The 72,089-nt window shown below is 37.6% G+C and overlaps 2 long non-coding RNA genes across 6 annotated transcripts; one reads left to right on the top strand and one right to left on the bottom strand.

The window, feature by feature from the left end:
- Positions 1–36,663: 36,663 nt before the first annotated feature.
- Positions 36,664–40,058, top strand: LOC143207172 (uncharacterized). 5 transcript variants are annotated; one of them, XR_013008633.1, is made up of 7 exons: positions 36,937–36,954; positions 37,415–37,488; positions 37,795–37,911; positions 37,987–38,124; positions 38,199–38,596; positions 38,834–39,022; positions 39,093–40,058. It is a non-coding gene; the product is annotated as an uncharacterized LOC143207172 (long non-coding RNA). The 5 variants fall into 5 exon arrangements; XR_013008635.1 differs by lacking the exon at positions 37,415–37,488 and having other exon boundaries at positions 36,664–36,954; XR_013008637.1 differs by lacking the exon at positions 37,415–37,488 and having other exon boundaries at positions 36,922–36,945.
- A 259-nt stretch (positions 40,059–40,317) lies between these two features.
- LOC143207164 (uncharacterized) lies at positions 40,318–42,512 on the bottom strand. The gene is made up of 2 exons (XR_013008630.1): positions 42,282–42,512; positions 40,318–41,000 (listed from the first exon to the last, which is right to left on the bottom strand). It is a non-coding gene; the product is annotated as an uncharacterized LOC143207164 (long non-coding RNA).
- Positions 42,513–72,089: the final 29,577 nt, after the last annotated feature.

Below are 72,089 nucleotides of genomic sequence, written 5' to 3'. Positions count from 1 at the left end.
ATTTTCTTTTTCACCATTTCCTTTCTTCCATTTTCTCAGGGCTTTTCTCGCCTCCCTTTTCTTATTTGTACATTCCGCGTTCCACCATTTAAAGCTTCCTATTCTCCATTTCTTTATCTGGATTACTTTTCTCTGCACTGCTTTATTTATACTATCTGTTAATTCTTCGACCATGTCGTCAATGTGTGACTTGTTAAAGTTTCTTTTTTCTAGTTCCTTTTGGAACTCCCGTATGCTATCTTCTGTCCAGACACTCTTTATTCTATTGCTTTTTTCGCTTTGCTCTTTTTGTCTTTCCATTTTCTTGTACAGTTCTACTATAACGGGCATATGGTCTGACTCGATTCTTTCTTCTACTGTTAGTTTCTTGATATTTTCAGTCGTCTCTGCGTTCGCTATTACATAGTCTATCACCGTGCTTCCTCTTGGGCCGACATACGTGAATTCTCCTGCCTCATCTCCTTCCGTGTTACCATTTAGTATGTTCCACCCTCTCTCCTCCGTTAATTCCAATAATAGTTTGCCTTCCGAATTTATCTTTTTGTCTTTAGAATTCCTTGTCTTGTTTTTTTCTCCGAATTGGTAGATATTACCTTCCCGGCCTGTTCTCGCATTGAAATCCCCTCCCACTATCAATTTTCCTTCCTCTATTTCCCTTATCCCCCGTTGTATTTCTTCCTTTGTGCTTCCCATATCTTTGCTATATACTGTTATTATTCTCCATCTTTCGTCTTCTATCCTTATTCTTCTCTCTTCTCCAAAGTTTAATTCTTTTCCTGTTTCCTCTTCTTGTATGCTTTTCCTTAGGCCGGTAATAATTCCTCCGCTTGCTCTACCTTTCTTGTTTTCTCTGGTTGCATATTTACAATTCCAATTAAATTCGTGTGGTAAGATTCCTTTTATTTTTTCCCATTGTTTTTCTTCTATCCATATCTCTATTAGTCCAATAAAATCCCATTGCTTAACAAAATCCCAAAAATTCTTATCTTTATTTGTTGCAGAATCCTATTTTAACTGTACTATACTCGTATTTGGCTTTTGTTTTCTCCTTATTTACATCATTTGATCTGATTTCCTTAGCCACTTCACCTTGGTTGTAAATTGTCATGTGCATTCCGGGTGTGGACGTGTTCATGTTTGTCTGCCCTGGCTCGATGTTCTCCCGTTGTTTAGAGATTCCTCGTGTGCTGTCTGCTCCAGAATTTTTTTTCTTCGACTCCTGTTTCGTCTTCTTTCCAGTGAAAAAATTTTTCTCCGATTTGCAGTTTTTTGTAGCCTATTTTAACTTTCTCTCCTTTATTTTTTTCTGTTCTTGCTATTTCGTAGATTTCTCTCTGAATTTCTCTCTCCCTTTTAGTTAGATCGTTCTCTATATAGATTTTTTTACCTTTGAGTTTATTTTTCTTCAGCATTATCATCTTTTTCTGTTGCCAGTTCTTTGCTTTCGCTAACAGTATGTTTTCTCCTTGGTTCTTCTTTATCCAGAATGCATCTTCTATTTCTACCTCCTCTTGTAATTCGTCCTTTATTAACTTCTCCGCTGTTTGCTTTGGGGTTGCCTCTATTTTCAGGTCTTCCCCTTTAATTATTATGTTGTTTTTTCTCGCTCTTTTTTCTCTCTCCTCTTCACCTTTTTCTATTCTTTTTATTCTTTCCAGCAGATCTTGATGTTCTTTTTCCTTCGATTCCAAGCCTTTTATTCTTTCTTCTATTTCTCTTTTTTCTTTTTCCCATTCTGCTTGTCTACGGATCCAATCTTCTTTTAGGTTTTTCAATTCTTGTTTTATCTCACTGTTCTCTTGTTTTATTTCCATTGTGTCTTTCTTTATTGATTTTATTAATTCAGTTAATTCTTCCATATTTTTGTCTTTGTCTTCTGCCGCGGTACACGTATCTCTCTCTTCTTTGGTTCCTTCCCCCTCTTTTTCTTTCTTAGGTGGTGATCTTCCTATCTTTCTTTGTTTTTGGAAGTTTTCTAATATTTCCTTTTCTGCCTTTTCTCTCTCTCTATCCCCCTCTCTTTTTCTTTTGAAAGATTCCTCTATACTTCCCACGCTCCCAGCTCTTTGACGTCCTAGCTGTACCGCCAACGTTGGTCTTCCTTTCTTTCTTAGTTTATCGTTGTTGTTTTTATCTGTGGAGCTCATTAGCAGGTGCTATTTTTAGTTATCCTAAATCTTTTCCGGCTACCCACCTTATCGACCGATCGATGCCTTATCGGTCAATATTTCTACTCCTCTTGATCCTCTCACCTAGCTCCACCTATTATCTCGCTGCTTAATTGCTTGTCACACGTCACTATACCGACTGTTTCTTACTTACCACGTGTTATGGAGAGGTTTTTCCTCCTATTTCTGCCTAAACGTTGTTTCTCCTTACTTTCTCTTACATCTGGCTCCTTCCCTTGATGCTTCCGCCTCCTCTACCTTTGCTCTCTGATTTTTCTCCGTTAGTTTTCCCACTTAAAACTCCAAAAAATCGCTTAACACTCTGACACACGTCCTTACTCTCTCAGTGCCTCCTGGCGCCCCCCAAATTATGTATTACTAATTACCTATAATTAAATTAACAGCTAACAGTATATTATTCTAATGAGCCAATAAATTTGTTAAGAAATTTGTTACACGAACAAATGTAACGCGAGAACACGTATAACGTATTTAGTATTTATTTATGTATTTTAGTATATTTACTTTGTATTAGGCGACACAGAAGGAAATGATGAAATGAAGAAAAAAACGAAGTAATCACAAAAATATATGTTTTATTTTAAATTGTAATGCAGGAAACAAATTTCCTCGATATTTGTTGATAACAATCGGGTCCGATTTGGAATTACTATGTTCCCGGCTGACGAAAATAAGCGTTCGCTTGTACATTGCGTCGCGGGAATGGCCAGATAATTTCTTACTACATACTTCACTCAATAGTGGATATTGACTTTGGCATTTCCACCAATTTGCAATGTCTGTATCCTCGGAACAACTTCGGCACTTAAATACATGCGTATTTCTGTGTCTTTAATCGTGTCCTGCGTTCCTGGTCCTTTGCCTGCATTGCCAAGCTTTTATTCAAAATATAAAGACAGTTTCGACTGTGGTGTAGCTAAAAAATAATAACATCACATTTATGAGAATCGCTATGTAATTTTGTAAATTTCAATTTGTAGCCATAACGTTAGGGAATACTCAGGATATGCTGGACAAACAGATTTATTTTGGTTAGGAACATGGGTACAGGAAAACTCCGAACTTTGCAATTGATGGTATTTTGAAGCGGTAATGACGTATGGTAAGCCTCGTTGTAAACTTGGCTGAATTGATCTGCCAATAGTTGTGCTTTTGTGGAATTTGACTCGTCGTAATTCCCTGAGTGATCCACGAGGGGAGGGATGGAGATTGGCTTTTTCATGATTTTTCTGAAAACAGGCCAGAAGGTATGAGAATTTTTTGCTTTTATAATTTCGGATTGAATATGCTGACCTTTGAGGAATCTCACTCGTTTTTGAATACTTTTAGATAGTTGCTTGTTTGGTCATAAGTGATCATGTCAGCGGAGCGTTGCCAACGCTTTCTAGCAGTGTTTCGCAGGCGAATAAGGAATTTGAGTTTATCGTCAGGCAAAACATGTTTGCCAGGAGTATTGACGAACGACGTGGCCTTGTAAAAACAAGATTTCAGGAATTTCTGAAATTGGGAGACCTTGAGGTCTATGTCAACTGTTGTTTTTATGTTGGGTGAAATGCTAATTTTGTTAGCAAGGTCACGGTATGTGTCCCAGTCGGTAACTGGGGAAGAGGTTGCGAAGGAATGTTTGGAATCGGGTAGCAATAACACTGGACGGTGATCGGAGGATAGATCATCAGAGGTCACACATTGAAGATCGTTGAATGTGTTGGCTAAGAAGAAGTCGATTGTGGACGGACGGCAATTTGTTCGAAAATACGTGTGAGTAAGTGGAGAAATTAACGAGTAGTTATTGTTCAGCATGTGGTTTTCCAATAGTTTGCCATTATGGTTATTAACTTGATTGTTCCAGGATGTATGCTTAGAATTGAGATCAACCCCTGCCACGAATGGTATTTTGAAGTTGGTAATGGAATTAAGAGCAGCAACGTCAAGAATTCGTTTAGGACAATACGCCGAAATGATTATTAGTTTGAAGTTAATCAACTTAATGGCAACAGCTTCAAGATTGTTGAGAGTGGGAAGTTGAAGAGGGTGAAAGCGAAGATTTTTATGAACGAAGATAGCAACCCCTCCTCCAATTCTGTTAGCGGTTCTGTCGTTGCGAACAATGTTGTAGTTTGTGTTACGGATGACGAACAGGTGTTCAATATCATCTCTGGCAGAAACCGTCCTAGATAAACGAACAGAGCTACCCTAGATAAATCTACATAATTGTTTAGGTTAGTTTAGGGCCCAAACGTACGCACGACCAACTGGTCGTTGACAAAATACGAATGTTCACTTGAAGGGTACTGACAAGTACCACCCGTCATTGCAGGGCTATATAAGCCCTTACATTTCTACTCTCGTGGGCTAGTACTGTCGTAATCACGAATAGTATCGCGTCGTGCTACATCTCGGAAGTCAACTACCAGTGAGATCGGACGTTCGTTCCTTTTGAATCAAAGTTTAACCGTACAGATTCCGCGAGTTCGGTCTAAAATCTGTTAGGCAGTGACAAGGTTGCTCCGAGTCCCCCGCATTGCCAGTGCGTCAACACCGTGCGTCTTAACTTAGGTAATATCACCTTTCAATTTCTTTCCTATTCTAAATTCAGTTCATTCGCGACACAAATACATTTGTAGAACGAAATTCTATAGTAAGAATATATTTGTCTTCTTTGATAATTAACTCAAATTCATTAAACCCATAATTATCGTCCAATATCCTAACCAAGTAATTGAACGTCCCCACATGATACAATCTTACCGCTCGGATTGTATCAATTAAATTATACTAGTTACGAGGCTTACTAATTATCCTAGCAATTCCCTGATTAACCATCAGGTTCTTTCGCGACATTCCAACTGTCCGAACAGAGATTTATCCAACCTAGCGGCTCCCCAGTTTTGCATTGGGTTCGTCTACATCCTAACAGCTCCCTGATTTCGCATCAGGTTCGTCTGTGCTATTATACAACCTCCTAGCAGCTCCCCGGTTTTGCATCGGGTTCGTCTGCGCTTGACTCCATTCCTAGAGGCTCCCTGACTTCGCGTCAGGTTCGTCCTCGCTGTCAATAATCCTAGCGGCTCCCCAATTTCGCATTGGGTTCGTCCGCGTTCCTTAACTAACAAATTTATATCATATTCCTAGGGTAATAACCCTTCGCCGGCCACTCGTGCTGCTCGCGGCCCTGGCTCGTAACATTTGTAAGTGAAAAGTCCATAGCCGGAGACAGCCATGTTTCTTGGATCAGGGCGATCAAGACATTGTTAGTAACCATGAAGGATTCAAATTCAGTCAATTTGGGGAGAATGGAACCATCGTTCCATGACATGATTTTGCCAGGAAATTGGCGGCTATGGGCCATTATGAAAAAAGCAATTGAACAGCGTCAAAAATGACTTCAAGTTTGTCGAGCATTGTTGAACATGAGGAAAGTTTCGGTCGAATTGCTTTGACAACAGGAATGGCTCTTCTGAGAAATAGAATGGCTTCTTTTAGAAATTCCCCTGTTTCAGAGGAGTCAAGGGAAGCGAAGTTGACATTGGTGTTAACGGGAGGGGATAGGCCGCTTACAACCTCGCTAAAAGTTCTAGTTCCATTGCCGTTAGCCGATTTGATTTGATTTGGATGCTGTTTCGAATGCGACGGAACCAGTGATCTATGGTTAGGTGTGGCCCGGGAGGCACGAGTGGAAGTCCTTTTGTTAATATAAGAAATTAAACTGGGGCATTGTGAATAGTTGGCAGTATGATCACCTGCACAGTTAGCGCATTTAGTGGGAACGTCAACTGTTTTGACACAGTCTTTAGAGAGATGGTCGAGGCCACACTTAACGCATTTTGGCGTTTTGAAACAATTGGCACTGGCGTGTCCGAAGGTTTGGCATCGGTAGCATTGGGTAAAGTTTTTGGACTTGATAAATTTCTCCCAGTAAATTCTGCAGTGGTACAGGACACCGACAAACTTTACCTGGGATAGCTTTGTTTCCGGTGGAAAAGTGACTTTATAAAGCGGATTGCTTTGAGATGATCGGAAGGTGACAACGCTCAGCGGATTCAGATGAAGAGATGTGAGCTCAGACGCAATTGATTCTGGATCAATTTGAGGGAGGCCCCTCAGCACAGTGGTAAGAGGCTTCTCACAGGGAAGAGCAAACGTGAAAAATTTTAAGCCAGCTTTTTGGAAAGCCGATTTGGCTTCTGAGAAGAATTTAACGTCATTAAAATGCAATCTGACTTGGTTGCCAAGGAATTTAATAAAGAAGTTTTTGCCGATTTCAGATTCAAGTTTGTTACTGAATTTGATCACTTCGCTTTCAGCGATTTTGATGTAAATGGGGGGAGGGCGAGCAGAAGCAGTTGGCCCGTCAACATGACTTGATGGAATGCGATTTGAGTTAGATTTCGCACTTACTTGAGTACTGAGATTGCCGGAATTGCCGGCGAATTCCTTGAAGGCATCCGAGGAGAATACAGCGAAACGGTTGGACAACTGGATGTTACCGCCGAGTGAACCTGAGTTGTTGGAGTTGGTGCTCATCGTTTCGATGGTTTTGAGCCTTTTGGACCCAGAAGAATTTGAAAGATCACCCGTGGGACGGACTGGATTAGTGCCAGTCACGTCGAATGAGAATTTTTTCTTCAAACCGACCACATGGCCATCTTGGTCGCTGGTGACTGGAACGTGGCTCCCGTCTGGATCGTTCACTTTGTAAGAATTAAGTGAATGGACGTTGTTTCCTTTGTCTTGATAAAGGCAGTTTGGTCTGCCAAGGGCAGGGAGAGGAACACTAACACCGTTAGGAACCCGAATCGATTTCGAGGTGAAGATCGATAAATGAAATTAATTCGAATTTATATCGAAAGAAGAACGAGACGAAAAACACGAGAAGCTCAGCGGAGAGCGATGCTCTCGATGAGCACGCGACCGAAGCCGGATAGAATAGCACGGTACACGGCGGAACGCGATGGAACGTGACTATCGAAGTGAACTCGACCAGAGTCGGCGAACGAATGGGAGTGTTTTTTGAACAGAGAATGAACAGAGAATGAGAGTGTTTTTCGATCTGATGAAGTACTGAATGAGGCGGACTCCGTCCGCTCGGTTTTTTTTTTTTTAAACAGGGCAAGCCTGATTATTGAACATGAGAGTTTGGATATAAAAGGCGCCTGGAGCTATGTGCTCCCTATCCTTTCGTCTTGAGGCGTGGAGTTGTTTTAACTATGTGAAGGGTTTAAATTGTTTTGTTAACGTGAGTATTTTTGTATGAGAAAAGTTTCAAAAAACTTATAAGCATCACGTGCAGGGTACTACATCATCAACTTTTCGCGGCATACAATATTTGGGAATTCCATGAGTCGACAGCCAGCCACCAAGCCGGGCGGCTCCCAGGGAGAGGTGACATCCCTCCACGTTCGGTCTCTATAGGTTGTCAAGCTGGTCCAGCAATTGGAGAAAACCCCCGATCCTTGGCAAGTCCGTAGGCGCAGGTGCAGGCGCAGGCGTGGAGACGCCGGGAGCAGCAGCAGGGGGTGCCCCGGCGAGGGCAGCAGCGGCACAATCCAGAGATGAGATCACCGGTCCGTCCAGGGGCAGATCCAGCGGAAAGCGCACCTTTGGTGTATATGGCAGGAGTTCTCTTTTGAATAGCGTCAAGTCCTGGATTAGAGGGTTTGGATGACCATCCGATCTGAGGCGGACTCCGTCCGCTCGGTATTCCGGCGCGACTTATATAGTGCGCGGAAGCGCGGACCATGGAGAGTGCCGCTCTCGGTCGAGCGGCCGCGGCGCTCTCCAATTGGCGCGCGCTTGGTCACGGCGGTGATTGGTGGGCGCCCGTGTCGCGAAAGTTTATAAATACAGGTGGCGAGTGGTAGTCCCCATTCGCGCCTAACTCGTGGCGAGGTGAGGCCTCGTCGCACAACATTCAACCAGCCCTCACGAGATTAATTTTTCGTCGAGCGCAGCGGGGTTACGATTGAACCATTAATCGAGTCCAATCCCGTACAATGGGTGTATGGTATGAGGTGAGAATCGGATGTGATGATCGGAGCGAAGTATGACTACTTGTAACTAATGAATATTATTAATAATTACGGTTACAATCACGGTGCATTATACAGGTGTGCCGACTTCCCTCAAAAAACTGAGGCAGATGAGTCGTAATTCTCTGGCCGCCGCCAGACGGCGCATGGTCCCAGGTACTGTACATGTGCGAATATATTGTAATGTACAATCACACTCATTCGCACACGTACGGTACCTGGAACCATGCGCCGTCTGGCGGCGGCCAGAGAATTACGACTCATCTGCCTCCAAATTTCAGCATTACAGAGATGCTAAGTCGGCACACCTGTATAATGCACCGTGGTTACAATATCCTACTCTTATTAACTATGCTTATAACCTATGGCAACACGTCAGCAGACATGACAGCGGATCCAATATGGTGGCACAAAATTATTATTTGTTCTCAAAAATTGTTTATCGAGATTTTAGGGGAAGCTGATTACGAATGTGAACTTAATACATTAAAAAAACATGGGGGTCCGTTTAAGTTTTAATAGTGATTCACATGGCCACTATAAATCAAATTAATGAAATAAAAACATAACACTTTTTCAATACTAAGTATATACTATAATATAAATATAATGTAATATAAAAAATTACAATATAATATACTTAAATTTATATATAATATAATACAATGCTATAATATAATACAATATAAATTACAATACAATATAACATAGGATAACATTTTAGAAATCTACTCAGAATCGTCTCATCTCATGTTTCCTCTATCTCTTCTCTTGTCATATCTACTTCAGGTGACTGTAGCAAAGCAATTGCTTCTGGAAATAGGCTTTGCAATTTCTTTTTAGGCAATTTTCTGAAACTTGATATGAAAGGGTCGGAATTTAATAGGTGTCGATGCATTACATTCTCCATTGTTTTAAGACGAGACCATTTACGAGCTAAATTTTTGAGAAAAAGAAAAAAAACAAGAAAAGGAAGTTGAGTGGAGGAGGATTAGAACTCGAGCCCTCCGGAGCATCGAGCAGAACCTCTAACACCGTGACCATACAACATACTTGTGAGAAGCTTCTTCTTTCTGTTACTTGACAGCAACAAACTAGCTTTACACGTATTTTTCTTCTTCAATGTAAGCTATTTCCTAAAATATAATAAAAACCGTTCGTACCGTAATCTCCCTATTTTTCCCATATTCTGCAAAGCTTCAGCTTTAATTAAAAAAAAAATTCATTGCTCTACCTCATTTCTATCGGAAGTTCTTTGAGTTTGAATCGAGTTAGGTCAAAACCCACTGTGCGCCGTTACTGATCAAACCGAGCGTTCGCCGGCATACTTTACTTTTTTGACACTGTTCCACCAAACGGACACTTCTGAGATTTTTATACAAAGTAGGTTAGCATCATAGTAATATTTTAGAATTTTTTGGTAGGTGTCAGCCCAGGGGAAGATAGTTAAAAAAATTCCCAAAAAAATAATTAATTATTTTCAACTATAAATAATTAGCAAACATTCTGAAAAAAATCTGAAATATAGAGTGTATCTATATCTTTTGTTTGCCGTTTATCCCATGTCGATATCTTTTCTCGTTTTAGAGCAAATTGCATTTAGGTGCGGGGGAATTTACCTCAATATCACCCCTATCGGTGGGGGTAGACATTTGAAATTTTACACAATGTTTTTTTAGACATAAAACGATGTTTTAAGACAGGAATCTAAAACATAGAGGGATGTCCCACGCAGTACGAAAGTAATGAAGTCTGGGTGGCAATATTCCCAGAATTCTAGTCATCGTCCAGTATCCCTCACTTCTTCGCCTTCAGCTGTCAATTCCTCTGGGTATATTGCTGAATCGTGCGACAGTTTTCAACAGTCGATTTGGTCGTCTCATACTTGTAGCTGAAAAAACGTCTTTGTAGACCTTCAATTGTAAGATTAGACTTCTTTCCATAGATTATTTCCAGCTGGTCGAGCATTTGATGCGCGGTCTTACAGTTTGCTATCTTTCTGGCTATATTGCTACTCACGTTCAGACCTGTAAGTGTTTGTGCTTCAAGATCTTTCTTAATCCACGCTTTTACATTTGCATCGGTGACTGCCCCACCACCGGGTTTCACTTCTAACCCTGTTCCAACTGAAAATAGATCCTTGTACAGAGCCCTTTTTTGGAAAAAGTGTACAAAAAAAATTTCTTCTATAAAAACGTACACTTTTGTTGTTTATATAGTTCCAAGAGCCAAATTGCAAAAAAGGGCTTTGTACGGGACCCCGCAATAATGCAGAGAATAATTCAACACAAAGAGCATAAAAAAATATTGCTTCTTCGCTAAATGCAGCCCGCCCGCGTGATCGAAAAAATCAAGCTGTTTCATATTCTCTGTCAGTGTCTTTCCTGCGAGAAAGTTACTATTTCCGCTCCGGCTCACCCTTAACAGTCTTCAACACTCTATCCTATATTGGAGCCTCCTTTTAGAATGGTAACAGTCTTTAATCCTATGCCCCTTTCTTCCACACTGGTGACATTTTCCAGCGAATGCTGGCTTCTTAGTTTTAAATCCATTTCCTCTTCTGCTGTAACCTTTGCGGTTTCCTCTTCTAAATTGATTTTCAAAATTGCTTGGTCTATTCAAAAACATTTAAACAACATATTTTTACTGTGATTTACTGTGAACAAATATATTTAATTCAGTTGCCCCTTTCCGAGGGCTCCTTAGCACGAGCACCCCCACGAAATTAAAGGAATTGGTAAATGCCGCTAGTTCCACAGCTTCGGGCAAGGGTCTTATGTAGTGAAGGGCGCGATACCAGTTTTTCTCATGAGTTTTAAGCAATTTGATGCCCAAGTAATTGTTTGGAAGGTATGATACGTATCACAAGCTTAAGTGCTTGGTATTGACATTTGATAGGAGTATTACTAAAATGAACACTGGCTGGTATTGGTATCATAAGCATCGAAACAATAATAAATACATACTGTAGGTATCGAGAAGTATCGATTCCCAAATGATTCCTCCAAAAGTCTCGATGCTTTAAATATGACTGTGAGTCGGACTTGACACGGACATCGAGCTCCGAACGTCAAAGATCCAGCGACTGACAGACGGCATAAAATGTAAGTAGGTGGAGAATGAAGCATTATTGACACTTTACACTTTTATATTTTTAATACGGATATTATTTTTAATGCGAATCAGTTGTAGAGATTATCCCGATGAAAATGAGTCCAAACACGACATCATATTTGGACTATCTTCTTCAATAAGATTATAATTTTTATCATAACATTACGTATGAATAAAAATTGTTCGATTACACTCGAGTTTGGACTAATTTTCATCAGGAAAAGCACCTCAATTCACTCGTAATAATTTTATGAAGGTATATCGTAAAATCTAAAAGTTTAAACTTTCATTCATGCATGATTCCCGATCTGCTTGCATTGTATTGATTCTATGCCGTTTGTCAATCGCTGGGTCTTTGACGTTCGGAGCTCGACGCTCGGTAACGCGTTTATTCGAGTTGGAAAAAGTTATTCGAAGAATTATTCTAAGCCGTCGAATAAAAGATAAAGATAAAAAATGAAAAAATTATTTGAAGTTCGAATAAAAAAATTATCTTTATTCGTCGGGTAAATTCTCGTCGAATAAAATTATTTATTCGATACTTGTCGAATAAAGATAATTTTTTTATTCGAACCTTTGAATAACGATTACAAACTTATTGATCTTTTATTCGGTATCCGAATTTTTAGTTAGATAAACATTTTACCCAACTCTGACTGGAATATTTCGACAAGTGAAAAGAATGTATACATAGAACAAAAGTAAACAAAATAGACATAGTAAACAAATTATTTTTTATTGATCTATTAAATAGTATTTAAAATATTCACTACATTGTCTTTTAATCGATTTCTCTTTTTACTAATTATTTCGCCAGTTTTTGAGAATACTCTTTCGGAAGGAACAGATGTTGCCATTACACACAGATACTCCTTGGCAAGCTTTGATAGTATTGGATACTTCAATGCATTAACCTTCCAAAACGTCAATGGATTTTCATGTCTGGGGAAATATGGTTCTTTCGTGTAGTTCTCTAATTCTGCAGATACACCACTTTTACATGCGACTGTATTTTTTTGAAGTACTTGTACATCAAATATTGACCAAAATGAAGGGTCTTCTCCCGTTACTGTTTCTTGGAATTCTTCTCGATTTGCAGTTGATTCCGTAGTCGATGTTTCCAAGGGAGATGCTATATTAATTAATTTATTACATGTTTGTGTAATAAGTGCTTCATTTTGGAAAGATAATTCTCGAAATCGTGGATCCAGTAATGCTGGAATTGAGTATTTTTCATTCGTTTCATAATTATGAAGGTACTTATCTAATTGCAGTCTTAATTCCATACAAAGTCTTCCTGTAATACTCCCTTCGTTTTGTAAAGAATCGATGAAAATATATAATTGTTTTTTAATTAATATGAGTTTGGAAATACTAACATATTTTTCAGAACTCAGTTCTTTTGTTATAAAAAAGAATGGCTGCAATATCTTTACAATATTTGGCAAAGCGTCCCACTCTCTATCCGTTAACTTTTCAAAATTAATTTTTAATGATGACAGAGCTGTTACAATTGATGATTTTAATTTAATTAATCTGTCAAACATTGCATATGTTGCATTCCATCGTGTCGGTACTTCTGACTTTAATTTGTATTGAGGTAGACCTAACTTAATTTGTATTTCATTTAATTTATCTGTTGCTAGGCAACTTGACTTAAAAACCGAAACTAATCGACGACACTTTTCTCGTAGAACTTGAATTTCAATAATATTATTCAAACAATGTTTAATGATCAGGTTCAATGTGTGTGCAAAACAAAAAACGTAATCGCTAGGAACGCGCAGTTGTTTCATAGCAGCTCTCATATTTGCAGCATTATCGGTTACCACTGCAGTTACTTTCTTCTGTATATCCCACGTAATTAATATCTCATCTAAATGATTTGCAATTGTAGAGGCTGTATGACTTCCTGTAAATTTCTTTGTTTCTAAAACATATGTCTTCAATTCGAAATTATGGTTTATAAAATGACAGGTAACTGTGAGAAAACTCTCAGTATTGATACTGGTCAATATATCTGTCGTAAGGCAAACTTTATCAACATTTTGAAGTTCTTCTCGTACTCGCAATGTTTCTTTGACATATCTTTCATCCAGTAATGTCTTTAAGGTTTTTCTACTAGGTACTATATATTTACAATCGAGATGTTTTAATAAATTTTGAAATGCTGTATCTTCGACAATCGAAAACGGTTGCAGATCTACAGTTATTAAATTTAAAATAAGTTCATCGATCTTTTGCTTTCTAACATCATTTTCTGAAAAATGAACGAATGGTGATTGTTGTGTCTATTGTCATAGTATTGATATGTAGACGGTAAGAAAGAGTACCATTGGTAATTGTGCATAAAAGGTCCCACCTCACCGATTTTGATAAAATTTAAATATGTTGTAAAACTCAACATTCTGAACAACTTTTTCCTATACATGTAACCGCCGCTCAGCCTTAGTTTTTGAGAGATTTGCGAAAAACTGCAGCTACTACTACATTGAATTTTGCCTATACGTGCACGCCCGTGTCGTGCGTATGCGTTAGCATGATGCGACCACTCGTCAACTGTTTCTGCAGATATATCACTACGATCGTCAAACGATCTATATACCGCGTGAACTTTTTAAATCATATGATGATGAAGAATGAGTACATATTATATTACGACGACACCACACACACCCACCCAGTGCTTAACACGCACCCACTGTTTCTAAATTATACTCTAGATTCTTACGTATTTTCACGTGCTGATTACGAATATGATATTGAAAATTTGCACAAATGTTAATTTCTTAACGGAAACCTCCTTTTTAGAAACATTGGGTGCGTGTTAAGCACTGGGTGGGTGTGTGTGGTGTTGTCGCTTCTCATCTCCACTATGTCTTTACAAACACAAAATAAACAGATGGAACCCAAGAATCCAGGAGATGTCTTTGAAAATTGAAAGCTCAGTCTATGTATGTATGATCACAGGGTAATTATATAGAAAAGTACTTGCTCATAGTGCTCATAGTACTCATAGTTGTTTCTAAACTTTCTTTGACCTATTCCCCATACTTGTGCCATAGCTATTCTTGCTTTTTTCGTTGTTTCTCTTACATGTGCTTCGCTGCTTCCGTTTTTCTGGAAATGGTATCCTAGATATTTAAACTCCTTCACTACCTCTAGTTTTTGTCCTTGGTATTCCCATTCCTCTTTTTTCTTCTTCCCCCTCCCTTTATGGAATATCATAATTTTGGTTTTATCCGTATTCAGCTGTAGTTCTTTGTCATCGAAGTATTTTGCGACTCTTTTTATCATATCTTTCAGATCTTGAGGGTCTTTCTCTAGTAATGCCATATCGTCAGCATACGCTAACGTCCAAATTTTTTCTCTCCGTATTACAATACCTCCCGCTTGGTTTTTTCTCATTGTCTCTTCTAGGTCCGCTATGTACAAGTTAAATAGAGTCGGACTCGGTGGGCAACCTTGTCTTACACCCTTTGTTGTCCAGAATTTTGATGTCGTTTGTCCGTTGATTCTTACTATGTTCCTTGTTTCCTCATAGATTTCTCCTATTCTTATCCTTAGCCGTCTACTGATGTCTTGTTTTTCCATAATTTTCTTTAATTTTTCTCTATTTATTTTATCGAAGGCTGCACTCAAATCTATAAAGCATGTATACAATTTCCCTCCTTTGGTCTGTATCTCTCTGTTTACTATGTAATTTAGAATAAAAATATTGTCTATTGTTGATCTACCGCTTCTAAAACCTGCTTGGGTGTCAGGGATTATATTCTTCATTTCTAATTCGTCCTTTAGTCGTTTCTCTAAGACCATTGCGTATATCTTGTAAGCAGTGTTGAGAATTGTTATTCCTCGATAATTACTTATTTTCTCTCTGTCACCCTTCTTAAAAATGGGTGAAATCACCCCTTCTTTCCATCTCTCTGGAAACCCTTTACCTTTCCATACCTCATTGAAAATTTCTGTTAGCCTTCTTATTATTTTTGCATTTCCGAAAATCCAGGCTTCGTTTTCAATTCTATCCTCTCCGGCTGCCTTTTTCTTTTTCAATTTCTTTATTTGATCCCTTACTTCTAGTTCTGTTATTTCCTCCTCTCTGCTAGTCTCGATTTCTTCTTCCTCCTTTTCTTTTCTGTTGTAGTCATCTTCCCCTTCTAATAACTCTTTAAAGTATTCTTTCCATTCCTCCATTCCTATTTTTTCTGTGATTCCTATTCTCTTTCTTCTTTCTTTGTTTATGAAATCCCAGATTTGATTCTCGTCTTTGATCTGGCTTATCTCTTTCTCCATGTTCTCCTGTAGTTCTCTTTTTCTTTCTTCGCATACTTTCTTGAATTCCCTTTTCTTTTCCTGGTAATTTTCTTTTTCACCATTTCCTTTCTTCCATTTTCTCAGGGCTTTTCTCGCCTCCCTTTTCTTATTTGTACATTCCGCGTTCCACCATTTAAAGCTTCCTATTCTCCATTTCTTTATCTGGATTACTTTTCTCTGCACTGCTTTATTTATACTATCTGTTAATTCTTCGACCATGTCGTCAATGTGTGACTTGTTAAAGTTTCTTTTTTCTAGTTCCTTTTGGAACTCCCGTATGCTATCTTCTGTCCAGACACTCTTTATTCTATTGCTTTTTTCGCTTTGCTCTTTTTGTCTTTCCATTTTCTTGTACAGTTCTACTATAACGGGCATATGGTCTGACTCGATTCTTTCTTCTACTGTTAGTTTCTTGATATTTTCAGTCGTCTCTGCGTTCGCTATTACATAGTCTATCACCGTGCTTCCTCTTGGGCCGACATACGTGAATTCTCCTGCCTCATCTCCTTCCGTGTTACCATTTAGTATGTTCCACCCTCTCTCCTCCGTTAATTCCAATAATAGTTTGCCTTCCGAATTTATCTTTTTGTCTTTAGAATTCCTTGTCTTGTTTTTTTCTCCGAATTGGTAGATATTACCTTCCCGGCCTGTTCTCGCATTGAAATCCCCTCCCACTATCAATTTTCCTTCCTCTATTTCCCTTATCCCCCGTTGTATTTCTTCCTTTGTGCTTCCCATATCTTTGCTATATACTGTTATTATTCTCCATCTTTCGTCTTCTATCCTTATTCTTCTCTCTTCTCCAAAGTTTAATTCTTTTCCTGTTTCCTCTTCTTGTATGCTTTTCCTTAGGCCGGTAATAATTCCTCCGCTTGCTCTACCTTTCTTGTTTTCTCTGGTTGCATATTTACAATTCCAATTAAATTCGTGTGGTAAGATTCCTTTTATTTTTTCCCATTGTTTTTCTTCTATCCATATCTCTATTAGTCCAATAAAATCCCATTGCTTAACAAAATCCCAAAAATTCTTATCTTTATTTGTTGCAGAATCCTATTTTAACTGTACTATACTCGTATTTGGCTTTTGTTTTCTCCTTATTTACATCATTTGATCTGATTTCCTTAGCCACTTCACCTTGGTTGTAAATTGTCATGTGCATTCCGGGTGTGGACGTGTTCATGTTTGTCTGCCCTGGCTCGATGTTCTCCCGTTGTTTAGAGATTCCTCGTGTGCTGTCTGCTCCAGAATTTTTTTTCTTCGACTCCTGTTTCGTCTTCTTTCCAGTGAAAAAATTTTTCTCCGATTTGCAGTTTTTTGTAGCCTATTTTAACTTTCTCTCCTTTATTTTTTTCTGTTCTTGCTATTTCGTAGATTTCTCTCTGAATTTCTCTCTCCCTTTTAGTTAGATCGTTCTCTATATAGATTTTTTTACCTTTGAGTTTATTTTTCTTCAGCATTATCATCTTTTTCTGTTGCCAGTTCTTTGCTTTCGCTAACAGTATGTTTTCTCCTTGGTTCTTCTTTATCCAGAATGCATCTTCTATTTCTACCTCCTCTTGTAATTCGTCCTTTATTAACTTCTCCGCTGTTTGCTTTGGGGTTGCCTCTATTTTCAGGTCTTCCCCTTTAATTATTATGTTGTTTTTTCTCGCTCTTTTTTCTCTCTCCTCTTCACCTTTTTCTATTCTTTTTATTCTTTCCAGCAGATCTTGATGTTCTTTTTCCTTCGATTCCAAGCCTTTTATTCTTTCTTCTATTTCTCTTTTTTCTTTTTCCCATTCTGCTTGTCTACGGATCCAATCTTCTTTTAGGTTTTTCAATTCTTGTTTTATCTCACTGTTCTCTTGTTTTATTTCCATTGTGTCTTTCTTTATTGATTTTATTAATTCAGTTAATTCTTCCATATTTTTGTCTTTGTCTTCTGCCGCGGTACACGTATCTCTCTCTTCTTTGGTTCCTTCCCCCTCTTTTTCTTTCTTAGGTGGTGATCTTCCTATCTTTCTTTGTTTTTGGAAGTTTTCTAATATTTCCTTTTCTGCCTTTTCTCTCTCTCTATCCCCCTCTCTTTTTCTTTTGAAAGATTCCTCTATACTTCCCACGCTCCCAGCTCTTTGACGTCCTAGCTGTACCGCCAACGTTGGTCTTCCTTTCTTTCTTAGTTTATCGTTGTTGTTTTTATCTGTGGAGCTCATTAGCAGGTGCTATTTTTAGTTATCCTAAATCTTTTCCGGCTACCCACCTTATCGACCGATCGATGCCTTATCGGTCAATATTTCTACTCCTCTTGATCCTCTCACCTAGCTCCACCTATTATCTCGCTGCTTAATTGCTTGTCACACGTCACTATACCGACTGTTTCTTACTTACCACGTGTTATGGAGAGGTTTTTCCTCCTATTTCTGCCTAAACGTTGTTTCTCCTTACTTTCTCTTACATCTGGCTCCTTCCCTTGATGCTTCCGCCTCCTCTACCTTTGCTCTCTGATTTTTCTCCGTTAGTTTTCCCACTTAAAACTCCAAAAAATCGCTTAACACTCTGACACACGTCCTTACTCTCTCAGTGCCTCCTGGCGCCCCCCAAATTATGTATTACTAATTACCTATAATTAAATTAACAGCTAACAGTATATTATTCTAATGAGCCAATAAATTTGTTAAGAAATTTGTTACACGAACAAATGTAACGCGAGAACACGTATAACGTATTTAGTATTTATTTATGTATTTTAGTATATTTACTTTGTATTAGGCGACACAGAAGGAAATGATGAAATGAAGAAAAAAACGAAGTAATCACAAAAATATATGTTTTATTTTAAATTGTAATGCAGGAAACAAATTTCCTCGATATTTGTTGATAACAATCGGGTCCGATTTGGAATTACTATGTTCCCGGCTGACGAAAATAAGCGTTCGCTTGTACATTGCGTCGCGGGAATGGCCAGATAATTTCTTACTACATACTTCACTCAATAGTGGATATTGACTTTGGCATTTCCACCAATTTGCAATGTCTGTATCCTCGGAACAACTTCGGCACTTAAATACATGCGTATTTCTGTGTCTTTAATCGTGTCCTGCGTTCCTGGTCCTTTGCCTGCATTGCCAAGCTTTTATTCAAAATATAAAGACAGTTTCGACTGTGGTGTAGCTAAAAAATAATAACATCACATTTATGAGAATCGCTATGTAATTTTGTAAATTTCAATTTGTAGCCATAACGTTAGGGAATACTCAGGATATGCTGGACAAACAGATTTATTTTGGTTAGGAACATGGGTACAGGAAAACTCCGAACTTTGCAATTGATGGTATTTTGAAGCGGTAATGACGTATGGTAAGCCTCGTTGTAAACTTGGCTGAATTGATCTGCCAATAGTTGTGCTTTTGTGGAATTTGACTCGTCGTAATTCCCTGAGTGATCCACGAGGGGAGGGATGGAGATTGGCTTTTTCATGATTTTTCTGAAAACAGGCCAGAAGGTATGAGAATTTTTTGCTTTTATAATTTCGGATTGAATATGCTGACCTTTGAGGAATCTCACTCGTTTTTGAATACTTTTAGATAGTTGCTTGTTTGGTCATAAGTGATCATGTCAGCGGAGCGTTGCCAACGCTTTCTAGCAGTGTTTCGCAGGCGAATAAGGAATTTGAGTTTATCGTCAGGCAAAACATGTTTGCCAGGAGTATTGACGAACGACGTGGCCTTGTAAAAACAAGATTTCAGGAATTTCTGAAATTGGGAGACCTTGAGGTCTATGTCAACTGTTGTTTTTATGTTGGGTGAAATGCTAATTTTGTTAGCAAGGTCACGGTATGTGTCCCAGTCGGTAACTGGGGAAGAGGTTGCGAAGGAATGTTTGGAATCGGGTAGCAATAACACTGGACGGTGATCGGAGGATAGATCATCAGAGGTCACACATTGAAGATCGTTGAATGTGTTGGCTAAGAAGAAGTCGATTGTGGACGGACGGCAATTTGTTCGAAAATACGTGTGAGTAAGTGGAGAAATTAACGAGTAGTTATTGTTCAGCATGTGGTTTTCCAATAGTTTGCCATTATGGTTATTAACTTGATTGTTCCAGGATGTATGCTTAGAATTGAGATCAACCCCTGCCACGAATGGTATTTTGAAGTTGGTAATGGAATTAAGAGCAGCAACGTCAAGAATTCGTTTAGGACAATACGCCGAAATGATTATTAGTTTGAAGTTAATCAACTTAATGGCAACAGCTTCAAGATTGTTGAGAGTGGGAAGTTGAAGAGGGTGAAAGCGAAGATTTTTATGAACGAAGATAGCAACCCCTCCTCCAATTCTGTTAGCGGTTCTGTCGTTGCGAACAATGTTGTAGTTTGTGTTACGGATGACGAACAGGTGTTCAATATCATCTCTGGCAGAAACCGTCCTAGATAAACGAACAGAGCTACCCTAGATAAATCTACATAATTGTTTAGGTTAGTTTAGGGCCCAAACGTACGCACGACCAACTGGTCGTTGACAAAATACGAATGTTCACTTGAAGGGTACTGACAAGTACCACCCGTCATTGCAGGGCTATATAAGCCCTTACATTTCTACTCTCGTGGGCTAGTACTGTCGTAATCACGAATAGTATCGCGTCGTGCTACATCTCGGAAGTCAACTACCAGTGAGATCGGACGTTCGTTCCTTTTGAATCAAAGTTTAACCGTACAGATTCCGCGAGTTCGGTCTAAAATCTGTTAGGCAGTGACAAGGTTGCTCCGAGTCCCCCGCATTGCCAGTGCGTCAACACCGTGCGTCTTAACTTAGGTAATATCACCTTTCAATTTCTTTCCTATTCTAAATTCAGTTCATTCGCGACACAAATACATTTGTAGAACGAAATTCTATAGTAAGAATATATTTGTCTTCTTTGATAATTAACTCAAATTCATTAAACCCATAATTATCGTCCAATATCCTAACCAAGTAATTGAACGTCCCCACATGATACAATCTTACCGCTCGGATTGTATCAATTAAATTATACTAGTTACGAGGCTTACTAATTATCCTAGCAATTCCCTGATTAACCATCAGGTTCTTTCGCGACATTCCAACTGTCCGAACAGAGATTTATCCAACCTAGCGGCTCCCCAGTTTTGCATTGGGTTCGTCTACATCCTAACAGCTCCCTGATTTCGCATCAGGTTCGTCTGTGCTATTATACAACCTCCTAGCAGCTCCCCGGTTTTGCATCGGGTTCGTCTGCGCTTGACTCCATTCCTAGAGGCTCCCTGACTTCGCGTCAGGTTCGTCCTCGCTGTCAATAATCCTAGCGGCTCCCCAATTTCGCATTGGGTTCGTCCGCGTTCCTTAACTAACAAATTTATATCATATTCCTAGGGTAATAACCCTTCGCCGGCCACTCGTGCTGCTCGCGGCCCTGGCTCGTAACATTTGTAAGTGAAAAGTCCATAGCCGGAGACAGCCATGTTTCTTGGATCAGGGCGATCAAGACATTGTTAGTAACCATGAAGGATTCAAATTCAGTCAATTTGGGGAGAATGGAACCATCGTTCCATGACATGATTTTGCCAGGAAATTGGCGGCTATGGGCCATTATGAAAAAAGCAATTGAACAGCGTCAAAAATGACTTCAAGTTTGTCGAGCATTGTTGAACATGAGGAAAGTTTCGGTCGAATTGCTTTGACAACAGGAATGGCTCTTCTGAGAAATAGAATGGCTTCTTTTAGAAATTCCCCTGTTTCAGAGGAGTCAAGGGAAGCGAAGTTGACATTGGTGTTAACGGGAGGGGATAGGCCGCTTACAACCTCGCTAAAAGTTCTAGTTCCATTGCCGTTAGCCGATTTGATTTGATTTGGATGCTGTTTCGAATGCGACGGAACCAGTGATCTATGGTTAGGTGTGGCCCGGGAGGCACGAGTGGAAGTCCTTTTGTTAATATAAGAAATTAAACTGGGGCATTGTGAATAGTTGGCAGTATGATCACCTGCACAGTTAGCGCATTTAGTGGGAACGTCAACTGTTTTGACACAGTCTTTAGAGAGATGGTCGAGGCCACACTTAACGCATTTTGGCGTTTTGAAACAATTGGCACTGGCGTGTCCGAAGGTTTGGCATCGGTAGCATTGGGTAAAGTTTTTGGACTTGATAAATTTCTCCCAGTAAATTCTGCAGTGGTACAGGACACCGACAAACTTTACCTGGGATAGCTTTGTTTCCGGTGGAAAAGTGACTTTATAAAGCGGATTGCTTTGAGATGATCGGAAGGTGACAACGCTCAGCGGATTCAGATGAAGAGATGTGAGCTCAGACGCAATTGATTCTGGATCAATTTGAGGGAGGCCCCTCAGCACAGTGGTAAGAGGCTTCTCACAGGGAAGAGCAAACGTGAAAAATTTTAAGCCAGCTTTTTGGAAAGCCGATTTGGCTTCTGAGAAGAATTTAACGTCATTAAAATGCAATCTGACTTGGTTGCCAAGGAATTTAATAAAGAAGTTTTTTCCGATTTCAGATTCAAGTTTGTTACTGAATTTGATCACTTCGCTTTCAGCGATTTTGATGTAAATGGGGGGAGGGCGAGCAGAAGCAGTTGGCCCGTCAACATGACTTGATGGAATGCGATTTGAGTTAGATTTCGCACTTACTTGAGTACTGAGATTGCCGGAATTGCCGGCGAATTCCTTGAAGGCATCCGAGGAGAATACAGCGAAACGGTTGGACAACTGGATGTTACCGCCGAGTGAACCTGAGTTGTTGGAGTTGGTGCTCATCGTTTCGATGGTTTTGAGCCTTTTGGACCCAGAAGAATTTGAAAGATCACCCGTGGGACGGACTGGATTAGTGCCAGTCACGTCGAATGAGAATTTTTTCTTCAAACCGACCACATGGCCATCTTGGTCGCTGGTGACTGGAACGTGGCTCCCGTCTGGATCGTTCACTTTGTAAGAATTAAGTGAATGGACGTTGTTTCCTTTGTCTTGATAAAGGCAGTTTGGTCTGCCAAGGGCAGGGAGAGGAACACTAACACCGTTAGGAACCCGAATCGATTTCGAGGTGAAGATCGATAAATGAAATTAATTCGAATTTATATCGAAAGAAGAACGAGACGAAAAACACGAGAAGCTCAGCGGAGAGCGATGCTCTCGATGAGCACGCGACCGAAGCCGGATAGAATAGCACGGTACACGGCGGAACGCGATGGAACGTGACTATCGAAGTGAACTCGACCAGAGTCGGCGAACGAATGGGAGTGTTTTTTGAACAGAGAATGAACAGAGAATGAGAGTGTTTTTCGATCTGATGAAGTACTGAATGAGGCGGACTCCGTCCGCTCGGTTTTTTTTTTTTTAAACAGGGCAAGCCTGATTATTGAACATGAGAGTTTGGATATAAAAGGCGCCTGGAGCTATGTGCTCCCTATCCTTTCGTCTTGAGGCGTGGAGTTGTTTTAACTATGTGAAGGGTTTAAATTGTTTTGTTAACGTGAGTATTTTTGTATGAGAAAAGTTTCAAAAAACTTATAAGCATCACGTGCAGGGTACTACATCATCAACTTTTCGCGGCATACAATATTTGGGAATTCCATGAGTCGACAGCCAGCCACCAAGCCGGGCGGCTCCCAGGGAGAGGTGACATCCCTCCACGTTCGGTCTCTATAGGTTGTCAAGCTGGTCCAGCAATTGGAGAAAACCCCCGATCCTTGGCAAGTCCGTAGGCGCAGGTGCAGGCGCAGGCGTGGAGACGCCGGGAGCAGCAGCAGGGGGTGCCCCGGCGAGGGCAGCAGCGGCACAATCCAGAGATGAGATCACCGGTCCGTCCAGGGGCAGATCCAGCGGAAAGCGCACCTTTGGTGTATATGGCAGGAGTTCTCTTTTGAATAGCGTCAAGTCCTGGATTAGAGGGTTTGGATGACCATCCGATCTGAGGCGGACTCCGTCCGCTCGGTATTCCGGCGCGACTTATATAGTGCGCGGAAGCGCGGACCATGGAGAGTGCCGCTCTCGGTCGAGCGGCCGCGGCGCTCTCCAATTGGCGCGCGCTTGGTCACGGCGGTGATTGGTGGGCGCCCGTGTCGCGAAAGTTTATAAATACAGGTGGCGAGTGGTAGTCCCCATTCGCGCCTAACTCGTGGCGAGGTGAGGCCTCGTCGCACAACATTCAACCAGCCCTCACGAGATTAATTTTTCGTCGAGCGCAGCGGGGTTACGATTGAACCATTAATCGAGTCCAATCCCGTACAATGGGTGTATGGTATGAGGTGAGAATCGGATGTGATGATCGGAGCGAAGTATGACTACTTGTAACTAATGAATATTATTAATAATTACGGTTACAATCACGGTGCATTATACAGGTGTGCCGACTTCCCTCAAAAAACTGAGGCAGATGAGTCGTAATTCTCTGGCCGCCGCCAGACGGCGCATGGTCCCAGGTACTGTACATGTGCGAATATATTGTAATGTACAATCACACTCATTCGCACACGTACGGTACCTGGAACCATGCGCCGTCTGGCGGCGGCCAGAGAATTACGACTCATCTGCCTCCAAATTTCAGCATTACAGAGATGCTAAGTCGGCACACCTGTATAGTGCACCGTGGTTACAATATCCTACTCTTATTAACTATGCTTATAACCTATGGCAACACGTCAGCAGACATGACAGCGGATCCAATATGGTGGCACAAAATTATTATTTGTTCTCAAAAATTGTTTATCGAGATTTTAGGGGAAGCTGATTACGAATGTGAACTTAATACATTAAAAAAACATGGGGGTCCGTTTAAGTTTTAATAGTGATTCACATGGCCACTATAAATCAAATTAATGAAATAAAAACATAACACTTTTTCAATACTAAGTATATACTATAATATAAATATAATGTAATATAAAAAATTACAATATAATATACTTAAATTTATATATAATATAATACAATGCTATAATATAATACAATATAAATTACAATACAATATAACATAGGATAACATTTTAGAAATCTACTCAGAATCGTCTCATCTCATGTTTCCTCTATCTCTTCTCTTGTCATATCTACTTCAGGTGACTGTAGCAAAGCAATTGCTTCTGGAAATAGGCTTTGCAATTTCTTTTTAGGCAATTTTCTGAAACTTGATATGAAAGGGTCGGAATTTAATAGGTGTCGATGCATTACATTCTCCATTGTTTTAAGACGAGACCATTTACGAGCTAAATTTTTGAGAAAAAGAAAAAAAACAAGAAAAGGAAGTTGAGTGGAGGAGGATTAGAACTCGAGCCCTCCGGAGCATCGAGCAGAACCTCTAACACCGTGACCATACAACATACTTGTGAGAAGCTTCTTCTTTCTGTTACTTGACAGCAACAAACTAGCTTTACACGTATTTTTCTTCTTCAATGTAAGCTATTTCCTAAAATATAATAAAAACCGTTCGTACCGTAATCTCCCTATTTTTCCCATATTCTGCAAAGCTTCAGCTTTAATTAAAAAAAAAATTCATTGCTCTACCTCATTTCTATCGGAAGTTCTTTGAGTTTGAATCGAGTTAGGTCAAAACCCACTGTGCGCCGTTACTGATCAAACCGAGCGTTCGCCGGCATACTTTACTTTTTTGACACTGTTCCACCAAACGGACACTTCTGAGATTTTTATACAAAGTAGGTTAGCATCATAGTAATATTTTAGAATTTTTTGGTAGGTGTCAGCCCAGGGGAAGATAGTTAAAAAAATTCCCAAAAAAATAATTAATTATTTTCAACTATAAATAATTAGCAAACATTCTGAAAAAAATCTGAAATATAGAGTGTATCTATATCTTTTGTTTGCCGTTTATCCCATGTCGATATCTTTTCTCGTTTTAGAGCAAATTGCATTTAGGTGCGGGGGAATTTACCTCAATATCACCCCTATCGGTGGGGGTAGACATTTGAAATTTTACACAATGTTTTTTTAGACATAAAACGATGTTTTAAGACAGGAATCTAAAACATAGAGGGATGTCCCACGCAGTACGAAAGTAATGAAGTCTGGGTGGCAATATTCCCAGAATTCTAGTCATCGTCCAGTATCCCTCACTTCTTCGCCTTCAGCTGTCAATTCCTCTGGGTATATTGCTGAATCGTGCGACAGTTTTCAACAGTCGATTTGGTCGTCTCATACTTGTAGCTGAAAAAACGTCTTTGTAGACCTTCAATTGTAAGATTAGACTTCTTTCCATAGATTATTTCCAGCTGGTCGAGCATTTGATGCGCGGTCTTACAGTTTGCTATCTTTCTGGCTATATTGCTACTCACGTTCAGACCTGTAAGTGTTTGTGCTTCAAGATCTTTCTTAATCCACGCTTTTACATTTGCATCGGTGACTGCCCCACCACCGGGTTTCACTTCTAACCCTGTTCCAACTGAAAATAGATCCTTGTACAGAGCCCTTTTTTGGAAAAAGTGTACAAAAAAAATTTCTTCTATAAAAACGTACACTTTTGTTGTTTATATAGTTCCAAGAGCCAAATTGCAAAAAAGGGCTTTGTACGGGACCCCGCAATAATGCAGAGAATAATTCAACACAAAGAGCATAAAAAAATATTGCTTCTTCGCTAAATGCAGCCCGCCCGCGTGATCGAAAAAATCAAGCTGTTTCATATTCTCTGTCAGTGTCTTTCCTGCGAGAAAGTTACTATTTCCGCTCCGGCTCACCCTTAACAGTCTTCAACACTCTATCCTATATTGGAGCCTCCTTTTAGAATGGTAACAGTCTTTAATCCTATGCCCCTTTCTTCCACACTGGTGACATTTTCCAGCGAATGCTGGCTTCTTAGTTTTAAATCCATTTCCTCTTCTGCTGTAACCTTTGCGGTTTCCTCTTCTAAATTGATTTTCAAAATTGCTTGGTCTATTCAAAAACATTTAAACAACATATTTTTACTGTGATTTACTGTGAACAAATATATTTAATTCAGTTGCCCCTTTCCGAGGGCTCCTTAGCACGAGCACCCCCACGAAATTAAAGGAATTGGTAAATGCCGCTAGTTCCACAGCTTCGGGCAAGGGTCTTATGTAGTGAAGGGCGCGATACCAGTTTTTCTCATGAGTTTTAAGCAATTTGATGCCCAAGTAATTGTTTGGAAGGTATGATACGTATCACAAGCTTAAGTGCTTGGTATTGACATTTGATAGGAGTATTACTAAAATGAACACTGGCTGGTATTGGTATCATAAGCATCGAAACAATAATAAATACATACTGTAGGTATCGAGAAGTATCGATTCCCAAATGATTCCTCCAAAAGTCTCGATGCTTTAAATATGACTGTGAGTCGGACTTGACACGGACATCGAGCTCCGAACGTCAAAGATCCAGCGACTGACAGACGGCATAAAATGTAAGTAGGTGGAGAATGAAGCATTATTGACACTTTACACTTTTATATTTTTAATACGGATATTATTTTTAATGCGAATCAGTTGTAGAGATTATCCCGATGAAAATGAGTCCAAACACGACATCATATTTGGACTATCTTCTTCAATAAGATTATAATTTTTATCATAACATTACGTATGAATAAAAATTGTTCGATTACACTCGAGTTTGGACTAATTTTCATCAGGAAAAGCACCTCAATTCACTCGTAATAATTTTATGAAGGTATATCGTAAAATCTAAAAGTTTAAACTTTCATTCATGCATGATTCCCGATCTGCTTGCATTGTATTGATTCTATGCCGTTTGTCAATCGCTGGGTCTTTGACGTTCGGAGCTCGACGCTCGGTAACGCGTTTATTCGAGTTGGAAAAAGTTATTCGAAGAATTATTCTAAGCCGTCGAATAAAAGATAAAGATAAAAAATGAAAAAATTATTTGAAGTTCGAATAAAAAAATTATCTTTATTCGTCGGGTAAATTCTCGTCGAATAAAATTATTTATTCGATACTTGTCGAATAAAGATAATTTTTTTATTCGAACCTTTGAATAACGATTACAAACTTATTGATCTTTTATTCGGTATCCGAATTTTTAGTTAGATAAACATTTTACCCAACTCTGACTGGAATATTTCGACAAGTGAAAAGAATGTATACATAGAACAAAAGTAAACAAAATAGACATAGTAAACAAATTATTTTTTATTGATCTATTAAATAGTATTTAAAATATTCACTACATTGTCTTTTAATCGATTTCTCTTTTTACTAATTATTTCGCCAGTTTTTGAGAATACTCTTTCGGAAGGAACAGATGTTGCCATTACACACAGATACTCCTTGGCAAGCTTTGATAGTATTGGATACTTCAATGCATTAACCTTCCAAAACGTCAATGGATTTTCATGTCTGGGGAAATATGGTTCTTTCGTGTAGTTCTCTAATTCTGCAGATACACCACTTTTACATGCGACTGTATTTTTTTGAAGTACTTGTACATCAAATATTGACCAAAATGAAGGGTCTTCTCCCGTTACTGTTTCTTGGAATTCTTCTCGATTTGCAGTTGATTCCGTAGTCGATGTTTCCAAGGGAGATGCTATATTAATTAATTTATTACATGTTTGTGTAATAAGTGCTTCATTTTGGAAAGATAATTCTCGAAATCGTGGATCCAGTAATGCTGGAATTGAGTATTTTTCATTCGTTTCATAATTATGAAGGTACTTATCTAATTGCAGTCTTAATTCCATACAAAGTCTTCCTGTAATACTCCCTTCGTTTTGTAAAGAATCGATGAAAATATATAATTGTTTTTTAATTAATATGAGTTTGGAAATACTAACATATTTTTCAGAACTCAGTTCTTTTGTTATAAAAAAGAATGGCTGCAATATCTTTACAATATTTGGCAAAGCGTCCCACTCTCTATCCGTTAACTTTTCAAAATTAATTTTTAATGATGACAGAGCTGTTACAATTGATGATTTTAATTTAATTAATCTGTCAAACATTGCATATGTTGCATTCCATCGTGTCGGTACTTCTGACTTTAATTTGTATTGAGGTAGACCTAACTTAATTTGTATTTCATTTAATTTATCTGTTGCTAGGCAACTTGACTTAAAAACCGAAACTAATCGACGACACTTTTCTCGTAGAACTTGAATTTCAATAATATTATTCAAACAATGTTTAATGATCAGGTTCAATGTGTGTGCAAAACAAAAAACGTAATCGCTAGGAACGCGCAGTTGTTTCATAGCAGCTCTCATATTTGCAGCATTATCGGTTACCACTGCAGTTACTTTCTTCTGTATATCCCACGTAATTAATATCTCATCTAAATGATTTGCAATTGTAGAGGCTGTATGACTTCCTGTAAATTTCTTTGTTTCTAAAACATATGTCTTCAATTCGAAATTATGGTTTATAAAATGACAGGTAACTGTGAGAAAACTCTCAGTATTGATACTGGTCAATATATCTGTCGTAAGGCAAACTTTATCAACATTTTGAAGTTCTTCTCGTACTCGCAATGTTTCTTTGACATATCTTTCATCCAGTAATGTCTTTAAGGTTTTTCTACTAGGTACTATATATTTACAATCGAGATGTTTTAATAAATTTTGAAATGCTGTATCTTCGACAATCGAAAACGGTTGCAGATCTACAGTTATTAAATTTAAAATAAGTTCATCGATCTTTTGCTTTCTAACATCATTTTCTGAAAAATGAACGAATGGTGATTGTTGTGTCTATTGTCATAGTATTGATATGTAGACGGTAAGAAAGAGTACCATTGGTAATTGTGCATAAAAGGTCCCACCTCACCGATTTTGATAAAATTTAAATATGTTGTAAAACTCAACATTCTGAACAACTTTTTCCTATACATGTAACCGCCGCTCAGCCTTAGTTTTTGAGAGATTTGCGAAAAACTGCAGCTACTACTACATTGAATTTTGCCTATACGTGCACGCCCGTGTCGTGCGTATGCGTTAGCATGATGCGACCACTCGTCAACTGTTTCTGCAGATATATCACTACGATCGTCAAACGATCTATATACCGCGTGAACTTTTTAAATCATATGATGATGAAGAATGAGTACATATTATATTACGACGACACCACACACACCCACCCAGTGCTTAACACGCACCCACTGTTTCTAAATTATACTCTAGATTCTTACGTATTTTCACGTGCTGATTACGAATATGATATTGAAAATTTGCACAAATGTTAATTTCTTAACGGAAACCTCCTTTTTAGAAACATTGGGTGCGTGTTAAGCACTGGGTGGGTGTGTGTGGTGTTGTCGCTTCTCATCTCCACTATGTCTTTACAAACACAAAATAAACAGATGGAACCCAAGAATCCAGGAGATGTCTTTGAAAATTGAAAGCTCAGTCTATGTATGTATGATCACAGGGTAATTATATAGAAAAGTACTTGCATCTGTTTATTTTGTGTTTGTAAAGACATAGTGGAGATGAGAAGCGACAACACCACACACACCCACCCAGTGCTTAACACGCACCCAATGTTTATAAAAAGGAGGTTTCCGTTAAGAAATTAACATTTGTGCAAATTTTCAATATCATATTCGTAATCAGCACGTGAAAATACGTAAGAATCTAGAGTATAATTTAGAAACAGTGGGTGCGTGTTAAGCACTGGGTGGGTGTGTGTGGTGTCGTCGTAATATAATATGTACTCATTCTTCATCATCATATGATTTAAAAAGTTCACGCGGTATATAGATCGTTCGACGATCGTAGTGATATATCTGCAGAAACAGTTGACGAGTGGTCGCATCATGCTAACGCATACACACGACACGGCCGTGCACGTATAGGCAAAATTCAATGTAGTAGTAGCTGCCGTTTTTCGCAAATCTCTCAAAAACTAAGGCTGAGCGGCGGTTACATGTATAGGAAAAAGTTGTTCAGAATCTTCACCCTGACAACATATTAAAAAATCATCGAAATCGGTGAGGTGGGACCTTTTATGCACAATTACCGTACCATTTATTACCTGCATATGGAGTATGTTCGTCAGTAGTATCTCCTGCAACTACTTGTTTAAATATACTATGAGTCTTTGCGTGTTTAATCATGTTAGTTGTACATTTGATAAATTTCAATCGTTTCGCACACACATTACATTCCACTTCACTATCTTCATCGTTATGTTTGAAATAATTCCAAACCCATGATCTTTTATGAGACATTCTCTTTTCAATATTTGTTTGCAAATTTTATGTGAATTAGCCGAGTTCTATGTACTACGGTGTCGAATAGAAACTGATGGTTGTTGGAGAAATGAAAAATGAATGTAGGAATCGAAGCGGCTCAACGCGTCACGAAAACAAACGAAACTCGAGAACGAACCGTATATTACACTGTCCAACAAATTTCAACTTTTTTTGTGATTTCAATATACTGTTGGGTCCTTCTTATAGAGTTTTTTGCGCTGATTCCGAATCTGGTTTTAATTTTTTTCCTATACGTCCAGTTTTTGAGAAAATGGAGTTTTAAAAAAAGACATATTTTTCAACTTTAAACAAATATTGCGATGTTATTATAAAAGATATTGAATTGTTGTTTACAGCAAAAGATTCTGTAGACTTTCCCGAATACAGTGATATCCAATATTAATACATTATGATTGTTTAAACATGTTTAAACAATGATTAAAGACGGAGATGCACCACTTTTGCACCAATTTTTGCGGATATTTTCGAATTTATCTCAAAAAATAAGGGTCCAGCAAAAATTGAACTATACCACGCGAAAGAGCAGACTTTTATCTTGAGAAACCCCCCTGTGAAGTTTGCATGGTCGACGTTTTTACCGAACCAGAAAGCAAAATATCTTCGCCCGACATGCGTTGACGCCAGTGGTGCTCTTCCACTAGCGCGGTCGTTCGTCGGGATACGGCGCGGCGCGCTGCGGTGAAACGGCGCGTGGCTATAAGCGCGCAATTATGTCAACTTACTTAAATGTAATATTTTATTAAATGTTATACTATTGTTATTTATTATTTATTAGTATATTTAATCTGTATAAATTATTTTATGTATTTTTTAATGTTAGTCTCTCGTTTATAGTATATTTAATACAAAAAATACCTTTTGTAACAAAAAAATAATTTATTCACACACTACACTATTACACTATTTACAATGCTAAAATATATGTACACTATTAAGATATAATACACTACTAAAATACATATACAGTAATTTCTCGTTCGTTGCGAATAATGTACTACGCGCTCGTTGCGACGTGCCTACCCACTCCACTGCCTGTCAACGCCGAGTCGGCCGAGTCGCTCCGCACGGCGGCAACGACTGTCCGCTGTCTCTTTCTTTCCCATACGCTCTTCTTCTTTGCGTTCGAAACTTTCATCGTCGATTAAACCACTAAATATTGGCCAAATTATATCGTGTTTGGTATCATTTTAATCAGAAAAATGCCAGAAATGAGTTAGTGAAAGTCCCATAAAAGTCTAATGGAAAATTAACAATTCCATCACTGCCATTACATACATTGTAAGAACTCACGGGCCTTTAAATTGTGCCGGCGACGGCGACACGCTTCGGTCACCCGATCCGTATTTCATTCTGTCCTTCTCTATGTTCGGCTCCCTATTGAAGTCTCGCTCGGCGCGGTCGGCGTGTATCTGGACGCAGTCATAAATCACAAAAGGCTTCCCTATTTGCTCGTTGCGAACTCAAACCCCCGGCAGTTTCGCAACGAACGAGAAATTACTGTATTATATACACAACAACTAAAATACTATAAATAACTATAAATGTTTTTTATGAAGTTTTATACGTAGCAATGCAGATTTGAAATGCTTGACACGACTGATTTCAACAAACTCAAAGCCGAAACTGAACTCTGGCGTCAGTTTTCTTAAGAACCAACACGATATTTTGAAATAAATGACGGTCTACGGACAACGGAATACATACAATGTAAGGAAAGTCTGCAATGCGGTGACTGAAAAATTTTATTTTCAGTAATTGTCGTCTTATCTATGTATTGTAATTATAGTGCCAATGAACACTCGAGATAGTTAGAAACTCCAAAAAAATATTTTATTTCTTTAATTTAAACTTAAAGTAGTATTGAGTTGCTTAACTTACATTAAATTATGTTTAACATTGTTCTGAACTTTTCAAACTTACTTTTGCCTAGTGACTTGGTAAAAATATCTGCTACATTTTCTTCAGAATCAATTTTTTTAATGTCGATAACACCATTCGAATAGTTTTCATTCACAAAATGATAATGGGTTTCAATATATTTAGAATTCTTCGTGAAATTCCCAAATTTAGCTATGTTTATTGCTCCAGAATTATCTTCATGTATATCTATTGGTTTATCTATTTCAATTCTAAAGTCGCTCAATATATCTTTTACTAATTTTAGTTCACTTACAGCCTCTGACAATGCTACATACTCAGCAGCTGTCGAAGACTTCGTCACGCTACCTTGTTTCTTCGATTTCCAATAGATCACATTCCCATACATTTTTATGACATATCCAGTCGTTGATTTCTTATCTACTATATCGCCGGCCCAGTCTGCATCTACAAAACACTCTAGCACATCTACATTGTTATATTTTTCAAAAACCAATTTCAAGTCTCGTGTATAGTATAAGTATTTTAAAATTCTCATTGCATATTTGAAATGAGTATGATCATAATTGTTTTGGAATCTACTTAAATAATTCACACTATAACTTATGTCTAATCTTGTACCTGCACTTATATACAAAAGTGCTCCAATTAAATTTCTATATTTAATATCTACTGATGCTGACTGCGCAGGTTCACATTTCAGATTTTGTTCCATTGGTGTTGCATATAATTTGGCGTTCTCAATTTCATATTTTTTCGCTAAGGATTCAATATACGCCTTTTGCTCTAATGTCATTACATTTTCCTTATAATTATATTCAACATTTATTCCTAAATAGAGTTTAATCTCCCCCATATCTTTTATCTGGAATTTTTTCATTAACAGACCTTTTATATAATCCAACTTTTGCTTATTCTTACAACAGATTAATAGGTCGTCTACAAATATTATTAGGTACACTTCGTCTTCATGATCGTACATTGAATATAAGCAATAATCATTTTTGCTGCGCTGAAAACCTAAACTTCTTAAATAACTATCTAGACACTCATACCACGCTCTAGGGCTTTCTCTCAATCCATACAGCGCTTTATACAATTTGCACACTCTATCAGTGCCGTCCTCGTAACCTTGTGGTTGTTTTACGTATACCTCGGATATAACCTTCCCGTTCAAAAACGCTGTTTCAACATCCATTTGCATGATGATTAGACTATTTTGTACGCAATAAGACAATAATAATTTTAATGTTTGCATCCTAGCAACAGGTGAATAAATATCTTCGATTATTTCTTGTAACGGTTCTGCTTCCGACGGAGAAGTCGTCGCGGCGTCGTATCCTCTCGTGCTGGAATAACTCGTCGAGCCGGGTTCGTCTACCGGCGAGAGAATCGACTGAAGCTGAAAATGGACGAGGTGCGCGGGACGTGAAATAACGACAACGTGTATATGTATTTTACGGGCCTCACTGCTCGTACATTCGCGTAACCTCGTGTCTCATGGACGGTCTTACGGACCCGTGATTCTAGAGGCGATCCTTGCGTGATCGGTCATCGCGACGCGACGCGTATTCGTGGACCTGGTGCTTGTGCCGGCGACTGGGTTCAGACAGGAGTGGTCGGGAAACCCTGCCACGAGTCGGGAAAATCCTCGTGGCGGTTCTACGGCAAATGTAGAGGATGCTGCCCCTACATTTAATCGTCTCCGGTAGCTGTCGGAGTTCTCGGGATGCTGCCCGAGAGGTTTGCTCAGGATGCTGCCTGAGCGGCAGAGAGGGATGCTGCCCTCTCTGTTTGGCGTGTATGCTGTCACGCCGGTGGGAACTAGGTTAGGTAGGAAGGTGTTCCTGGGATGCTGCCCAGGCTGGAAAAGAGGGCCGTGCCTCGTTTGCATCGCCTTTTATAGGCGGGGGTTGGTGGTGAGCGGAATGGTGCGGGGAGAACGGATGTGTGACGTCGAGTTTCCGTATCCATTAAGATGGCGGAACCTCGACGTCCGTTTCCCGCCGAATATGGCCTGGAGCGCGGGGATCGTGCATCGTGACGCGTCGTACGCGGACGACGCGTTCGGTAATCCTCGGCGTCGATCGGTTGTGTTCGGCGCGTGTCTAATAGTAACAGGCCTGCACCGTACAGGTCTGTTACATTCTTTTTGTTGGAAACCCCTTACTACAAGTCTAGCTTTATATACATCTTCCGACTTTTTAGTATAAACCCATTTTAAATCTAATGTTTTTTTTATCCTTTGGTTTTTCGACTAGGTTCCACGTTTTATTTTTCTCTAAACAGTTAATTTCTTTATTCATTGCTTCCCGCCACTCTTTGGAGTATTCGTTATTCACAGCCTCATTATAGTCTTGAGGACTATCTGCGCTTACATAATTTACGTATATACAATATGCGTAATTTCTATCACTATATCTATCTGGCTGTGTGCTATTTCTATTTGACCTTCTCAGTTCATTTTTTTCGTTATTATTATTATTATCGGGGGACTGCCCTTGTTTGTTTAAATCTTTTTCGTTATTTATATTAACATTATTCCTATTTTCAGTATCTGTATCAACCTCATTTTCATTGATATCACCTCTAAAACCTACCAGATTCACATTTTCTTCCACAATATCAACGTGTCTAGCAATGACTATTTTACCTTTATTCAGTACTCTATAACCTACTTTTTCATAGCCTACTAGTATACCTAGTTCAGATTTCACACTCCATTTATCCTCTCTTTTATTTTCTGGGACCCTTACGAAAATTTTACTCCCATACAGCCTTAGATTGCTAATATCTGGTTTTTCTCTCATCATTATCTCATAAGGAGTTTTTCTTTTAATTGTGTTTGCTAATGTTCTATTCTTTAAGTATACCGCTGTTTTTACTACCTCTGGCCAATATTCCTTATTTAACTTTGATTCAGCTAATAAACATCTAGCAGTATCCATTACAGACCTATCATATCTTTCTGCCGTTCCATTTAGTTCGTGAACATACGGTGGACATGGTTCAACGAAAATTCCCTTTTCTCTAGCTAACCCATAAATGTTTTTATTGATATATTCTTTCCCATTGTCACACCTCAGTCGTTTTACCCGTTTTCCTGTTAAATTTTCAACCAGATTTAAATATTCAACAAAACATTCATATACTTGACTTTTAGAGTTTATGGTGTATACCTTCGCAGCCTTGCTAAAATCGTCTATGAAAGTTAAAAAATATCTTTCGCCTCCGTATCCTACAGTGCTATGTGGCCCATTTAAATCTGTATGTATAATTTCGAGAATATCCCTAGCTTTGTGCCTATTGTTTTTGAAAGGTATATTGTGCATTTTGTTCTGCACACACGTTCCACATTTCAGATGTTCATCTTCCAATTTGTTTGGCATACCTTCAACTAAATTGTTTTTGCATAAAGTTTCTAAATAACTAAAATTTACATGACCTAGCATTCTGTGAAATTTCTCTTTCAACGTCATATTCTTATTTTCATCTATAGTCACATATGCTTCTTTTTTTTCTATTATACTATTTACCTTATACAAATCGTTCTCTTTATATGCAATAGCTATCACATCATTTTTTTCGTTAAATACTTTTGCCGTGTTGCCTATAGCAACAATTTTATTTCTACGAGTGACTTTTGCAAAACTTATCAGATTTCTATCCATTTCCTTCACAAAGAATACATCTCTCAATTCTAATTTTACTTTATTTCTATATACTGTAGAATCCATGCAAACGTTTCCCATTTTAGTAGCTTTCAAAATTTTTCCATCACCTATTTTTACATTAACTGGGACTTTCAAATCTATAGAGTTTGAATAATAACGGTCATTATTTATAATGTGGTCTGTGCATCCACTATCTAGAACCCATTCAATATTATTCTCGCACATATTTACTTCTACTTTATTTGTCTTAGTATTTGTACCTACCACTGTACAAAACGTATTACGTTCATTGTTGTCGTCGACACGAGAATACATCGCGTCTCGCTGCTCGTAGTGTTGATACCTGCTGATTCCACCCTGAGCGCCGCGTCCGCCACGGCCACGATGCGTCGAGTCTCTGCTGCCGAATTGATGTTGCGGTGAGCGCCACTGGCCGCGTGTCGGTGAACGCCACTGGCCGCGAGTTTGCGAGCGCCATGTGCCTGCATGTGCCTCGCGCGCCTCTCTGCTCCTGCTGGCCCCATCCTCTGCTATAGGTGTTGCTCCTGCACTGGTATTGCAGGTGCCCTTCCTTACCGCACTTATAGCACGTTGCATCTTTCTTCTTCTCACTTTTGAATGCGCTTGAACTTGCACCACGATTTCTTTCATTTTTATTTTCGTCCTTCTCCCTTACTTCGTGCATCTTGATTTTATCTTTAACAAAATCAACCGTTCTATCCTCATCTTGTAGAACGTCAATAAAATCACCGATGTAGCTAAGTGACCCTGGCAACGTCCTCAGCAAATAGTTCAATTTTTCTTGCTCTGTAACTTTTGCACCAGCATTTTTCAGTTCGATGACAAGCTTCTCAAAATCACTAAAAAATTCACTGGTTTCACTGTAATCATTTAACTTGATCTTTTCTAGTTTGCTTCTCACGCAGATTTGTAGTGCCGTCGACTCTTTCATATACATTTATAAAATACATTACATTTTAATTGTAAGACGTTAGCGTTTACTTACTTGTGTAACGTTTCAGTACGACAGTAATGGTGTTTTAGAGTTATTTAAATCGAAATATCTCGTGAACTACTAACTTTTCGACATACATAGGTTAGTACTTTTTTATAACGAATATCCAGCTGCATCGATTCATGTATTAAAAAATACCTCGTTCCATTTAAAAAAATATCGATGACCTTGAAATCTTGTAAAAAAATGACCTTGAGAAAAGCTTTCACCATCATCAAATTCGCCCCTTGAAACAGTACAACTTTATTCTGTGGAGATTTTTTGTACGATTAATAATAATCGAGATATCTAGGTGTTCCCATTTATATGGGACACCCTGTATATGTATTGTTCCGTCTCGTTTCTGCTTCGCTTTCTTCGTACTATAATGCTTGTATTATTTAACAGAGCTCTCTGAAACCCGGAACTGTGCTCGGAAGCGGACAAGTTATTAGGATACCGGCTAATTAGAGCATCGTGACCGGATCTAACCAAGTGCATCAGATACAAATGCCTGGAAGACAAGTAAGTGATTCATCTCTGGTTCTGGTTACAATTCGGTAGGAAGTAGGAATAACGCACGACTTAATCTTCTTCAAGGTGCAATACGTCAGACTTGTTAGTACTCCTTCGTCGGGAACCACGAATGTTGTCAGTGTGGGTAAAGCAAAGTTGCAGACCACTTTGCAGCCCATTGGCGTCAGTCAGAAGATCGGAGGCCAGCAACTTATTGTCAAGGTCTGTGCGAGTGATAAATAAAGCATGTTTACTAGTAGACTGTATCATTTACTTGCTACGATACGTTGATACAGGTGGTTCTACAGAACACTAGTAACAAGTCGTTACGGACAGTTGCACCGAAGGCCACGTTAACCAGTAGCGGTCAGAGGGGTTGCTAATCCCTGCAACCGCTACGGTGGGCGGCAACCAGTCGAAGAACGCCATAGCTATTCCAGCATCTGCGTTGAGCCAATTAGCATCCGGACAGGCAGTTCTCTCGATCAACTCGAACGTGGGAAATATCGTAGTAGACCATGAAACGTGAAGATCTGCTAAAAAATCGATTTTCGATTTTCGGGGTCATTACAATAACTTCCCTATAAAATCGGGAAGTTACCAAGGGCTTCCGGAGATCCTACACCAGCGTCGAGCCTAACGGCATCAGGCCGAGGAAACCGTGTAATTGTACCAAGTCGCAGTGTCTTAAACTGTGAGTATACATATGTAATTGAGCTGTTGTTGTTCAATTTTGTCAACTGTGCAGCTTGTCAAATGTAGCTGTGCAGCTGAATGTCCGTAAACACAATAATGACATCCGTAAACACAATAAGGGCTGTAATTGTAAGCGTAGCGGATGTTTAAAAAATTATTGCGAATGCTACGAGGTGTGTACCGTTTAGTCATAGACTCAGGACATTTTTATGAATTTTCTAAACGACTATTTCAGGCCAAGATTCCGTGTTCAGCCAATTTTAAGGGTATCGCAACGTGGAGGAGCCGAATTTAGAAAAGAAATCTCTGAAGGATCTTGCAGAAGCGGCTGAAGTTAGGACAACGCAGCTGACATTGAACAAGGCGAAGTTACGCTGTCCGAAATGGTCTTCAGACCGCCAGCTATATCTAACACGGGCGCAAGGTATGCTTCTTCAATTATAATAGCAAGTTATTCATTTTATATATTATATTTGATACATTCTTCTTCGCAGACAACCGTTCAACTTCCTGACCGACAAAATAGTCGAGATAACGTGCCAGTGTCTAATGGCTCAAGCCGACGAAGCAGAGCGTGACATGTCCGACGATGATACGTCTCAAAGATTGATAATCGAAGAGAATCGGTGTCTGAAGGAATCACCGAATCGGCTCACAAAGCCGTAGCTACCTAGCAGTTACATTTCCAAGAGTTTACGGTTCGTTCGAATGTATTCGAAAGCAAGAAACTCGGACGCACTGGTTGTTTGTACTTCTTGATTTAATCGTTTGGCAGGAAACTTGCGGATGTATCGAAATTGTTGTAAACCCAAGATAATGGTAACAATGCTGATGTACAGTGCATTCGGCCGGCTGTAATTAATCTACGATTTTACTTGTAATTAGACTGCGGATCTTTACGGCTTCTGAGATATTTAAGAAATCCTACCGAGGCTACTAACACTTAAAAGTCGTCTCGGAACAACTGCAAATTGCGTAAGCTTCCGCAAACTTCTTCGCAAGCTTATCCAATGCTTTCGTATTAAGTAACAGTTTGCATAATTGCATAAAGGAGGAACAAATTGAAAATGGCATGGTTGAATGTACTGTGACATTAAAATTCGACGCAGAACGTTTTTGTACCTTTGTCGTTCATTCTCGAAGCGTTAATATTTCACAAAAGCAATTTTACATCCATTAATCTTCTGTGGTACTTTACAAATTTTCTATTAAACATCGCAAGCATTTCATTTTCGAACTGCTCCGAATATCTTGAACCAATTTATTTAAGAAAACCGATTACACACGATCGAAGATATTAAAATGGTAAATTAAGCAGTAGCGACGGTATAAAAAGGATCTAGTATTCTTGCATTTTTACGATTTCTCGTTTAACACTCTTTAAATTTTATTTTTCATTCTGATACAGCGACGGTACGATTTATTTAACATTAAAATTTTGAGAACGAAGTTTAGCAAACGTTTGGATATTTCAGATTTTCAATATATGCATTATGTTTCACACGTTTCCTTATTACTTTTATTACGATACGATGTCAGACACACAATTCTTAATCTGTTATTTAGTCAATTAACAAGAGAATGGCATTGCAGCGAAGATCAACAATACAATTATTAAATCTGTTCCATAATGTACAGGTGCGAAAATTTATTTGTCCACCGTTAGGGCTGTGTAAGGAAAATTGTAATATAGAGGTAGAAATCTAAATATATGTTATATATTCTTAGAATTCGTACTTGAAAGTTTATTTTAAGTATACAAATTGTACAGATTATGTATACAAGCTCGAACAAATGATTTCGAGAGCGAAATACTTTCACTCGCAACAAGTGAATCAAGTTGCAAAGCTACCAATGTATGTGCTATGTATAAATAATATGTATATTTTTCGAAATATATCTTTGTTGGACATATTTTATTTAGAAATTATTTATTTAGAAATTTATTTAAACTAGAAGAGATTTTTCTAACTGAAATGTACATACTCTTTTGTTCGATATCAGATTTTTCAAGTACAATATATGCAGGTTCAACATTTCACTACTCTCTTCGGTCTTTTGATCTCCACTCCTTGAACTGAGCATTTACTTCCCTCCAAAGACTCTATGTCGCCACTTGTGATCGTATTCACCGCAATCGTACTCTCCTTCTCTTTAACCAAGTCTGGATAGTCCTTTTTCGAATTTATCACGTCACATCGTAGTAGAGTATGTCTTTATCTTGCAACAGATGTATCACTGATTTAGGCTCTCTGTATATGTGAGCTTGCGTAGACAAGTTTCCATTCAGTTATTGTTTCAGTACGTGTCACGGCTTGTGGCTTCGTTTGCAGTTTTCTCGTTTGATGCTTTGGATCGCTTCCCTCTTTGGATCCCTTCGCTCTTGCGTATCGAATGATATTCTAGAAACAATAATACAATTTAGTGCTGTTTATTAAGAGAGTAGTTTATTGATAAATACCTACTGTTCAATATGTACGATAACGAAACTTGTACGTATGTACCCGTAAATAGTACATAACGTATGTTAATATTCTTTAAAATGTACTGTTTGTCCGTTCTTCTGTTTGAAAAATAGTAACAAGAAGAAACTTACTGTTTATTAAACACTGAGCGGGTCATGAGATTATTGCGAATTCTTGGAAAAGTCGATTCATCGAAAATAATAATGAAGACTGTTTGTTACGCACGAAATAATCTCACTTTCTTACACGTGATAAACATTTTTATCTTGTGCTTTTGAGCAATATTGTATATTGGCGGGAAAGTACCGATATTCTACAGAGTGTTCAAGGTACCCCACCATCTTGCACAATATCTCACCACTGATCGTGGCAGTGCTGCCAGATGAGGGGAATCACGCCGATATGAGGTACCCCCTCTCTGATGACCAGAGTAATATGTGACACGTTGCGCGTGTGCGACAGGGATTGAGTGAGGCAAATGGGAGATGTTGCGCGTGCGCGATGGAGACGCAACAATGGCATGACATTTCGCAGGTTTTAGGTTATTGCCGCGTAAAATTCACCCATTTACTTATTTCACATACTATGTAATTATTGTATTTCTTTAAAATATAACGTTACAAATAAAACATAATTTGTCAATTTATCGTGTAGAAGAAAAATGAGTGAATTTATTATCCCAGTCTCTTTTATGCAACTATTTTTGAGAAGCGTATGAGGGTTAACAGTGTTAAAATATATTATGATTTATTGATTTTACTGGAATGTAACTCAGTACTACATACATACAGATTCCAAAATTTTTTCAATTGTACATATAAAAGAAAGCATTCATACTTCGCTTCACGACTGAAACTCTCACATGTTACAATTAATTTTATTTATAATAAAGAATGTCTATTTAGAACGAACCATATGATTTATTTCATTAAGTACGTATATGTACACGAGTACGATACGATACGCGGCAATAACCTAAAACCTGCGAAATGTCATGTCATCTCATCTGTCATCGTTGCGTCCCCATCGCGCACGCGCAACGTGTCTCCCATTTGCCCCACTCAATCCTAAAGCGATGGAATAGGATAGTGGAAGGGGAAAAGTAGGAGAGTACCTGGTTGCGATCTCACAACCATCTGGCAGCACTGGATCGTGGTCAGTTGAATAATTTGTTTAGAGATATTGGCGCTGTGCTGCACCATCTCCACCAATCCCTACCTTACTTAGACACGTGCCTAGAGAATATGATCCGACGAGGTTGGCAGCGCCGATTTCGGCAAGGCAGGCGGGAGAAATCGCCATCGTGCCTCTCTTGTTGCCTGATTGTGGATCGTGATAGACGTGTCTCAATAGTGTTCTCGTTCTCAATTCGATAGTAAAGTTAGTTTTACATCTTCGTGGTGGTTAACTGCAGAGTAGGCTGCATAATAATTCTGTTTTATATATAATTTGCGGGACTGTTTAACCTACAAGTGACGTGATCTCGAAATCAAAAACCACGCTGCACGTGCCCGGAAGCCGTTGCACGTTTACACGGAGACTAAACCAGAGGAAGAGGATTCTATCCTGGACGTCTCCAGAGGACGAGCTCACTGGTGTGCCGCTAATTGCGTGAAGCCATTGACCTCTGGCGTTTTTACCAAGTTCCTGTATCAAGTGACCACCACTTGCATGAGAAGCCACCGACTACCGGCGCTTTGACGTATATCAGCGTGTTGCCGGTTTTGCGCTCGTTCCAGCTATGCATGCGCCAACAGGTATGATTCTGTCTATACAAAAATTCGCGTCATTATTGTAAATGTTCATGATATCTGTGCGGTACCTCGTTGCGAAAATATCGACAAAGCCACGATCGTGTCTTGGTTGATTCAACCGTAATCGTGACCTTCGCGAGGAGGTGTTTCTGCCGTGTCTTTCGGTACGTAAACCAGTGACTCTTGAAACACGCGAATGGCGTCTCGCGTAATCGCGTTGAATGTCACGTTCCGACAACAAAGTTATGTTGCTCGATTAGCTGTTTACATATTACAAAGAGTTCTCTATAGCGTGCTCCGTGTCGATTCCCCTCTCCCGCCGATACGCGTGACAGCTACGATACAGGGTAGTTCATATTCGCTGCGCGCGTTCGCATAGAGTTTGCGTTATTAAATTATTATAGGAATAATTAATTATATAGAATTATATAGAAAACAGTTTTAAAAATAGTAATTACAAATAATTCCCGTCCGGTCCGACACACGGTTGTTCGCGAAATCGTGCAGAATGGGTGCCCCCGCGTCGCTCACTCAGGGTGAAATCCATGAGGCGTTGTGGCAACCACCGCTGCCAGTTTTCTACAAACAAGATCCGTCGCTATGGTTCGCTATTGTCGAGGGATCCTTGTCCGAAGCAAGGATTTCGAACCAAAATATGATGGCTGACTTAGTGGTGGTGGCGTTGGAATTCGATGTCCTAATCACGGTCAAGGACATACTGTTGATAACACCTCCTCCGGAGGATATATACGACCGAATCAAAGCGCGAATTATCTCGAATTATGCCATTTCGGTTGAGAGCAAATTGCGACAGTGTTCGAGTGAAGGAAAACCGTCCCAGATTTTGACGCGCCTTCGCAACTTGAACCACGGTTATTGCAGTGACGAACTAATTCGCGCCATATTTCTCGAGAAGCTGCCGGCGCATGTCCGCGCCATCTTGGTCATCGCGGACGTTTCCGAGCTACAGAAGCTTGCCGAATTGGCCGATATGGTCGTAGAGGCCTACGAAACGGACACGTCCGCGACAGCTGCCGTCTCACCCGCTTCCCTACGCGCGTTACAGGAAGAGGTCGACCGCCTCGCGAACCAATTGGCCGCAATAACAACATCGCGCGTCCGCGAGTCTCGCGGCCGCCGACGCACAGTGGTCCCAAAGCCCGAAAACGTGGACAAAACCTCAAATAGTATTAAAAAATTATTGGATCTGCTTGAAAATTGGTATTAACCCGTTTTTGGGGTTGCTGATTACGAATCTGAACTTAAAATTAAAAAAAAACAAAATGGCGGATCCAATATGGCGGACATATACATTAAAAAATTATTGGATCTGCTTGAAAATTGGTAAGAACCCGTTTTTGGGGTTGCTGATTACGAATCTGAACTTAAAATTACAAAAAACAAAATGGCGGATCCAATATGGCGGCACAAAATTATTTGTTCTTCTCAAAAATTGTTTATCAAGATTTTAAACATAGTCATTATAAATCAAATTAATTAAAAAAAAAGATAACTTAGTTTTTAATACATAGTATATAATATAATATCAATATAATATAATAATATAATAGAATATAAATTACAATATAATATAAATTACGATATAATATAACAGGATAACATTTTGAACATCTACTCAGAATCGGCATCTGGTTCCGTCTCTTCTATTCTGTTATTTACTTCCGGTGTCTGTAGCAATGCAATTGCTTCTGGAAATTCCCAAAGAAGCATTCACGTTACTTTACGTATAAAAACAGCGTTTGTCTTCGAAAAATATAAAAAAATTTCAGATATATTGTATGATTGTTTATAAAAAAACTGGCAATCTGTGTCCTGCATACGTTCTAAGCATAATCCTCCAAAAACTGTTTAAATTTTATAGAAAAACTTGGTGGATATTTCTCACAGTTTGAGAAGAAATGCAACGAAAGCTCACAAAATACCTACTCTGCATTACAAAAAACAGTGATACGAAAAACGGGGCAGAGGGGGGCAGCTAATTTTTTTAAGAATTGCAACATAATAGTATAAACTAGAAGCTCGAACAAGTTTTAGCGAACGAGGGTGGACGAGACTCAACTTTTACCCCAATCTTTAAAATTTATGCCTTCACTTTTACCCTTTCTTCTCCATACATAGTTATCAGTTAATAATAAATATTTTGCACTAAAAACTATGCAACTTACCTCCACAAACAGCATCCATAATGCACACTTAAAATCGATACGTTCCAATACAATTTACGCACTGTACAGTTATAACTCGCACTGAGACTTGGAAGAGTACGAAGGCACTGTCTAATGAAACCGAAGTTCGGACTGCGACTGTTGGTCAGGTATAAAAATGCGACCTTTTTGCCGTTTACCTCCAAGTAGACATACTCTTAGAGTAGCCAACCCCACAATTAAAACTTACCTAGCTGAAAGTTCATTTTTTAGGTTTTGTCCACGTTTTCGGGCTTTGGGACCACTGTGCGACGGACCCCTTCACGGAGTAGGAACCGATCGCGCGCGAGCCGCTCTCGTTCAAAAAGAAACATTTGCTGGTACCATAGAAAGTTCGGCAAAGATGCGCATCACTGTCGCAGGAAGTGCTCCTGGAAAGTGGGAAACTGAGCCGTACTAGCCGTTTGGAGACGAGCGCTTAAATAGACTTACTTAGACCATATACAGTATTTATTCAATCGGAGTCGCAACACCCGTGTTTTGAACGGACTTCAGTAGCGTAGAGTAGAGAGGCTATTTTTTTATGACTGCGTCAACCGCGCCGAGACTTCAATCGACGAGCCGAATATAGAGAAGGACAGAATGAAATAGGATCGAGTGGCCGAAGCGTGTCGCCGTCGCACAGTGGTCCAAACGGCCGATTTAGGAGTGCAAAAGTCTAAACGCTTCTAATAATCGATAATTCTGTGTTACATGTATTCTATACACATTAGATAAGTATAAAGAAGGCTAATTGAGTTCCGTAAGTTTTTTGAAATATCTTTTTTTCTTAAAATATAGCAAAGAGGAAGCAACATATTTCAATTTATAATGCCAGTTTTAATGTACAGTGTTAGAAAAGAAAAACTTGTGCACAATTCTTCATTTTTTACAAAAGTATAATTTTTAGAAATGAAATTTACGACAACAACAATAATAATACATATAAAAAACACAATAATAATAAAAATAAAAACAAAACAATATTTATATCTAGTTATACTATTATATTTACATCTAATTAGATATAATTATACAACCTAACACAATCCAAGCTGTTAACGATCTCTTCGACACAATAAGAATGGGAAACATTCATGTGGAAGGCCCATAATAATAGAAAATCAATCTCTTTTTGTTTACGCTCTCTACGACTCGCAAAAAGAACTGCCAATCGGCCCTCCAACAACAATGCCACAACACCAGGCATTCTTTGCACATTATTGCCTAATACGTCTATTAATCGTCTATTATATATTATTATAATAGTACGTCTATTATATATGTACGTCCTACGCGTACTCGTCATCGAACTGTACCAGAAAAAATAAAATAATTTACTAATCTGCATTTTTCTACAAATAAATTTGATGAAACCATAAACTACATATTTCATTCCTAATATTCATGCAAAAATTAACGCGAATACGGGCGAGTATCGTTAGTATTTCCTACCAACTTAAGAAATGAATTTCTTAAAACCTCTTCGTTCCACGCGCACTCGTCATCGAACTGTATCAGAGAAAATAAAATGACTTGCTAATCTGCAATTTCCTGCTAATAAATTTGATGAAACCATAAACTACATATTCCATTCCTAATATTGATGCAAAAATTAGCGCGAATACGGGCGAATATCATTAATATTTCCTACAACAAACTTAAAAAATAAATTTCTTAATACTTCCTTGAGGAACATTACTTAAACATTTCCGAAAAATTGTTTTATATTTTTTTTCATATCTTCCCAATGCTTCTGAACACGGCTATTATAATTAGAAATCAATATTATCGTTCTAGACAATAAATAAGAGTTGAAAAGGATGTCCTTTATATCGATGTACTTGTCATACTGCTACTTTCAACCTATGCCACACTTAACAATAATTGATTTGAGAAGTAATATTGTCGATTTCAGCTTCTACAGACATATGTGTTGATGTAAGAAACAGTATTAAATGCCTACTTCATGTTTGGTTTTTTGACTTTTGCACTCCTAAATCGGCAGTTTGGACCACTGTGCGTCGCGGCGCAGTTCAAAGGCCCGCGTTGTCGCTGTCCTTCCTTGCTCCCGAAACTTTCACCGTCGATTAAACCACTAAAATTGAAATTATATCGTGTTTGGTGTCATTTGAATCAGAGAAATGCCAGGAATAAGCTAGTAAAAGTCCCATAAAACAATAATGAAAATTAAGAAGTTTGAGAATTCGATTCACTCGAGTCAATGTGTGGTGTTTACACCGATATATCCGAGCCGAGATCAATCATCGCCGCCCTACGGCGCGGCGTACAGTGGGACCTTTCGTCCAAATCTGAGACAATATCAAAGAACTTCTGATAAAAATGAGATAGAGCGCTGAAATTTTTTTTAATTACAGCTGAAACTTGACAGAATATGGGAAAAATAGGGAGATTATGGTACGAACGTTTTTTTACCTTCAAAAAACCACATTCGGGAAAATTTTTTTTAACATGCTACACATCATTTCCTGCAGATTTGAATCACGCTGATTTCAAATCTGGTCTCAAAATTTGTCTACGATCTCAGGATTTTGCAAGAAATCGATTTTTGTGGACAGAACTAATGTAATCATTTTTTCGTTGAAATGATTTGATAACCTACTAGTTTGAAGGTATATTGTATTCTCATATATAAAACACAATAAAATTAAACATAATGAAGTATTCTTAAAATAAACATTCAAATACTTCATTATGTTTAATTTTATTGTGTTTTATATATGAGAATACAATATACTTTCAAACTAGTGGGTTATCAAATCATTTCAACGAAAAAATGATTACATTAGTTCTGTTCACAAAAATCGATTTCTTGCAAAATCCTGAGGTCGTAGACAAATTTTGAGACTAGATTTGAAATCAGCATGAAAAAATCTATGGAAAATAATGTATAGCATGTTAAAAAAAAATTTTCAGCGCGTGGTATTGGAAAAACCACAATTTTCTTGAAATTGTGCAAGTTTAACGAATTTTCTCAACGTTAAAAAACGTTCGTACCATAATCTCTCTATTTTCCCATATTCTGCAAAGTTTCAGCTTTAGTTTTAAAAAATTTCATCGCTCTACCTCATTTCTATCGAAAGTTCTTTGATTTTGAATCGAGTTTCGACCAAATTGCCCACAGTGCGGCGCGGCGCAGCGTTGGCCGGAAGTGGAGTGAGTAGGCACTGGACTTCGATTAGATAGGTGACACAGGACTTCGATTGAAGAATTACTGTACATATAAAGTATATTTGAGAAGTATGAAGTAATAATAGTATTATATATTAGAGAGATTTTTTAGAAAATGAACAACTTTCGCATATTATGCAGGTTACAGAATTTTTTACATATGAATCGATCACATTTACAACATTTTAAGGTAATATGTACTGCCACTTTTACATAATTTAAATTTACCTCGTTTGTGATTAGGTATTATTAGACTGCGGATCTTTATGCATTTATAAAAAAAATTGAGTAGATGAAATTCAAAATTGTTGAAAAAGTTTTTTCATTGAAAATGTCAATATATTATGATTTCTGCTCTATTACAATCATTAAGGGAAGAAATAATATTCAATTTAGCTTCTATTTCTTGCAATCGATGTAGACAATTTTTATTTTGAATAAAGATTACACTTATTGCACTTATTGATTACAAAATATAATCGGTTTCGTTAATCTACATCGTATTTTCAATTTTAAATTACAGTATGTATTTACTATAGATCGCGGTTTTGAACGTGTATTAAAATACACATGTACACTTAGACCATTATACATATACTAATAGACCCGGCATAGGTATAGTATGTGTATAGGAAAGCCGAGAGTTCAGTGAGGCACAGACCGTGGTAAAGTGTGACTTACTAGATAAGTCTTTAGATAATTTCAAAATGGCTGACACGGCAGACCGACGCAGCGCAAAACCTATAACTGTTTACATATAAATTGTCTACATCGATTGCAAGAAATAGAAACTAAATTGAATATTATTTCTTCCCTTAATGATTGTAATAGAGAGGAAATCATATATTGACATTTTCAATTTTTAAAATATAATGTGCAAAAGTTGTTAATCTTCAAATGAATCAAACAACGATTCTTAAAATAGTTAATATATAATATTATTATTTCTTCATACTTCATTGTAATACCTTAACAAAAACATATAGTATAAACATTTATATCTCAAATAATATTAGTCCAGTCAACGAAAAGTTGTAGAGGGAAATGGAAGGAATACAATTTTTAACTTTGGTTTTCGTTGGGACTAGTTAGGAGGTAAACATATTAAAAGTCCCCACTCCTAGGAGGTGAGCGGGGTGCAGGGGGCACGTAGAAGGTCCCCTTTTTCGGTTTTCCGCTTATATCTCGGAAACTATGCGTCCTAGCGATAAGACCTTTCTATACAAAATTAAAGCTGACAAAATCTGCCACAAGATTGATTCGATTCAGGTTTTCGCTATCTCGCATAGTTTCCGAGATATCCGCGCTCAAAGTTCACTAAGTGTGCTGAAAAGTTAGCTAATCAAATAAGGCTCTTCTTTTTCACAATTAGTGAACTTTGAACGCGGATATCTCGGAAACTATGCGAGATAGCGAAAAACTGAATGCAGTCAATCTTATGGCACATTTCGTCAGCTTTAATTTTGTATTGAATGGTCTTATCGTTAGGACGCATAGTTTCCGAGATATAAGCGGAAAACCGAAAAAGGGGACCTCTACGTGCCCCCCCGTACACCGCTTACCTCCTAGGAGTAGGGACTTTTATTATGTTTACTTCCTAACTAGTCCAAACAAAGTCCCGAAATTAAAAATTGTGTTCCTTCCATTTCCCTCTACACCCCCCTTAACGAGCATCCATTGACTGGACTATATTGATTACTTCATGATAAAATTACAAATTCGTTGAAATTATCTCGTCCATTCTTTGCGTATACATACTGTGTACACGGCGCACCCGCTGACCCCCCTCAATCCCTTATCACCACCAAGCGTAGGCACTGTCGATGAGCACGGCTTATCTTCTGAAAATGTGCGACACACTTTACTTCATCTTTGCGTCGGGGAAAATTATCTGTGCCGTGTCTATAGGTTTATAAACCCATATGTATATGGTCTAAGCGCGTACGCGAGGTACGTGAACCGTGTATGGAAGTACGAATTTAAGGATCCGTGAATATGGATCCGTGAACACGCATCCGTGTCAAAAACAATAACGGCTCAGTTGTCGGACTCGAACGTGCCGTGTAAATACACGGATTCGTATTCGCAGATCCGTGTTCGTGGAACTTGGCTGTTGGTATTGACTTCGTGAAGCTGTCTCCCAGTTGTTCACCTGTAGGTACATATGTATATGTTTCAGTATTACATATATCTTTTTGTTCAATTTTTCTCGTGAAAAATGATACTTAAGGATGTTCTGGAGGTACAATGGGAGACAAAAGTACAAGAAATTCGAAATCCATCAATATATTGACAATGAAAGCCATTCATGAGTATATTTTGCATTAAAATTTTGGGAATACTGTACCCTCTTATTGTTAGCTATATTCAGTGGTCTACACTTGTCGCATTTCCATGCTAGTGAGATACAACACGATAAATTTGACGTTTTGTAACAGTTTATAATTATTTTGCTCTGCAACTGTTTAGTAAATCCTAATAAATTTTGAACATAATTAATTACATAATTTTTACTACATATAAAAAAACTGGAGTTTCTAGTTGCGTTTTTTCAAGGTTTAAATAGGGTTTCAAGTGGAATTTTATGAATTCTCCATTAGAAGACGTGGTAAAATGTGCAAACTTCAAGTTGTTATAATTCTTAAACGGTGCAGTGAATCGAGCCCAAACTTTGGTAATTGCATTAATTTAGTAAGAATTATATCTTGTCAAATTTTCAAAAATTTTGTTGCGTTTTTATATACCTCCAGAACATCTTTAACGTCGATTTGTTTCGATCTCTTATGATTTGTTGGATTATTTCCTATAGCTATGCAATCATTATTATCCTCAAAAATACTTATTGGTTCCTTTATATCTATTTTTATGCTTGATAACAAGGATTTTAGCCAGCAAGCTTCTTTAATTCCTTCATATAACGCCATATATTCAGCTTCAGTTGAGGAAGTTGCAACTGAGTTCTGTTTCTTTGTATTCCAACAGATCGTATTTATTTCAAACATTTTAAAAATATATCCCGTCGTACTCTTTCTGTCGATCTCATTGCCTGCCTAATCAGAATCTACGTAACCAGTCAATATGTGTTTGTAATCGTTTCTTTTGTAAATTAAACGGTATTTCAACGATCCTTTCACATATATCTTAAGACTCTCTTTAGATACTGCCATAGTTCCTTATTATTCTTATTTCGATATCTGCTAAGCAAATTCACAGCGAAACATAAATCAGGTCGCGTGCATAACATGGCATACATTAAGCAGCTTAATAAGGTTTGTGCATGGTGCATCAAAATACTCATTCGAATCTAAGGCAGTGTAATCTAATTTTGCAGGCAATGAAGTACTAATACTATTAAGCGGCCCCTAGACGTTCAATAATATTGTCAATACGCCCATCAATAATATTGACGAGGCGCATTGAAAGGGCATATTGACCGTTTAGAAGGAGTTCAAACGCATTGATCAATATATTGAAGCGCATTGACGGGAGCCATATTGATGCACGCATTAACGTTTAGGAGGTTTATTGTCAATATTTTGTCTATCTCACTACTCACTAGACATTGATGCGATATGGTGCAAAATTTCTCGCGCATGTGCGGGCGAAACAGTTAACGTATCTATATTACGATGATGGGGTAGCAGAACCCTGAGGCAATTATACTGGTAGGAATGTACCGAAACAATCTGTTCCGGACAAAAAGACTCCAGGACATGTCCTACGAGTTACAAAATAGACAGAAATACACATGTTATACATTCCTTTTTCAAAATCAAATCATACCAATTTTTTAAAATTTTGCGGGGTGCTCAAGGTACCCCATTTTATCTACATTACTAAATATATATATGTAAAGCAAAAAAAACGCCGCGCATACGCGTGAAATCTTGCACCATATCGCATCACGTACAGGCAAAATGGCTAGCGCACTGGTTATAGACGGTCCGACGCGGAACGAGAATTTACTACTACATATGCTTATTGCGTTATATGTACCGTGATTGCCCAGAACGGATTACGCATCACGGTACATATCTTTTTTTTCAATGTTAGGCCTAATTAGCTCCAATAGATAATTAAAGGAAGCTTCATCCATACGGAGGAAATTTTTATAATCGTTTGGTTCTGTCAGTCGGAGAAAATTTAATAAATGTTCATGAGTACAAAAAGTGTTCTCAGTTTATACCACTCTTTAGACCAGCGTCTACTTCTTTTTTAAAAATTTTTTTATTTCACATACTGCCAACGATAAAAGAAACGCCACGTCTATATTGGAAACCATTTTCCACGCGCTCTATCTAGCTGTTCATTAATATTTTAGCACTATTTGAAAGTTTAAAGGTATAGTAATTTAGGTCGTTGGATTCGTTTTGATATTAGCTACAATATTATGAAGTCAAAAATACATATATTGACTTTTAAAAATTCAAGGTGACTTTAATTATTTATGCATTAAAAATTTCTTTTTTAACTTTTTCGATTCAAATTTGTAGACTGCTGAATGTTGATTAAGTTTCGTTTACAACATTTTTTTCTCAGATTATCGGAAGTGTCTGATAAATCAGGTTCAGGTTTAAAATAAACACAATAATAAATCATTTTTGAAGTAATGGATTTTATAAACATAATTAAAAATATTTTATTTAAAACTGTGCGAAAAACATAATATTAATTATAAAAAACAAAAATATAATTTGTATTGTATAAAAAACAATAAAAATTGACGTTATACTATATTATATTGACAAATCATTATTGTCATTATTTTTTTCTTCAACATCTTTCAATATTAATTGTTCGACTGCATCGTCAAAATGCCCAGAGGTTCGGCCGCAATTCAGGCGACACATACGCTTTAAATGGGGGACTCGAAAGATATCCTTCACCAAAGATTGAAAACTTTGAAGATTCTATTTAGTTTATTCAGCATTGTTATTTCATTAAATTATAAATATTAAATCTTAGTACAAGAGATATACTCTAAATAGAGACAAATACTATTTATTTGCAACACAAATAGACACATAATATTAAATAGATTCTCCAGGGTATCAATACGAAAACAGTAGGGGTGCGCGGGTTCCCGCATATACGGGTTCGGGTCGAGCCGGAGAAAGTCGAGCGAGCTCGAGCGAGTACTCGAGACATCTGAATGTTCGAGTAGCTTGATCGCATCGAGTAGCTGGATCGCATCGGGTAGCTTGATCGCATCGGGTAGCTTGATCGCATCGGTTAGCTTGATCGCATCGGGTAGCTTGATCGCGTCGAGTACTTGATCGCGTCGGATGCTTGATCGTCACGGATAGCCGGAGATATTCGGATTACATTATTACATAGATTAGCCAAACTCGGACGCGATCTTTTTATACTCGTGATTAAACATACGAGAACTTGTGCTGCAATGCTTTGTTTTGAAACATTTTTGACACACCTTACATTGTGCACTTTCAGCATTTATTTTTTCAAAGTATTGCCAAACATTACTTTTAAATCGCTTTGCCCGCACAACACTTGCATCTGTGTTACTCAATGCCGTTACACAATTCTCACTGTCAGACATGATTTAAACTTATTAGTTATATACTATATAAATATATAAACTATATATTGTAGTAAGAGAATAAATGCTCGAGGAAGGATAATAAAAATATTTATTTAGACCTTTCAATTGGCTGTTCCGCAAAAGACTGTGGACTCTCCGTACGGCGTTGCCCACGAAGCCTCGGCCGATTGTCTTTTGTCTTTTATACAACCATTTGTTTGACGTGCTGCTCATTTATTTAACATACATTCACTTGTATAACGGTAATTCACACACACACTCACACATGCTTTCCCGTTAAACAAGTGAATGTCTGTTAAATAAATGAGCAGCACGTGAGTAAAAGGACGATCATGTCCATTAATTAGTGTGGTAATAGAAAGATAATAACTATAATATTTCCTTATTAATTTTATCAATCGTATAATGCATCTGTATATATTATAAATTCTTGATTAGGTGAAAGAAAATCAAAATTATTAAATTTCATCAAAAATACATTAGGAAACACAGAAAGACACGCGGAAACATTTCATAGCAGAAAAGATAGGGAAATAGCGATGTATTTGTCCGAAAGCGTTGTTTCCACGGATATTAATATTATGCACTGGTGGAAATCGAATCGTTCAAGATTTCCACTACTATCCACAGTGGCGAGACGTTTTCTAGCCATACCTGCGACACAAGTAACCAGTGAACGGTTATTTAGTACATCCGGAAATATAGTTACAAACACGAGAGCAAGATTATGTCCGGACAGTGTGGAGCAACTATGTTTCCTTCATAATAATTTAAAATAAATGGATTAAGAAAACATAAATATGCTTTTATATTTTGTTACTACTTACTACCCACTTAATTCTCTATATGTGTAATACGGCTTATATCGGTTACGCTTACGGTTCTTAAGAACCGATATTATTTCGGTTCTATAACTGTTATTTTTCAGTTGTATGTATTATAGATTTCGCTTCCGGATTCGGTTATGATTCGGTTCTGTCATTCCGTATTCTGCCGGGCTGAAGAACATGTAATATTGTATTATTTAAGGCGTGTATATTACTGTATATATATTATGTTTTTTGATCGTTACAGATATTTATTTATTTAAATAATCGTTTTGACAATAAATTCTTATTGAAACAATAATTCAAATAATGTAAAATAAACAAGTTTCTATACATTATAAAAATTTATTTATTTAAAAATTGTTTAAATAAATAATAATAAATAGCTATATAAATAATAAGTATACAAACGGATTTGTATACATTATATTTTGCAGCATAAAAATTTATTTAAATAATTGTTTAAATAATAAATACGTATTTAAATAATGAGTATATAAATAAAATTGTAAATATCATAAAAGATTATTTATTTAAAAAATTGTTCAAATAAAGAATAATAATAGATAATAGTTTAATAATACATAATAATACAAATTTTTGTAATTATTTGTTCAAAATGTTGATTTATATAACATTATAAAAAATCATCGAAATCATCAGAATCATAGCCGAAACCGAAATCAACAACCGAAATGTATATGTATATACAGGGTGTCCCAAGACCCCTTCGACTCCGGGAAATGGGAGGTTCCTTAGGTCATTTGAAGCAACATTTTCCTTTGCACCAATGTCAGCCGGGGCTTTGTTTAGGAGTTATTAACGAAAAACACGGACCAATCAGAGCGTGACCTAGACGCGCGATGGCACGTTCAGCCCGGCGCGCCGGGAGACGAGCGCGGTGTAACGCCGCGATGCCGCAACGAACAAGAGTTTCTCGAGATTATGTGAATCTTCCCCGATTTGGATGAGCTTTGGATATGTTGTCAAGACCATGATTCTGAACAACATTTCCCTTTACAGTTTTTGTCGGCCGGCCTTAGTTTACGCGATAAGTAACTTGTAATTGTAAATCGATCGATGTACTATCTGAACTATCTCCTCTCCGATTTCGATGAGCTTTGGATATGTTGTCAAGATCATGATTCTGAACAACATTCCCTTTAGACTTTTTGTCGGTCGCGGAAGAACTTTACTTGTCAATTCATATGGGTGGATCTTTTTACCCGACTTACGGCAACGTTACCCGAACGAGAGAAGAAGCAGAAACTGATTGTATTGAAAACTCACTTATTCAGCCGTAAATCCATTTGCTGCTTCGAAATGTGTGTCACTGGGTCACTCGGTGACGAACTGCACAGATGTCTTCAGGTATACGACAGTACCGAAAGCTAAGGGACGTACGGCCAGGTCGACGAACTGCACAGCCGGTGGTAAAAGGCCTAAGGGATGCGCGGTCAAGTCGACGATCCAGAATTTCACTTTCACTTTCGAATCGATAAATAATTCGTATGTTTATTTCACACAGATGCCTTGAAATTTTTCCACACTCACAATCACTGTTCACATTTGTCAACACATAGTTATGCACTAATAATAATTGCCATATCCCTTGTCCTGCTGCACAAATCACAACAATCAGGTAATGCAATCACTAGACTGCGGATTTCATGCATTTGTAGCAAACATGAGTAGGTGCATTTTAAGACACTAGAGAGATTAAAGTAATTTCAGAACACCAATGTATTATTTTCAACTTCTTAAAATGATCACAGTAAGAATCAAATATCTGTCTGGCTCCTGTCCCTTGTAATAGCTGCAGCCAACTTTCATTCTACCTAAAGATCCGCAGTCTAGTGATTAGATTAAATAATCGTTTAATTAGTTTAAGCAATTATTATTAGTGCATAACTATGTGTTGACAAATGTGAACAGTGATTGTGAGTGTGGAAAAATTTCAAGGCATCTGTGTGAAATAAACATACGAATTATTTATCGATTCGAAAGTGAAAGTGAAATTCTGGATCGTCGACTTGACCGCGCATCCCTTAGGCCTTCTACCACCGGCTGTGCAGTTCGTCGACCTGGCCGTACGTCCCTTAGCTTTCGGTACTGTCGTATACCTGAAGACATCTGTACAGTTCGTCACCGAGTGACCCAGTGACACACATTTCGAAGCAGCAAATGGATTTACGGCTGAATAAGTGAGTTTTCAATACAATCAGTTTCTGCTTCTTCTCTCGTTCGGGTAACGTTGCCGTAAGTCGGGTAAAAAGATCCACCCATATGAATTGACAAGTAAAGTTCTTCCGCGACCGACAAAAAGTCTAAAGGAAATGTTATTCAGAATCATGGTCTTGACAACATATCCAAAGCTCATCCAAATCGGGTAAAAGGTAGTACAATCGATCGATTTACAATTAAAAGTTTTTACATTTATCGCGTAAACTAAAGCCGGCCGACAAAAACTGTAAAGGGAAATGTTGTTCAGAATCATGGTCTTGACAACATATCCAAAACTCATCCAAATCGGGGAGGATTCACATAATCTCGAGAAACTCTTGTTCGTTACGACATCGCGGCGTTACACCACGCTCGTCTCCCGGCGCGCCGGGCTGAACGTGCCATCGCGCGTCTAGGTCGCGCTCTGATTGGTCCGTGTTTTTCGTTAATAACTCCTAAACAAAGCCGCGGCTGACATTGGTGCAAAGGAAAATGTTGCTTCAAATGACCTAAGGAACCTCCCATTTCCCGGAGTCGAAGGGGTCTTGGGACACCCTGTATATATATATATATTGTATATTTCATCTTATAAAACCGAGTACATAATTCAGGACCGCATTAGTGCGAATTACGAATCGTATGTTTAATCACGAGTATAAAAAGATCGCGTCCGAGTTTGGCTAATCTATGTAATAATGTAATCCGAATATCTCCGGCTATCCGTGACGATCAAGCATCCGACGCGATCAAGTACTCGACGCGATCAAGCTACCCGATGCGATCAAGCTACCCGATGCGATCAAGCTACCCGATGCGATCCAGCTACTCGATGCGATCAAGCTACTCGAACATTCAGATGTCTCGAGTACTCGCTCGAGCTCGCTCGACTTTCTCCGGCTCGACCCGAACCCGTATATGCGGGAACCCGCGCACCCCTAGAAAACAGGTAATTTTTTTGGTGGCAAATAGGATTCATAAAATGTTGATTTTTAAATACTTGTTCTAATCACAATTTTCAATAAATCTCATTAATTTCATCGTTTTCGAATGTCATGGACATTTAGGAAGCAATATACATTCAATAAACATCGATTTGGGCAAGTTGCTTTTTTATCAAATGAACAGCTGGATCGAGCGCGTGGACCAGTGTGCGTCGCGTCGTAACAAATGCGTCACAATGCGCAGCCGCCGTATTGATAGCTAGATTGACGAGATCACATTGAAGCGTATTGACGGGAGCTTCAATATTATTGTAAATCTACATTGACAATATTATTGAACGTCTAGGGGCCGCTTCACAGTCACTCATTTTGTACTTGTTTAAAACATTTTGTAAATTGATGCTTTGATCTAGAGTGATTATATCATCTTTTCTTTCAACATTTATTCCTAAGAATAATCTCATTTCGTTCATATCTGTCATTGAAAATATGTTCTTTAAATAATCTTTAAAGTTTTTCAATGTGCTAATATCGTACGTTACTATTAAAAGATCGTCAACGTACAAACTGACATATATATTTTTACAAATATGATTGCTGTCAAGGAAATATAAACAGCGATCTACAGAAGAGTTTTGAAAACCATGGTTTTGAAGAGTCACTTCAAAAAGTTGAATCTAGCACCTGGCAGATTGTTTTAAGCCATATATGTAATGCTTTATTTAATTTGCATACTTGACTTACTTGCGCTTGAATACCTTTTGGTACACGCATATAAATCTCCTCTTTCAGTAGACCAATTAAAAAGGCTGTTTTAACGTCCATTTGGTGAATTAATAAATTATGTTGATTTGCAAAGGCTACGAGCATTCGAAAGGTTGCAATACGAGCTACTGGCGCTAAAGTCTCATTGTAGTCTAACAAATATTGTTGACTAAAACCTCTTGCAACCAATCTCGCTTTATATTTGCATGGATTACCTTTTTCATCCATTTTAATGCTAAAAACCCATTTGCAATCGGCGATATGTTTATTATTCGGACGGGGGTACCCATGTATTATTATATATGTATTAGGGAGTCGATTTCATCTTTTATCGCTTTCTCCCACTGAAATACTCCATTTGTCGTAGCTCTTTTCTGTGCCTCTGGACGCACAGGTTTGCGTTGCTATGATGCGATTTGGTATGTCTTTCCTTGTTTTTTACTTGCGAAGAAAAACGAAAGAGCATCGCCCAAACACGAACATGAGCAGGGACTGAAAACTGTTATGATATCGGTTCCGGTTCTCGAAACAGTTATGAAGAACCGAAATGATGTTATAACTGTTACGAGAATATCGGTTCTGGCTTATATCGGTTACGGTTACGATTCTGGAGAACCGATATTATTTCGGTTCTGGATTTCGGTTCCGGATTTCGGTTCTATCATTCTGTATTCTGTATTGTGTTCGGTCAGTTCGGTCTTATATATTTATTATGTAAGTAGATATTTTTCGTTATTTATAATTTAAACAATCTTTAAATAAATAAATTTTTATAATTTATTCCTATATTCGTTATTTAAATTGTTATTTCAATCATTTATTGATAAAATAATTGTTTAAACAAATTTTTATCATTTGTACAAATTTTTATAATTTGTTTCTATACATATTCGTTATTTGAATTGTTATTTCAATAATTTATTGTTAAAATAATTGTTTAAACAAATTTTTATCATTTGTACAAATTTTTATAATTTGTTTCTATACATATTCGTTATTTGAATTGTTATTTCAATAATTTATTGTTAAAATAATTGTTTAAACAAATTTTTATAATTTGTACAAATTTTTATAATTTGTTTCTATATTCGTTATTTGAATTGTTATTTCAATAATTTATTGTTAAAATAATTGTTTAAACAAATTTTTATAATTTGTACAAATTTTTATAATTTGTTTCTATATTCGTTATTTGAATTGTTATTTCAATAATTTATTGTTAAAATAATTGTTTAAACAAATTTTTATAATTTGTACAAATTTTTATAATTTGTTTCTATATTCGTTATTTGAATTGTTATTTCAATAATTTATTGTTAAAATAATTGTTTAAACAAATTTTTATAATTTGTACAAATTTTTATAATTTGTACAAATTTTTATAATTTGTTTCTATATTCGTTATTTGAATTGTTATTTCAATAATTTATTGTTAAAATAATTGTTTAAACAAATTTTTATAATTTGTACAAATTTTTATAATTTGTTTCTATATTCGTTACTTAAATTGTTATTTCACTAATTTATTGAATTTCAATAATTTTGTGTACAGATTTTTATAATTTGTTTCAACAATTATTTTAACAATAAATTATTGAAATAACAGTTCACAAATAACGAATATAGAAACAAATTATAAAAATTTGTACAAATTATAAAAATTTGTTTAAACAATTATTTTAACAATAAATTATTGAAATTGTTACGGATGACGAACAGGTGTTCAATATCATCTCTGGCAGAAACCGTCCTAGATAAACGAACAGAGCTACCCTAGATAAATCTACATAATTGTTTAGGTTAGTTTAGGGCCCAAACGTACGCACGACCAACTGGTCGTTGACAAAATACGAATGTTCACTTGAAGGGTACTGACAAGTACCACCCGTCATTGCAGGGCTATATAAGCCCTTACATTTCTACTCTCGTGGGCTAGTACTGTCGTAATCACGAATAGTGTCGCGTCGTGCTGCATCTCGGAAGTCAACTACCAGTGAGATCGGACGTTCGTTCCTTTTGAATCAAAGTTTAACCGTACAGATTCCGCGAGTTCGGTCCAAAATCTGTTAGGCAGTGACAAGGTTGCTCCGAGTCCCCCGCATTGCCAGTGCGTCAACACCGTGCGTCTTAGCTTAGGTAATATCACCTTTCAATTTCTTTCCTATTCTAAATTCAGTTCATTCGCGACACAAATACACTTGTAGAACGAAACTCTATAGTAAGAATATATTTGTTTTCTTTGATAATTAACTCAAATTCATTAAACCCATAATTATCGTCCAATATCCTAACCAAGTAATTGAACGTCCCCACATGATACAATCTTACCGCTCGGATTGTATCAATTATATTATACTAGTTACGAGGCTTACTAATTATCCTAGCAATTCCCTGATTAACCATTAGGTTCTTTCGCGTCATTCCAATTGTCCGAACAGAGATTTATCCAACCTAGCGGCTCCCCAGTTTTGCATTGGGTTCGTCCGCATCCTAACAGCTCCCTGATTTCGCATCAGGTTCGTCTGTGCTATTATACAACCTCCTAGCAGCTCCCCGGTTTTGCATCGGGTTCGTCTGCGTTTGACTCTATTCCTAGAGGCTCCCTGACTTCGCGTCAGGTTCGTCCTCGCTGTCAATAATCCTAGCGGCTCCCCAATTTCGCATTGGGTTCGTCCGCGTTCCTTAACTAACAAATTTATATCATATTCCTAGGGTAATAACTCTTCGCCGGCCACTCGTGCTGCTCGCGGCCCTGGCTCGTAACAAAATAACAATTTAAGTAACGAATATAGAAACAAATTATAAAAATTTGTTTAAACAATTATTTTAACAATAAATTATTGAAATAACAATTTAAGTAACGAATATAGAAACAAATTATAAAAATTTGTTTAAACAATTATTTTATCAATAAATGATTAAAATAACAATTTAAATAACGAATATAGGAATAAATTATAAAAATTTATTTATTTAAAGATTGTTTAAATTATAAATAACGAAAAATATCTACTTACATAATAAATATATAAGACCGAACTGACCGAACACAATACAGAATACAGAATGATAGAACCGAAATCCGGAACCGAAATCCAGAACCGAAATCCAGAACCGAAAAATAACAGTTACAGAACCGAAATAATATCGGTTCTCCAGAACCGTAACCGTAACCGATATAAGCCAGAACCGATATTCTCGTAACAGTTATAACATCATTTCGGTTCTTCATAACTGTTTCGATCAGAACCGATATATAACAGTTTGAAACTGTTATTTCCAGAACCGTTTCAGTCCCTGAACACGAGTGTCGATCGATTTACGATATGTGTTCGACGCACACGTTTGTGTTTTTTTTTTCACGCACAGAGTTGGGCAAAATGTAATTTCAATTACAATTACAATTAGTTGCCAATTACTGTAATTTGAAATTGCAAAAATAAAATTGCTAATTTTAACTATAATTTTATTTTATTTCTGCAATTTCCAAGTAATTTGAATGCAATTACAAGTAATTGTAACGGGTAGTTGCAATTACTTAACGCTAAAATGGCATTAAAAAAAGGTAATTAGATACCTATTCAATGGAAATGTGTAAAAAGAACAAACAAAAAGCATATGTTAGGAAATATTTATTATTTGTTCAATTACAACTCTTAAGAAACTTGCCACTTATACATTAATAATGTAGTTTTCACTAGGAAATATTTATTATTTATTAAATACATTATATATTGGGAAATATTGATTATTTCTTAAATATTTATTGTACCTAATTATTTGATATTTCACAAAAACGATTACCATTACTTTTCAAAATGACCCTCATTTCAATTCTTTCACTTCTAGCTAAAATAATAATCGGTATTTGCTCAATACAATTAGCTTGTAACGAGCTAGTGTGTACGTACATACTAACAATTTTTTTGTATGCTGCTTGAAAAAGTTTTGAGATAGGATTGTTATGGTGTCCTCCTATACTTCTTACAGTACTGAAAAATACTTCAAGATGATCTTGAGAACATTTGTACGCTAATAAATATTGCAATTTATTGTGTGCTTTGTTATCCACATATTGATTAAATATATGCACGAGTGATCGTAAACTGGTTGTAAATCCAATAAAACCAATTTTATTACGACTCAAGTGCAATGGTTCTCTGTTTGGTCCATATGTTAATGAAGTGATGTATTTAATCACTTCGTTGATTCTGTTGAAAATAGAAGTTTTATTGTACTTGTTAATAATAAAATAATGCTTTAGGTTTTTAGAACACTTATATAATATATTCTGTTTAATATAATGAACATTAACTTGCTGAACACGTGTGTCTCTTTCGTAACCATACATCGATCTACAAACCTATAGATCTCTCTAACAGATGTCGCTCATCCACACACACTGTAGGAGCTAGCATAGCCATGGGCAACTATGATACATAGCTCGACTACTTGGGAAGGAGAGGAGGAAAAAGGAAGGAGGCGTTTCGTCCCAGGCCCGCCAGAGGACTCATCAGTAAGGCTGACTGGCGGACCTTGCCTTAGACGTGGGGATGTCGGAAGGCGATTGAGGACGGTATATATGCTAATCGTTGAGGAACGAGTACTTGCGGGAAAGGCCTAGTCGAGTGCCTGTCCCTCTTGTGACGCATGTCTGAAGTTCGGCCTCCACACGTCGTGTAGTCCTACATACTCCCCCCCTAATGAGGGTATCGAATGATAGGTTTTTGTATGAGAAGGCGTGTTGCTCGGGATGTGTATGAATCACCGATGGCGAGGTGGTCAGCGCATGTATCACGATGGCGAGTCGGTCAGCGCATGTATCACGATGGCGAGTCGGTCAGCGCATGTATCACGATGGCGAGTCGGTCAGCGCATGTATCACGATGGCGAGTCGGTCAGCGCATGTATCACGATGGCGAGTCGGTCAGCCGCTCGAGCCATCGGGGTTGTGGCGAGCCAGTGCTCAAGCCCGCCGAGCAATGCCAACTTGATTGACGTGTGTGGTAGTTTCCTCTGGTAGTTTCCTCTGGGCTCCGTGTCGTCTGACTCCAATCAGAGAGAAGGTTGCGTGTTCGAACGTCGGGGTCACCATTGTAGGAGCTAGCATAGCCATGGGCAACTATGATACATAGCTCGACTACTTGGGAAGGAGAGGAGGAAAAAGGAAGGAGGCGTTTCGTCCCAGGCCCGCCAGAGGACTCATCAGTAAGGCTGACTGGCGGACCTTGCCTTAGACGTGGGGATGTCGGAAGGCGATTGAGGACGGTATATATGCTAATCGTTGAGGAACGAGTACTTGCGGGAAAGGCCTAGTCGAGTGCCTGTCCCTCTTGTGACGCATGTCTGAAGTTCGGCCTCCACACGTCGTGTAGTCCTACAACACTCTGGTGGTCTGCGCACGCACTCTGCATAATACATGCATACTTCCATATCCAACACGCTTCCTTAGGCTTGTATTATGCGCTTCCTTAGTTTCATTACTGTCTATTATATAATACCTAACATATTCCTAAATTTAACAAATTTAATTCTACCTAGCGACTTTGTAAGTAGGTCTGCTACATTTTCCTCTGAATCTATCTTTATAATGTCGATCGTTTTGTTTATATAATTTTCGTTTACAAAATGAAAATGTACTTCTATGTATTTGGATTTCTTTGTCAAATTTCCGTTCTTCGCAATTATTATCGCACTAGAATTGTCTTCATATATTTTAATGGGAGTTACTAAATTTATCTTAAATGTTTTTAAGATTCCTTTTATCGTTTTCACTTCTGTTACGGCCTCTGATAAAGCAATATACTCTGCAAAAGTTGAAGATTTTGCGACAGAATTCTGTTTATGTGATCTCCAAAATATCACATTTCCATACACACGTATAATCACTCCGGACGTAGATTTCCGATCTACATTATCTCCTGCCCAGTCCGCATCAACGTAACAATCAACAACCTCAGCATTACAATATTGTTTGTATACTAATTTTAAATCTTTTGATTTGTATAAATACTTCAATATTCTTAACGCATATTTGAAATGTGTCTGATCGAAACAATTTTGAAATCTGCTTAGGTAACTGACACTAAACGCTATATCCGGTCTCGTGCCGGATCCAATATATAACAAAGCTCCTATGAGATTACGATACATTATATTAGGATTTATTTCTTTAGCTGGCTCTAACTTTAGATTAGTTTCCATCGGCGTGTTATATAATTTCGCATTTTCAACTCCGTACTTCTTTGCTACAGTCTTTATATAATTCTCTTGACTTAGAGTCATTACATTTTTGTCTAAATAATTATAATCGATGTCTATTCCTATGTAGTTCTTTACCTTTCCCAGATCCTTCATTTTAAATTTGCTTGCTAACTTAGTTTTAATATCACTAATCGTTTTCCTATCTTTGGCACAAATGAGTAAATCATCAACATACAATAAGACATAAGCCTGTGCATTATTATTCGCTTTGGTATAAATACAATAGTCGTATTCATTTCTCTTGAAACCTAATCCTCTAATATAATCATCAAAGCATTCGTACCAGGCTCGTGGGCTACCTTTTAAGCCATACAAAGCTTTACGTAATCTATATACCTTCTCACTCTTATTTTGAAAACCTAACGGTTGCTTCACATACACCTCCGAGGTAATCTTACCATTTAAAAACGCAGCTTCAACATCCATTTGTTCCACTAACAAACCGTTGTAGCAGCAGTAGGACAGCAGTAGTTTCAGTGTCTGCATCCTAGTTACTGGGGAATAGATGTTTTCCAATTCTCCTTCCTGTTGGAAACCCTTGACAACTAGTCTTGCCTTGTAGAGTCCTCCTGATTTCCTTGCATACACCCATTTCACGTCTAATGCTTTCTTGTCAGGTGCATATACCAAATCCCATGTTCCATTCTTTTCTATGTTTTCCATCTCCTTTTCCATTGCTCTTTTCCAATACTCTGATTCATTGCAATTTATCGCTTCCTGAAACATACTAGGTACACTTAAATCAGTATAATTTGCATAAATGTGTGGGTCACCAAATCTATCTGGAGGTTTGCGGTTCCTTTCTGACTTCCTTAATATTCTCTCTTCATCCTTGAGTTCAGGTTTTACTTTCTTTAGTGTTTTATCTTTTTCTTCTTTTTTGTCTTTTCCATCTGAATCATCTGCTGTTTCTTCTTTACATTCTATTTCTTCTTTACATTCTATTTCTTCCCTTTCTTCTCCTCTTAAACTTATACATGTTACGTCCTCTTCTACAACATCTACGTGTCTGGCTACAATTACTTTACCTTCAATTAAAACTCTATAACCGACTTCGGTGTATCCCAATAAAACTCCTAGCATGGCTTTCTTATCCCACTTCGAGGTTCTTCTGGCCTCTGGGACTCGTACAAAAATTTTACTTCCGTACAGGCGTAAGTTCTTAACTGATGGTCTTGTTTTAAAGACTATTTCATAAGGAGTTTTCTTCACCGTCGTGTTAGCCAGTGTTCGATTCTTCAAATATGCTGCAGTTTTGATACATTCAGGCCAGAACTTTCTGCTCACCTTTGCTTCACTCAATAGGCACCTCGCCATGTCCATGATCGAGCGGTTAAATCTTTCAGCTGTTCCGTTCAACTCATGTACATACGGTGGACAAGGATTAATGTATATTCCCTTTTCTCTGGCAAAACGAATAATCCGTGAATTCATATATTCCTTGCCATTGTCGCATCTTAGGTATTTTATTCTTTTTCCGCTCAGGTTTTCCATTTGATTTACATACTCCACAAAACAGTCATATACCTGATCCTTGGACTGGATACAATATACTTTTCCTAATTTACTGAAATCATCAATAAAAGATAGAAAATATTTTTCCCCACAGTTTCCAGTTGTATTGTGAGGACCATTTAGATCAGTATGTATTATTTCCAAAATATCTTTGGCTTTGCTCCTGTTATTCTGAAATGGTAAATTACACATTTTATTTTCTATGCATACAGCGCATTTTACATACTCTGATCCCAATTCCATAGGTAGATCACTCAGTAATTCATTCTTGCTCAATGTATTCAAATAATTAAAGTTTATGTGTCCAAGAATTCTGTGCCATTTTCCTTTTGGTGAGAGCGTTATCTTTTTATTGTCACTTATTATATTAGTGTATGCGCCCTTTCTATTTTGATTACCTGTCATACACCTCATTTTATACAAGTTCCCCTCCTTGACTGCTACTGCTATTAATTGGTTTTGTTGATTGTATATTTTGGAGGTATTCTCTTTTGATACAATTCTATTCTTTTCTGTAATCTTTGAATAACTTAACAAATTTACGTGCATATCTCTGACAAAAAATACATTTGGAATTTTTACCTGCGACATCTCATTTTGTACTGGGAACATAGCTGTTATTCGTCCAACTTTGGTTGCTTGTAGTACTCGCCCATCACCTATTCTGACACTTACTGGAGATTTTAACGTGATACACTCATCATACCATTTGTCTTCGTTTATGATATGATCCGTGCATCCGCTATCCAGTAACCAGACCATTTCCTTGGTTTTAATTTCCTCTTCTACCCTGACCTCCGATGTGTTTACTTGTACTATGAAACTACTTCCTTCTTGTATCGACCCGTCATTTTGCGTTCCACTCCTGTAACTGTTATACGCTCCACGCTGAATCCCTCTGTATCTGTATGACCGTCCACGGTTTTGCTGTGGTCTTCCTCTGCCACGCTCGTATTGTCCAGGCTTCCAATGTGTCTGTTGATTTCCTATATTTGTTTGACGACAATATTTTTGTACGTGGCCTACTTTACCACATCCAAAGCACTTATATTGTTTGTTCGTCCCTGCACTTGATTGTATTGCAGAGAAAGCATTTGTCTTATCTACTTGTACACTTTCCTCTGCTTTATTTACCCCTTCTTTGAACTTCATTTTCAATTTTCCTTTGAGATATTCTACATTCCTCTCGTTTTCAGGTAGCACATCTATGAGGTCCCCAATATAACTATATGATTGTGGCAGTGCTTTAATCATATAATTTAACTTTTCCTGTTCAGTTATATTTGCACCAGCTGACTTTAATTCATTTATAGCTTTCTCAAACTCATCAAAGAAGGTTGTTATATCTTGGTAATCCTTTAATTTTATATTCTCCACATTATTTCTACACACAATCTGTAGAGCAGTGGATTCTTTGAGATACATTTCATCAAATTTTGCTATGATCTCAAAAGCAGTATCCACGTTGCTTATATATTCTAATTGTTTGTTTGTTATGGCACTGTATATGTAATTTACTGCCTTAATATCCATCGTATTCCACGTGTTCAGGTCATCGGCCTCAATTTTCTTCCTTTCTACAACCACATTGCACTGTTTATATTTTAAAAAGGTCATTATCCGTTTTTTCCAGTTTTTATAATCCGCTCCATCGAATATAGGAATAATAATATCATCGCACTTCATGTGTGCCATCTCGAATTCTCTCGAATGTATCACTGTTCTAAATAACCGATTTCTAGAACTTTCCACAGTTCTAACCTAAAAAAAAATTTTCCTTGTTCTTCGTAGTTTTCAAACTTTGTAAAACTGGTGTACAAATTTTCAACCAAATTATCAACCACGGACCTCTGCTACCATGTTAATAATAAAATAATGCTTTAGGTTTTTAGAACACTTATATAATATATTCTGTTTAATATAATGAACATTAACTTGCTGAACACGTGTGTCTCTTTCGTAACCATACATCGATCTACAAACCTATAGATCTCTCTAACAGATGTCGCTCATCCACACACACTCTGGCGGTCTGCGCACGCACTCTGCATAATACATGCATACTTCCATATCCAACAGTACTGCTGTATATATACCAGCTTTGAACATTTAGCTAATAAATTTCTGCTATTTAAAATATCAAATGCGTCATTAATGAAAATGATGAATCGCTCTGTCGGTTCTATATCTGTAAACTCTTGATTGTGATTTGTCTCCCTCAGATATTGTAGCGCTTTTGCAACACTCGGGGAAAATGTTTGGGCCGCTAGCCCAAATATACATATTATACCTATTAATGTGACGTGGCGTTATTTTTGTTTCGAGATGCAAACCTTCTTTTTCTTGAATATTGACTAACAATAAATCGATAAAATGCTCTCATTTACTTGGATTGTTGTTGTCGTCGTAAAAAATTTTATGAGTCCCCAAAGTATTCCTAATGAGCTTCAGCATGTGGGGTGGATCCAGAAACAGCTGAATATCTCCTCCTGTTGCTGGATGAGGAAAACTTGGTTTCAAACAAGCTGACGACAGATGTGTTCCAAGACACAATTATCAAATGATACGCTGCATGGTAGCTTCACTTTTATAGATGAATTGCACACACATTGTTACTAAATTGCTGTTTGATTGCCTGATAGGCCATCGATTAAAAAGTAGCCTACTGGCAGTTTCCATCTATCGTTAACGCAATTTATTAAAAATACTAGTGCTTCCTTAGCTTCTACTGGAGTATGTATTCTAGTTAGCAATTTCTATAATTACACGAGCAACAAAATAACAATAATGACATGACTGAGAGAAACATTACATATTTACGAAAATTATATATAAATTATCTATAGCCTATACAGAATTAATGAAAAGGAAAAGAGAGAAAACTTGGTTAATTAATATTATTTTTTTGTATATGTTACGAATTGCCTACGTGTATTTCACTCTGACGAAAGTCCGATTGAGATACACGCGGATTCACGTAGGCAATGCCAGAAATAATTATATTCCTTAATTTGGGTTCGGAGAGATTCTACTCCCTAATGGGTTGTTTCACCTAATTGTTAACAGGAAAGGAGAAGATGGTAAATGGCACAATGAATCTTCGTCTATAGTCTATATCGTGTGCATTCTCGTCGTCGTCAGATGATGAGTCTTCAATTCCGAAAATTTTAAATGCCTTCATAAAATTACTGGCATTGTCTGTCACCGTTGTAGTAAGTTTTGGGTGACTTAAATTATACTCCATATGAATCTCTTGTAATAGCTGAGCTATTCTGTCGTAACTATGGGTACCTAAATATTGATACAATGTCGTTAATAATTTTATCGATTCTAACGTAATGTACATTATTATAAACAATTTATAAAATTATTAGGTCCTTTGTAGCTCGTTGTGACTGATATTGTCTTCGGCCGCGTGATCCCTTCGTCTGCTGACGTCCTGCTTGATTTTCTTCGTAGATTCCGTTATATGGAACCGTATATCCTCAAATCCCTCTCGTGAAGGATAAGGCTGCTCCCCCCTCTCTCTTCTTGTAAAATAGGTACGCGTTGAATTGGAAAATAGTTCCTCTCTGCGGTATGTTGCGTAGATCAGTGCTCCCCAATCTTTTTATCGCCGCGGACCGGCCAACGTTTGATAATTTCACCGCGCCCCGGTGAGTGGGGGGGACGTTAATTGTTTATATTAAGTTAATAAAGGCTCGAGAGTGTCTGTCAGCTGTCCTCTTGACAACAACAACCTTGGTGTTCGGGACAGACGACTTCCGTCGGATCTCTGCGATATCTTCAGGGGGAGGCAACTTCATCTCTTCCCGTCGTAACACTATAATGGTGTCAAATGACAAACCTCGCGGAATAAATTCCAATTTTTTTAAATTATTTTGTCCTCCGACGAATCGCTAAATACCCTTTGTGGATGGTCGCGTGTTCTTCGAACTCGTCCATCTCTGCTTCGGTTGGAGAACGAGATCCTGCGCGTGGTTCCACTCTGTGTTGGGGCAATATTAGGTTGCACAGCTTTCTTTATCGCCCACCCGACGGAAAATTACAAAAATGCACAATTACAAAATACAAAAAAAAGCCGTATAAATTTTTATACTCTTCCTGATACATATTTGACAGTGCTCGACTTTCGACCACTTTACAAATGAATAGCAAGAAGAGCCAAAGGGTATAGCCGGATAAGGTAGTCAAAAATGCCCTTGAACCGAATTTTATCGACGATGTGCCATTCGATAGAGCACCAAGAAAAAACATGCTGTGCAAAATTTCAACCCTGTATCTCGATCGGGAGGGTAGTTATGGGGTAAAATCGAAAAATCAGTTTTTGGCCTATTTTCCCTAGTTAATGACGTTTAGAAATTCTTAAAAAAATCTGACACATGTCAAGAACCCAAATACATACTTTGCAATTAGTTTCAGATTTTTAAAATGGAAATCCTGCTTGTAAAAAATCAAAAACCTCAAAAAAATCGAAAAAATGCAGATTTCACATGGAAGTTCTAGAGTGTCCACTTTTATATTTTTACAGTAGCAGTATATTGTTATAAGTATTGTTCATGAATTTTTTGTGGACCGGCCTATGCTAGGTTCGCTCCCGGCATAAGGTATACATTTTTTTTACATGATTAATTCTTTTTTTTTATGTCTGACTATATAATAATCAATGGTGTGTTTGTAGATTTCTTTTAGAAGCAATATCTACATGTTCAAAAAAAATATTATAGGTGAAATTCGCAAAAAAATTATAATACATAGCTTGTGCGGATCTTAATTATCTCAGTTTCATTTTATCGTGTTTTCTGTAAAGCATATTTTATTTTATCGATGAATTGAAAGATTTATTTATGTTGAAAATTGGAAGAACTTCTGGCAGTACTCCACATTTTCAGCAGTAATTCCATTTATGTGTCTTCGAGTTTTAAATACTTTGTTATAGAGAAGAGAAAGAAATTCAAGTTGTAGAAATGGCTCTATTGTTGTTTACTTCTTTTGAGGCATTCAATTTGGTAGACAGTCTCTTATGCGGAACAGCACAATTGTCGTGTATGTACCACTCAGGGTTACTAATGAAATATTTCACAGTGAAAGCAGATGTTCCGATACTTGTCAAAGTAAACTAACGGATCCATAAAAGCATATTTAGAATGACAAACTTTTGATGTTTCATTAACTTTTACCTTTGTTCACCTTTATACGTTTACCTTTTCTTTTCTTTACTCGCCTTACGACTGTTAGACACAACTACTATATTTGCTGTATTTTACCTTAAAATACTTTTTAAATATTTCAATATTGCTTTTAAAAGAATTCTACAAAAATATCCTTGACTAGTGTGAAGTTAGATATAAAAAAAGAAGAGAATTGATGAAATAAAAATAAAATAGACCTACGACGGGCGCGAACCTAGTATAGGCCGGTCCACAATCGAACGCCTAACGCACTGAGCCAACTGAACCGTTGGAAACGTGATTGATATTTCTAGATGTAATGTTTATACTGTAGAAATATTAATTAAGTTGATTTCATTTTTTAATTACTTCTGTTGAATGCTCAAGGTTTATCAGAGCCTGATAGACTTACAGAATAAATAGAACGTAACAATTTTAAGGTTAGCTTAGTTCTTCGCGGAAAAAACGTCGAAAAAATCGGTTTTTATTTTTTTAACAACGGCGCACCAAACCGAAAAATCTGAAAAAATTCATGAACAATACTTATAACAATATACTGCTACTGTAAAAATATAAAAGTGGACACTCTAGAACTTCCATGTAAAAT

Source organism: Lasioglossum baleicum, chromosome 1 (assembly GCF_051020765.1).
Source record: "Lasioglossum baleicum chromosome 1, iyLasBale1, whole genome shotgun sequence".
NCBI lineage: Eukaryota > Metazoa > Arthropoda > Insecta > Hymenoptera > Halictidae > Lasioglossum > Lasioglossum baleicum.
This window is presented reverse-complemented; position numbering and strand designations above follow the sequence as displayed.